The 69,614-nt window shown below is 41.2% G+C and overlaps 6 protein-coding genes across 15 annotated transcripts; 2 read left to right on the top strand and 4 right to left on the bottom strand.

Annotated features, from left to right (window-relative positions):
• Positions 1-11,031: 11,031 nt before the first annotated feature.
• Positions 11,032-19,599, bottom strand: LOC128757916 (transcription factor E2F1-like). 4 transcript variants are annotated; one of them, XM_053863549.1, is made up of 8 exons: positions 19,511-19,556; positions 19,007-19,097; positions 18,809-18,914; positions 15,253-15,475; positions 15,046-15,177; positions 12,955-13,063; positions 11,613-11,736; positions 11,032-11,539 (listed from the first exon to the last, which is right to left on the bottom strand). In XM_053863549.1, exons 3-8 carry the CDS (start codon positions 18,891-18,893, stop codon positions 11,433-11,435), a joined length of 780 nt encoding a protein of 259 aa, XP_053719524.1. In that variant the 5' UTR covers positions 18,894-18,914; positions 19,007-19,097; positions 19,511-19,556; the 3' UTR covers positions 11,032-11,432. The 4 variants fall into 4 exon arrangements, with proteins under 4 accessions (XP_053719524.1, XP_053719525.1, XP_053719522.1 ...); XM_053863550.1 differs by having other exon boundaries at positions 18,809-18,893; XM_053863547.1 differs by lacking the exon at positions 19,007-19,097 and having other exon boundaries at positions 18,809-18,893; positions 19,515-19,599.
• A 545-nt stretch (positions 19,600-20,144) lies between these two features.
• On the bottom strand, positions 20,145-26,733 carry LOC128757892 (transcription factor E2F3-like). 2 transcript variants are annotated; one of them, XM_053863513.1, is made up of 7 exons: positions 26,635-26,733; positions 26,272-26,354; positions 22,806-23,034; positions 22,525-22,665; positions 21,988-22,102; positions 20,901-21,060; positions 20,145-20,691 (listed from the first exon to the last, which is right to left on the bottom strand). In XM_053863513.1, the coding sequence occupies exons 1-7, from the start codon at positions 26,646-26,648 to the stop codon at positions 20,612-20,614; spliced, it is 822 nt and encodes a 273-aa protein (XP_053719488.1). In that variant the 5' UTR covers positions 26,649-26,733; the 3' UTR covers positions 20,145-20,611. The 2 variants fall into 2 exon arrangements, with proteins under 2 accessions (XP_053719488.1, XP_053719489.1); XM_053863514.1 differs by having other exon boundaries at positions 26,272-26,351; positions 26,635-26,731.
• Positions 26,734-27,771: 1,038 nt separating this feature from the next.
• Positions 27,772-31,717, bottom strand: srfbp1 (serum response factor binding protein 1). Its single transcript, XM_053863785.1, has 3 exons — positions 31,583-31,717; positions 29,854-30,297; positions 27,772-29,271 (listed from the first exon to the last, which is right to left on the bottom strand). Exons 2-3 carry the CDS (start codon positions 30,295-30,297, stop codon positions 28,099-28,101), a joined length of 1,617 nt encoding a protein of 538 aa, XP_053719760.1. The 5' UTR covers positions 31,583-31,717; the 3' UTR covers positions 27,772-28,098.
• A 29-nt stretch (positions 31,718-31,746) lies between these two features.
• On the top strand, positions 31,747-40,572 carry maco1a (macoilin 1a). Its single transcript, XM_053863784.1, has 11 exons — positions 31,747-31,988; positions 33,035-33,176; positions 33,881-34,007; positions 34,106-34,229; positions 34,329-34,507; positions 35,998-36,511; positions 36,584-36,742; positions 37,103-37,273; positions 38,427-38,547; positions 38,967-39,141; positions 39,266-40,572. Exons 1-11 carry the CDS (start codon positions 31,894-31,896, stop codon positions 39,466-39,468), a joined length of 2,010 nt encoding a protein of 669 aa, XP_053719759.1. The 5' UTR covers positions 31,747-31,893; the 3' UTR covers positions 39,469-40,572.
• Positions 40,573-40,837: 265 nt separating this feature from the next.
• Positions 40,838-48,896, top strand: ldlrap1a (low density lipoprotein receptor adaptor protein 1a). 5 transcript variants are annotated; one of them, XM_053862385.1, is made up of 9 exons: positions 40,838-41,010; positions 44,606-44,748; positions 45,094-45,375; positions 45,538-45,610; positions 45,722-45,790; positions 46,345-46,478; positions 46,545-46,579; positions 47,068-47,099; positions 47,736-48,896. In XM_053862385.1, the coding sequence occupies exons 1-9, from the start codon at positions 40,926-40,928 to the stop codon at positions 47,780-47,782; spliced, it is 900 nt and encodes a 299-aa protein (XP_053718360.1). In that variant the 5' UTR covers positions 40,838-40,925; the 3' UTR covers positions 47,783-48,896. The 5 variants fall into 5 exon arrangements, with proteins under 5 accessions (XP_053718360.1, XP_053718362.1, XP_053718359.1 ...); XM_053862387.1 differs by lacking the exon at positions 47,068-47,099 and having other exon boundaries at positions 45,094-45,206; positions 45,261-45,375; positions 47,736-48,895; XM_053862384.1 differs by lacking the exon at positions 47,068-47,099 and having other exon boundaries at positions 47,736-48,895.
• A 7,273-nt stretch (positions 48,897-56,169) lies between these two features.
• Positions 56,170-67,037, bottom strand: fndc5b (fibronectin type III domain containing 5b). Of its 2 annotated transcripts, XM_053864008.1 has the most exons (7): positions 66,729-67,037; positions 63,026-63,144; positions 61,721-61,919; positions 60,069-60,149; positions 58,997-59,191; positions 57,743-57,854; positions 56,170-57,386 (listed from the first exon to the last, which is right to left on the bottom strand). In XM_053864008.1, the coding sequence occupies exons 1-5, from the start codon at positions 66,769-66,771 to the stop codon at positions 59,052-59,054; spliced, it is 582 nt and encodes a 193-aa protein (XP_053719983.1). In that variant the 5' UTR covers positions 66,772-67,037; the 3' UTR covers positions 56,170-57,386; positions 57,743-57,854; positions 58,997-59,051. The 2 variants fall into 2 exon arrangements, with proteins under 2 accessions (XP_053719983.1, XP_053719982.1); XM_053864007.1 differs by having other exon boundaries at positions 56,170-57,854.
• Between the last annotated feature and the right edge of the window lie 2,577 nt (positions 67,038-69,614).

Raw genomic sequence — 69,614 nt, 5'->3', positions numbered from 1 at the left:
TATGTCTTGGTTTATTTAAGCTCATTCAAGTACCAGCACAAACTTCTCCATCTTTAAAATTCCAGAAATATGAAAGTCCAGTTTTTCCCTGGCGGACGATCAGCTGATGAAGCATATCTGGGTCAAAGGGACACTGTTATGAAATGGATGAAAATAAACAAGTGGAAAGTTATTTAGCCTGACAGGATCCTGTGGTGGGATGGAGGTGTAGCGCCACAAGAGGATAGAAAACCAACAGAGGGTAAGTGAGGAAGAGCAGTAAAGGAGGGGGAGTAGGGGGAGATTTTCTATAAGCGGAAGCTAAAGAGGTCATGCTGCCAGTTTCTGGGTCATTGCGCATTAAACAAGCAGCCCTCGCTGAACCACCGTCCATGGCCCCATGGCGACACAGCACTGTGGACAGACCAAGTCCAACTGTGACCACACATTAGGCTTTTTTTCTGCGAGCCATAGAGACACCGCTGAAGGCGTCAACACATACAGATGCCCTTTATTCTAATCCGCAGTATATAGGGAGCAGACAAACCTACATCGAACTGGCAGCCAGCCTGTGCGTTTGTGCACGGTTTGTGTATGTGTGAGATGATTGGCACGAATGTTGACCTTAGTTCCCATCAGTGATAGTCCCAGGAACACAGCTGAAGGCATAAACATTGGGAGGTAACAGGACACGGTATGGACTGTGTAGGATGCGCAGAAAAGGAGTTGACAGCAGGACAAAACTAGTTTCACCGTGTTGAAGTGTCAAGGTTGTTTCGCGTGTGACTTTTCCAACACATACACACCCCTTGCCACACAGTGTTTCTATCGTGGCATTAGAACATTATATAACTTTTCACAGAATGATGAAAGATTTGGAAGATGGCTAAGATGTTTTCATCATCATGAACAGTATAATCAGCAAGTTTACTGAGTTTGGCTGTGGTTTTAACATGGCGCAACAAGCCATCAGATATGGATGGCGCCATGGTGCTACCATTTTTACATCATGCATTTCACTCTCTGCTAAAAAGCTTGGAGCACTGGCAGGTGAAGGAGCCAAAGAGCAGTTCTGTCCTTATCATAGTTGCAAGAACTCTCCTCCCCTCCAACATTTGCACTTGGATTGAACTTGGACTGCATTTCCAGGATAGCAAGGAAAACCTTAGACAGGTTGCCAGAGTGTGGCACTGTAGCCACTCACACATCCACATCTGTGCATAATATAGTCATCAGGCACAATGGGAAAACACCCATATACTTGAAGAGAATTTTGCTCAGGAAGGACCTACATTTTCCCAAACCTTGCCTTCGCTTTGAGGCAGCAGCACGAGCAACCTCTCAACCGCCCTGCTGGAATTGAATTTTTTTTTCCACAAATGTCCATTTCAAATGAAAATACAGTTATAAAAAAGGTGGAGCGGTCTAGCAAGTATGGAAATTACTCTCAGACCTGGCTGCATAAGTCCACCCACCCCAAAAACCAAATTAAAGATCTCCACTAAGCCAGGCCAAGAATATGTTCCACACTGCTGAAGGCTCGAACAAAATGAGGGTTCTACTAAAACGACAAGAGAATGGATGAACTCAACGATAGCTTTGCAGAAAAAAGAAGAACGTGAACCTGCCGTTGTTCACTGACTTGACTTAGTCAAGCAATTCGTATGGACACATGATCTGGACTAAACGCTGTCCAACATCCTCCCCAAATCCCTGCGATCAATGAGGAGGCATCGGTTGCTATTCTCCTGCTCAGTCAGCCACTAACTCTCCTTCTGTCCACTCCTGCTGCGATCATCAGCATCCTCATAGGCATCAGTCTTATGAGGACACGTTTCCATGGATGGGATGATTAATGTGCCTTTTCCAAGATGCTGAGTGAGATTGATGCCGCCCAGTACCCCCTCCACGCCTAATCCTTCATGCTTACAGTAAATATGACACAATGTCCATATAGATACAAAAAGAGAGTGATTACCAACAGCTTGCAAGCCTTCGTCCTTTTTAACAATTACATCGAACGGCGCTCCCACCGTCCGACGGCTGTTCCTGTTGATGAAATTAAACACTACCTGCCTCCTCCGCACGCGGGGTAAGGAGTTTCCCTGCAGGTCAGTCGGCTAAGTGACCCTCTTTAAGCAACTGGGATGCAAATGAGATGCAAATGAGAATAAAATAGAACACTGGTTAATTTGGCCTCCTGACATTGCAAACAGTCACAGGGGGATCAAATGCAAATGAGATGCAAATGACAACCGATGGTCTTAGTTTCGTTTGGCTGGATAATTTGAGCCCATGGGTTTGAGTTCACATCTGGTTTTGCCTATGCAAATATTTGACATATCCGTGTGGAACTGAAGAATGTAAATACCGACAGGAGACAGAGGGAGTGATGGTAAGGGGTTCAAGAGGGGTCACTGCGACAGATTATGAGCCCGCAGCATGCGGCCTGCTTGAGCAGAGAGGAAAATGTAAAACCTCAAGTCAGACGTAAGTGGTGCTGACATTCCAGACCTACTGTAGGCGAAGCAGCCAACTTCTACATCATCTGACATCCGGGATGTCTTACGCAACCGCTCCTCAGATGAAGAAAGGAAAAGACTGTGATGTGATCAGAGGTGGAATGCAACTAATGTTTCTAACCTTCACAGCCCATTCTGCAGCTGTCGGTATCTCACGCACAAAAATCCACCAAGACTGTTGGAGGCCAGGAAAATGCTCCACCCACCAGTGAATGTGTGGATTCCTGCAGCAGCAGTGGTTATTAAACGCCATGTATCAACTAAACCACATGACTTATGTGGTGTGACTAAAACCAGTTGTACAATGTGTGACATGTTGTTTGCAATGAATCAGATATATTGTAGTTAATTGTAGTGCTGTGAAAGGTCCTTTGTTTAATACTCACTGATTGACAGTGAATTGGAAGTTCTATGTTGTGGTACAGAGCGAGGAAGACTGGGGTGACTACACTATGTGTGACTGTTGAGATACGTTGACAAATAAATAGTTACACAGAACTGCATGGTGCCATCCTGAAGGTTTGGAGGTACTGTCTTTGTCTGTGAGGCCTGTTCAGGACATGCATGGGGACCAACAGAGGTGTGTTATGGGAGTGAAGGCGGGATGTGAGTAGCAGCCTGTTCTGGTTTGAAATGGTGATGAAATGAGTGACAGATCAGTTTGGGAGGAGTCGACGCGGACTATGATGTTTGCTGATGATACAGTAGTATCAGTAGATTTGTAGTAACAGTTAAAAGGAGGTGGATGAGAAGTTGGAGAGAAGACAAATGAAGCTCAGTTGATGCAAAATAGAATAGAGTGGTCAGACAGAGGGTGGAACCGACGGAGATGAGCCAGTGAAGCTGCTTTGATCATTGCGACACCTGCCATGATGTATGGGTTAGAGACAGTAGAGCTGACACAAAGACAAGAAGCAGGGTTACAAGAGTCACAGATGAAGATGCTCAGGTTTTCATTGGGAGAGACTGAAACAAGGACAAGGCTGGAGGGGGACTGATCATGTGGTAGTTTTGTAGACATGTTTAGGGAGGCCAGACTCAAGACGGTTTGGTGGTGTTGAGCGGGAAGACCGGTCATGTTGTTAGAAATGAAGAGGAAGACAACCAGTTAGGTTCATGGAGTAGCATGGGGTGAGGTGACAAAGGTACATCTGTGCATGGCCGAGTCTTCGTCAGCTAAAACAGCTTCCCCTCTTCATCCCAAAATGCACAAGTGAGACGCTTTTAATTGACTGTTGAGTAGCAGTAGTCTATCCAAAACCACCCAATAAGGGGAGTCCCCTGCCCCTCACCTGTATTACCAGCAAAAGCTGCCAGTGAAAATGTAATCCTCTCTGCCAGTCATGTTTGAATGAGTGTAGAATTAGTGTGAGCCCATCCCAGCTAAAATGAATGAAAGGATATTCATATGAATCTTCTTGTGGTGGAACACAGGGGACACCCTGGACAGGTGAGGAAAATTCAGTTTAACAAAAGGTCACATACAGCATAAGGATACTCATCGAAATTGGGAGGGCACACATGAGGTAGTCATAATGTTATGAATTCCCAGCCTAATCCCATATATTCATGTCTGTTCGGATAAATAAAACAGCCAAGTAACTGTCTCTGTTTAACATCAAATACTCTTATCTGCATTTTTTTAATTTATTTATTATATTATTTAACAAGTATTGTTGAAAAGATGTGCATGTTTAGTCTGACGTTCATCATCTCAGCAGTTTTTTTTTTCTCATCTAATGGTCCAGATTTCCTCTGAGGGGAGAGTGATGTAACAGTGAATTGCACGTTAAATGACTCCACATGGTCGCAGCTGCACTTATTTTTAGTCTTCTAGCTTTCAGTTCTGACGTGTGTCCTTCTTGGAAAAGTTTCCCATGTAAAGAAATGCTGGCTGGCCTTGGATAACCTCACTTTATTCACAGTACAGTCAGAGGAAGAGAGGGGAAAAACAGGCATCATCCTCAGCTGACCTCGGACTGTAATTAAATCATCTGCACTGGGAAGAAAACGCAACAGAGTTATAATAAAAGTCAGTGCAAACCGTATGCTTTATGTCATAACGTTGTTTATGAAGACTATAACTTGGAACATAAGCATGGGATTTTGGTTGCAGCTCATATGAAGAATATATCCAGTCAAGACAAGAATACGAAATGCAAGTTTCACACTCACAGTCTGAAAAGGCTGTCCACAGCAAGGCATGTGACACAGAAAGTGAGATTTCAGATCCATTATTCACAACTATATTTAAAGCATTTGCATTCATAAATTAGAGACATTACTGTACCAAAGCAAGGTGCCCAGATCACACACAGTGGAAGGGACAAGTATCGCTGTGAGGTACGTCTGAAGGTGCATCAGGTTGAAGTGTAACTGTGCTGTAAATTCTTTTGCAATCTGATCCAGCTATGCGCTCTCCCTTTGTCTGCTGTTTAACAAGACAGGACCTGTATCATTTTGACATTGTAATGTATTACCGGCCCTTATCTTGTCTATGCCTTAACTCTGCAATGCTGACACCTATCCGCATGTCATCATTTACCACATCAGTGAACCTTATGCTGTATGCTGTCTCCCGCTTGTTTTTTTCCATGGAATCTTCATCCCGATCTAAAACGGTTTCCCTTGATCTCGGTCCAGCACTGTGTACTATCGACCTCAAATACTTGACTCATCTGTTTTCCACTCCCCTGCATCTTCACCCTTCGACCCCTCAGTCATGCAGATGGATCTGTCTTGCCTCTCCTGACTTTCCTTCCTCCTCCCTCCCGCTTGTACCTCCTCCTCTCCACTAAAATCACTACGTCATCAGCAAACATAATCAGCAAATCCCTCTATCACTCCCAAGACACACCTCACCAGTCACTCAGTGACCACCATTAGAGCAGAGAAACCGCTTTAGTCTGCCTAAGATTGAAATGCATGTAAACAGTTTGCCCAACTATGGGATAGACATTAGCATTTGTCATACAGTAGTTGGACTATAGCACCTGGTTAACAGCTTGACTGAGCTTGCATGTAGCTGTTTTGCCAACCATTGATCAGACCAGGTGATCTCCACCAGTGTGAGCTTCTACAGTGCCTTTGAAGTAGTGATGGGCTTATGAGGCTTTTTGAAACTGTGTGGTCCTTTTCAGAGGCCACCCGATGGAACGCTTGGCTTCAGCCTATCATTCTGGACATGCGAAAGTAATTGACCACTTAATTTTATTCAGATACTTGCAAGTTATCTTTACTGTTGTGATGGGCACTTAAGTCTTATGATGCAGTGTTATAATATAAGAGCTCAGCAGGTGGTGCCCTCGGTTTTAAAATGAAGCGGAGTGCTTTTGAGATTTTTGCGCAGAGAGCGTCATCTAGGCTGTGTCCCATTTCTCACCCTACCACTTGTTTTTGACCATAACACTGGGTTTTGCGTGTTCACCTGTAAGTGTAGTGTGCCCCAATACTCCGAAGACGCTCAGAGATCACCACTTGAAATGAGCCCTTCACACCGGGGGGCTCTGGAGCTAACTCGAAACAAAGTTGGGAATATCAAGTGTGGATAGATTTCCAGGATACCAATGTACTTTATTTAGAAGTAGGCTTTAGTAGGCTACTACTTTAGTAGGCCAAGGACTACTCTTCCGTTTGTTCCGTGTCCAACAACATGAACAATTCAACATGTATGTTTTTATTTCTTCTTAACAAATAACAGTCAGCTAGCATCCAGGCTAACATTAACATCCTTATACCTCTAACAGATCTGTCGCCACAACATAGTGGTGAAGTCGGCTTCGGCTCCGCCCATTTCTTCTCCGTTGGTTCACCAAACCAAATGAGATTATCAGCACCTATGCAAGAGGTTGCAATACGTTGGAGCAGGCATTTCCAGAACATATCGAACACTCGATATGTTCTGGAAACAAAACGCAGCACAGCAGCCAATGACACATTGTCTTTTCGTGTGACGTACAGTAAGTGAACACGTCACGCGTAAAGCGTAACGTCATTCTTAGTGAAGTCAGTCGCTTCACTTTGTCGTCGGGGGACACTTCATAGAGGAGGGCACTCACAACCAAGCGCTAGTGTTAAGTGCTAGTGTTAGGGTGAGAAATGGGACACAGCCCTAGTGGCCTCTGGAAAATTGGACACTGTCTCATAAAGCCTCATAAGCCCATCACTACTTAATTCCCAAGACTGCGTTGACTGCTCCCAAATGGTGACAGCGTTGAACCATGATGATGATATGCTTACACTGGGCCTCTTCAGTTAAACTAGTTGACCATTCAGAACCTCTCCTCATTAGCTGCTAGAACATTGTTCCTATTAACTGGTGATGAACTCATGAGGCTTCATGAAACAGTGTCCTCCTTTTTAGAGGCCACAAGGTGGCACTCTCTGCTCAGAAAATGTTCAGTTTGAACAGCCATTTCAATGAGACTACACGTCATTTTCAAACCTAGCGTGCCAGCTAGTGAGCTCTGAAAATTAGGATACTTTTTCCTGAAGCCTCGACAGCCCATCACCACTATTAGCAGTAGGTAGGACTTAAGAGCTCATGGCGCCACCCCTTGTCACAGCAGTGACTTCATTCACTTATTAGGTTCATGTAAACCTGGACAAACTGAGTCATCAGACTTGGCAGCTTCTGCAGTACTGTAGTACTGAGTGTCCCCTTGGTTCTTTACAAGCAGTATGAGAACACAGACCAAAAAATCAATGTGACATTTCTTTATCGCACTGTACCTGATACTTTCTTGTCTAAAATGTTCGTCTTGACAACAATACTCCTGAGTTATGAGTGTATCTCGTGAGTTACTGTTCTTCAGACTCGTCATTTTTATATCAATGTATACAATAAGGGAAATGACACAGGATGTTTAACAAGGTCACTAATACCCATAGAGTACATACAAATATTCCTTTCCCCCCTTAACTGATGAGTTGCTTTGATATATTTATTCTAAATGCACATCGATGTGTCAATGGCACTCTTTATTGTGGGTGACCTGTCAGCTGTCAACAAGTGGTCCATTATTCGCAACTCAGATGGATATTGAAGTCCCTTATGAGGATGACGTCTTCTACTGTCCTCAAAGGCAAGGTCACATTTGGCCATGTTTTCAGGAAGAGTCTGAGTCTGTACTTCTGTACTTCCATCGAGAGGAAGACGGTCTAGCAGTGCAGAGCCAAAGCATGGCAGCAGCATTATAGTCTACATTTTAATAAACAACCCTCAACTATTTGTCTCTCCTTAAAAGTCTTTAAAATGTTTCACACCTCTGCATCAGGCTTTCTGAATTGATTCCTAAAAGATTGCCACTATACATCTGCAACCGGTCCTGCGGTTGTTGCTCCCACATGTACTTGTGGTCAGCAAATGTCCAGCAGCCAGCAGCTCGTCCCGAAACCAGTGCAGCAATTTTTTTTTTATTCCTCGGCACATCGTGCATTCAGAGAGTGATTCAAACAACTCTGTTCTCTCAATATTCATTCATGAAACCAAAATGTTACTGCGGGGATTCCATTGGCTGGATTTGGCGAACGTAAAAATGCGCTGTGCACTTCTAAGCCAATGAGAGGCCAGCCGAATTCTCTCTCTCACTCTCTCTACTTTTAGGAGGCTTTTTTTTTTTTTTTTTTTTTTTCACCGACAGCTACTTTACTGCCTCTTTCTGTTGGCGCAGTCAAAACAGCCGTCTGGCTGAGGAGACAGCTGCAGGGGAAACGAGTGCCATGTTTACAGTATGTGGATGGCATATGGATTTGGTTATCAAATTGCCGCATGGATTGCATGCGCTCTGTGTTTCCTCTGAATCTGAGCAGTGACTTTTTCCGCTCTCACCTTGAAAAGACATTTTGCTGATCAGGGCTTTGAAACGTTCCACCATGACTCACAGGCTCGTAACAAAAACACAAGCACTTGAAAAAATGAAACTCTATTGACTCGATCGACCGCTCCATTGATGACTTGTTTACAGTCTCTGTTCATTTAGACCTGGTGCCTGTTAGCCCTGTTGAAATGTTCTCTATTTTTGCTGCTAAGTTTGAAATCCTGCTGCTGAAAAAGGGTACAAGAACAGGCGTGCATCAATAAAAGCAGTGATCCACTGACTCCATGTGAACTCAGAGTCCTGTCTGTTTAGTAGGGAACTGGGTTGACCGGGTTCACGGACGATTTAGTGGGACAACAATGTCACCTATCGAGAAGCGGCGGTACTGCGTTCTCAAAATGGATTACATCATCCCGTGGAAGGGTTTGTTTTTGTGCTTGTGGTGGTTCAGACAAAGAGGACACGTGATTGGACAAATATCATGGAGTACATAACTGTTGCGTGTTTTTGTTTGCATTAGACTTCTGAAATACACAATTAGATTCTTTGTTGAGAATAACAGTGCTGTATTTGTCACTGTGTTTGTAAAAACACAAAGGAATTATGTCATTGAAAGTGGGCTGTTGTGTTTTCCTCAAAGGTAAATGTTGCTTCCAATATCACAAATTGTCACTGGATAAAAACCAAATAAGGATTTGCTTTCCTATACCTTTTCTCTGTTACTACAGCAAGAAAAAGCTCTTTTGTACATAAAAATATACTAATCATAGTCACATGCTGTTATGTTTTTGTTGGGGGGTTTTTTCGCAGCAAAACAGCTCAAATCCACTTCGAAGCAACTCTGGGTCTGAGTCCTTGCCATGTGTAGCGTGTATGCTCTCTCTATAAGTGTGACAGTATGTGCCCTTTAATAGACAGGACGTTCCTACATTATGAGTTCAGTTGTTTCAACTCAGACGCCTCATCGGTAAATAAAGAGATGACAGTGCATGGATTCTCTTGCGAGTAAACTGTGTTCAGGAGTAGGACACCTCATGAACATTGTCGTATTTCCTCATTGTGGGACAAATAAAGGCTATTGGAGCTCATCTAATGAAGGAAAGGGCAATAGACACAGCACACAGCAATTCAAAAGCATGTCACAAATGACAAAGAAGTGCTCCAGCGAAGAATCTGGAGACTCTACTGTCATACTCAGTCACACAAGTCACCAAGATGCCAAATGAATTGGATTTAACAGCAGCACTCGTTTATGCTTCTAAAATGCTAAATATACAAATTAATATAATATAAAATTGGTCCACTTTCCATTTTTCATAGTTATGATGACATCATTTTTTTGTCCGTGGCACATTTTTTTGTCATCATTTTCAGAGATCAGTAGATATTTTAGCAGAGGCTTTCATCTAAAAGCCTCTGAAAAGGAGGATATACCATCTCTGTATGTCGACCTCCAGGTCCTGCTCCAGTTTGCTTCCACTGACAGAACCTGCCTTCTACACCAGCTTCTTCAGTCTTCATGCTTCAAGAACATCTGCTGCTCATTTTGAATCCCCTTAACTTCTTCAGGAATATTCTTGACTGCATCATCTGGATGGCACATAATCAATGTCATGTTGCGGTGAACAGCCAGCTCTTTGAAGGAGGTCTCCATCTCTATACAGAGACGGAGTAGCCCGCCTTCATAGCTTCACTGTCAGGAGTGATGATCCACGTCAAACCATCACTTGATATTTCTAATTAAACCAAATTAGTGTGTTTATTTTTTTAAATATATCAAACTTGAAATGTAGTTAAGCAAGTTGAGTACGATTGCAGGGAACACCCTCAATTGGTTGCCTTTGAATTGCAGGGCATACACAGAGGGTGTGGTTTATTTGCAACTTGTTTATTTAAAGGCCTTTTAGTTTACTTACCTTTAAGTGTAAAGGTGAATTAACCTGCATGGATTCAAATCTGCTTCTGGTTGGCTGTGATCTCGTTTAATTGTTATTTTATGAGATAAGTGAGTTTATACTGCCACCTACAGATGCGTTAGAAGACTGCAGGCATGACTATTGGGGTCCAAGAAAGATAGTCGAAGTAGCACACTTTGGGACGATGAGTTAAAGAGCTAAATATGAAGTGAGTAATAGAATAAAACCTTTAGCTTCTGAAATTGAAAGGCAATAACGAAAGAAGTAAAAATATTTTTTTTAAAAAAAGGTCTCATAGAATAGCATACTTATGATATTAATATTTCACATTGTTCCCAAGTGAATAGGTCTGTTTAAGCAGAGGAAATAAAGAAATAAAGAAAAGCAAGCGCTAAAAAAACAGCGCTTTTAGCTGCACTGTTAGATTACAGAAGAATACCCAATGGGTCAAGTACTGCATTAAAAAATAATAATAATAGTGAAGCTTAACTCAATGATGCACCCAAAAAAAAGGTCAATTTTTCAGTAACTCGGATAATTTTGTCGGGCATTGTCTTCATTAATGCCATAGATCAATATGGCAGATCCCGTTGTGCTCTGTGGTAAATCAAGCAGTGCATCCCGATGCCGCAGATGCACCGCAGGAGCTGAGCTAAACTCTGATCCATAGAGATGTTATATTCATTGATACCTGTAAAAGAAGCAACGAATGGAATCTGAAATTCAGTCCTGCTTCATAGACATTCAATTCCCACATCCCAATGACTGCAAGAACTAGTTTTAATAATTGACCGATCTTGTACAACAAACCACAGATGAACACATCTTAACCCAACATGAACATCCCTTGATAAGCAACACATTTCAAATGTATTGTAAATGTAATTTTTAAGCAGGCCGTAAAAAAAAAAAAAAAAGTTACAAAACAGACGCCAAACTAGGTCTTTTCAAAAATTAGCCCACATGGCATAATACAAACCAAAATATATCTTAATAAGGCTGATGCTTGAATGAATATTCACAGTGGCATGATTCGTATAAAATGTTCTTGCTAGTGGTCCACACACAAAAGAAAATGTGAAGAGGAAGAGAAACCCGTCAACCATTATTTGTTTTGTTCACCTAGCGCCCAAATAAAATTGAAGAAAAGAAACCAAACTTGAGAACATTATTGATCAACAAGTGCCTGGTTCCACTTATTGTTCTCCAGTGACGTCCATGCAGACATCCACGCTGCCTCCAGTAGCTGAGCTCTCATCAGGTGGAGTGTCGGCGGCATCAGCAGCCTCCTGGCATGACAACTCTGGAGGAATGAAGCGAATGCATTCGAGAGCCTTTCAAAACTTCTTTGATCGAGAAACGTTCAAAACACTCACTTCTGAACGGCAGATGAAACGCCGTTGACGAGAAAGCACTGGTGTTGTATCGAACTGTTATTGGGTCCGGGTGGTCATTGCATATGACTAATGGGTCTTCAGAGGCAACACTGACCTGGAAGCCCTGAAAGCAGAACACCAAGTTACTTTCAACAATTGGGCGCAGAGCAAACATCACACTGGAGTGTTTATTTCACCTCAACTAGCAGACACTCTTATCCGAAGCAACTTATATCGGATGGGCATGTACTGCTCCAGACAATGCCTCGCTGGGTACCTGAACCCAACCCTAAGGATTGTTGATACTAGGGAAGCACTGAAATTATAATTTGTGTTCTCTCTCTTTGGTATTATTCAAAATATATTGGATAAATAGTCACAAATACATGCTCATCATCAGACATTTAATGACAGCTTTTGCTGTAAAATAACAAGAAAAAGATGGAAACACATTTATATCCGTCCTCCCAGTAAAACGTGCACTTCAAAAAATGCATAACATGGTTAAACCCTCCACAAATGGACTGTTGCTGGGCTAATAATGTAAAAAGAAGGCGCTAGATAGCGAGGTTAAACACTTAGCGCAAACCGCAATTCTATTGTCGCTCTCTTTTAGGCACTTTAAGACATCTGAAAAGTTCAACACTGTGCGAAGATTTTCAATCACACTTGGCGCTGAAGCGTTTCTGTGACGACAGAGGCCACACTTTTGACATCTGACACCACGGACAACAAAGAAATGATCAAATGAAGACATGGGTCAGAAAGTCAATATTATTCGAACCACTCCTGTTCGGTCACCAGCCGACCGGACAGTGAGCCGGGGAGTCTGTGCTGTCACCGCTGAAGTGGAGGATTGTGTTGCCAGATTTCTACATTGGCACATCCAAGAATGGTGGAATAGAGATCACGTTTCACGTCCGTGTCACATGTGTGTATCTGAAAAACACATTCTATGACAACAGACTACTATTATTTTTTGGGGCACTATTCGGCTTCAGCTCTCAGTCACTAGTTGCTACCCAGAATACCCTGCTTATTCAGCGTGTCCAAGAAGTCAGCTGACCGATTCCTTGTACACAGCGACAGCATTCAGGTGGCAACATTTATGGCCAGCCAGTGATGAAGCTGGTGATCCACGTGCTGGCCTGTCATGAGGAAATCTGACAAGATGGAGTTCAATGGCAGTCATATTTAACACAAAAAATTATGATGCAGTGATGAAGCCACATGATGATTAAAGGTGGGAAAATCAGTCAAGTCTCAGCTAAATAACATTGTACGTTCTCATCCCACTGTGCTGTGGAATTGTAGTGGAGTTATAGTGTAACTGTAAACACACCTCTGCAGTGCGACTGAACTTTGCATGTTCCATCGCTCTCACTGCAATGGCACTCTTGCTCTGAAAGTCGGGAATCACCTCGAGGTCTTTTGGGGTCAGATACAGGTATGTGAACTTGAATGTCAAGGAAAACAACCTTCAAGAAAAATCATGGATAATCGTGCATAATCTGAAGCAATGCTTTTAGTTTGTGGAGAAAAAACAATGGATCATTCACTAACCACTTAAAAAGATGTCACCAGAATGATCTTTTGTGGAGTCAGACGGACTCACACACACCATCCAGAGCTGCTGAACATCTGCACTTTTAAACCACTAGTGAGAGCATCCTCACAACCTGTGTGTCCGTGGCTTTTTAATACACTATTTTTTTGCAAGGAATCATGAAACGGTGTCCTAATTTTCTGAGGTCATATCAGAGCAGGTCTCATTGAACTACATATTCAAAGCCAAAGATGATGCAGTAGACAGGAGGTCACAAGCCCGGCCTCCAAGTGGGTGCAGGTTTTTTGTTCCAACCAACCTCACCAATCAGGTGTCTGAAGGTTAAGCAGCGGACTGTCAGTCTGGTGCTGCTTGTTTCAGCTGATACCTGATTGGTTCAACTGTGTGTGCTTATTTGGTTGGATCAAAAACCTGCACTCTCTGCAGCCCCTTTGTGGATCAGTGTGAGACTTCCGCAGAGACAGTCCCATCTACAAGTAACATCCGACGTATGACCTGATAGACTTACATCCACCCGTACTTACAACCACGGCCAGCAGATGCTCTTTTTTTGTTTTTATTCAATGTCTGGCACAGCAGCATGTAGCAGCCAGTTACGTATGACAGTTATGGCAGCACAGTATTCCGGCATCTCACTCTCACACAGCCATCTACCACTTTTTCAGAGGCCACCTAATTCAATGAAACCTCACATCATTTCTAAACCAAGAGCGCCATTTAATGGCCTCTGAAAATCAGGACACTGTTTCGCCAACCCTGCAATACTGTTTCATGAAACCTGATGTGACTGTAGCCCAATAAAATTATAAAGAGAAAACATGCTAAATAAGTAAATGTGACGAAGCATAACAATTTTTATCTGCTGATCTACAACCTAACAACAATGGCTCTTAATTCTTGTGCCATTCAATTTGATGAGTAAAACTAAAGCCATGACTGCGAGCAAAATTCTAATCAAAATGGGGATCGATGTGGGTGACACATTATAGGCATAGCGATAACTGTCATTCTGAGGATGCAACATCACAAAACGGTTTCAGCTTGTAAATGCATATCATGAGAAACGTGGTTGTTTGTGTGCAACAAAATATAAACACAGCTACATTTTGTCCGTATTATTCCTTTGTTATTGATGATTATATTTTATGCATATACGGCTATTTATTTGTTGAGTAACACCTTTATTGCCACACAACCAGAGCCACATCAGCTAGCTTCTGTAGCTCTGTGCTAAAGGGTGTATGGATTTTGTGATTTGAGTTGCATGATGGACTGTGATAAAAAAGAGTGTTTGATAATGCAGTTTTAAAAAAATCTTAAACTGTAATTACGAAATGATAATAAACAATCCCACACGTAATGACAATCTCTTTCTGTCTCTAAACAAAAAGGGCTGCTAAACATAAGTCATTTTTTTGTGAAGTGTTGTTTAGATGGCTGCAAATGCTGATAGATATCTAACTTAACTCTTTGGTATGGATCGACATTTACACCTACCTTATATCCATATTAGCTGGTCAGACTCAACAAACGCAATACTCATGGGGGTTATGTTTTTGCATTGAAAATGTTCCGCACCCCTTCGGACAATAGCCCAACTCAATGGAGATGTAAAAAATAAATAAATAATACTTCTCAATTGGGTTTAAGTGAACAGACGGTGCACATAGTCCTCGAGCTGCTGCCTCAGTTCCACTGATGTAGAAAAGCCAATTTCCTGTGAATGTACATGGCCTGTTTGAAAAGATCTAAACTTGTAAGGGCAGATTTCATGACCCTGATAACAGATTTTCAGATTTTACTTGTAAGCATCTGGCAAGTATTGCTTGACAGCAGCAGCCATGTGAAATCCCAACTCAAGGATATTTAGAGGTCTCCGGATCCAATAACATCTGCTGAGTCTTGTTCTGGTATAGGGGGATCATCTTGTCCAGAAGAGCCTCTTCCTCAGCCAATTTCACAATTTCTTCATCCAAAGGCTTGTGCCTTAAACTCGGACTGTGAAAAGAGGAACTGGATTCATATCAAGTTTAACAGATTCACGGTTTCTCTCATAATAACATTATTACTTACATCACTTGCATTTGTTTTTTTTCTTTTTTTTCGATGAGCTGGACCCCTTCAAGGACATTTGTGATGTCATATACACGTCTTACTGGCGCATTGAGGGCCTTGGCCATGCTGTGGACGTCCACTACGCCGTCAGGGGACTGATGTACCAGACCCATAAACCTCTGTGTCAGTGACATCAGTGAATTTTGACCTCTTTTTGGTGTCATATGGGCAGAAGGTTTACCTGTGAAAATGAGGATTTAAACAAGCATCACACTGAGCTGTGCTTAGCAACAATCTAGTCCGACATGTTCGTCAAGCCATTTTATTAAACAGCAGATACAAAATCATTCTGAAATACAGAAAAAGAAGGCATTTTCATGTACACTAACATTTTCGTTTATAAATCATGTGTGTTGGTTGATAAACTGAAAGTTGTGACACTTGCAGATTAAACGTTTTCTTAAATCCTATGAACATGAAAGATAAAACTTAAAGTCATGTGGTATCACAGATGTGGTCAAACTCTCTCGCCACAGAATGTTTGACACTATTTTCTTCTCTTTACTCCATTTTTGCTTTGGTTCCCTCTAGTATTGTGGCATGTAGGGATGTAACAATTACAGGTATGAAAGGTAAAATGCTGTAAAATCCCCAATGGTTAGTATTACCCTCTGCTTATATCACAGTGTTCATCAGGGAGGTACTTCTCATTATCTTTAAAAGGCCAAACTCACATTATTTTGTGAATTTATATCAAAAGGTTTAAGTCTGCAGTTGGAACCCAAAATAAATGTGAATTTTGTGCTGTGGCAAATTGCTGAGCTCCGTGCCGAAGGATGGACGCTGCAGCAAGCTGAGCTCCACCAATGCGGCATTTGTGTTACTAAACCTGCGAAATATACACTATATTTGCTCACCCATCCAAATGATCAGAATCAGGTGTCCATATCACCTGGTCTGGCCACAGGTGTATCAAATCAAAGTGACCGAAATTAGACAAGCAAATATGACGACAAACATTTGTGAAAGAATGGGCCGCTCTCAGGAGCTCAGTGAACTCCAGCATGGAACTGTCAAAGGATGCCACCTGTGCAACAAATCCAGTCCTGAAATTTCCTTGCTCCTAAATATTCCACAGTCAACTGTCAGCTTTATTACAAGAACATGGAAGAGTTTGGGAACAACAGCAACTCAGCCACCAAGTGGTCGGCCATGTAAACTGACAGAGAGGGGTCAGCTACACAGCTCCAAACTTCATGTGGCTTTCAGATGAGCCCAAGTACAGAGGTTCATGGAACTGGTTTCCATGGACGAGCAGCTGCATCCAAGTCATACAACCTAATATAACCTAGTGCAATGCAAAGCGTTGCATGGAGTTGTATGAAGCAGCCGCCACTGGACTATAGAGTAGTGGAGACGCCTTCTCTGGAGTGATAATTCACGCTTTGCCATCTGGCAATCTGATGGACAAGTCTGGGTTTGGAGGCTGCCAGGAGAACGGTACATTTGGGACTGCATTGTGCCAGGTGTGAAATTTGGTGGAGGAGGAATGCTGTGGCGGTGTTATTCAGGAGTTGGGCTTGGCTCCTTAGTTCCAGTGAAAGGAACCAACACATGTTGGACAATTCAATGCTCCCAACCATGTGGGAACAGTTTAGAGTGCCCCCTTCCTCTTCGAACATGACTGTGCACCAGTGCACAAAGCAAGGTCCACAAAGACATGGATGAGTCTGGTGAAGATGAACTTGACTGGTCTGCACTGAGTCCTGACCTGAACCCGATAGTTCAGGGGTTCTTAACCTTTTTGATCTCAGGGCCCACCTTTCCCCGAACAAATGGGCCCGGGGCCCATTCAAGTAATAGTACTGATTCATTACTCTAGATTTCATTTGTGATCAATAACCACATTTTATCAACTTAGACGTAAACAAACCAAAACCTAGTGAAATGACATGAAACCTTGCGATCATCACAAAGATATTTGTCATCGAAAAATCCAACCAGCAGCAGAACCAGGCGCAAGTCATATTGATCAAATTTACTTAAAAAAGAGGAAAAATACCCTAAATGCAAACTGCTGAGAAAATTGGAAAAACTGAATAAAATCCTGAATAAAATGAATATATTAAAACCATGTCAAGAAGATATAAGTGAACTGTAAATGAAAGTGTAGCCATTTCAAAACTGCTTCAACAGGTGCTTTCATGACCAGTTCTTATTGTTGGGGGAAGCATCACTTTCTTTATCATCTTTTCCTTTTCAAGAATTTCTCCATAGTTGTTAACTATCAAATATTTGCAGCTGTCATGTCAATGCAGTGAAACACTACTGCCACCATATTGTAATAAGCGCCGCATGGCCCTCATGCCCCAAAGGGGTAAAACAATCACATTTAAACGGCCCTCTAAGAGGCGCTTGCGGCCCAACCATTAACCACAGGGCCCCGGCCCTATGGTTAAGAATCACTGCGATAGAACACCTTTGGTATGAATTAGAGTAGAGACTGAGAGTCAAGCCTCCTCCACCAGCATCATTGCGTGACCTCACTGTGATTTTGGAAGAATGATCAAACGTTCTTATTAACACGCTCCTCAACCTTGTGCGCAGCATTCCCAGAAGATTTGACACTATAATAGCAGCAAAAGGTGGACCGACATCATATTGAACACGATGGGTGAGGAATGGGATGGCACTTAAGGTCATATGTGAGACAAGACAGGGGAGCACTTTTGGTAAATGTATCGTTGATATAACCAAAATATTGCGGACCAAGAGCATTCATGGAGCAGTTCTCATCACAGCAATGGGCATTCAAAGGAGATGGAGGTATGGTTGGAGCCATTGTCGTCATTAAATCAGTCAAATAAATGGTTTTGAAACTACAAAACCGGCACTTCTGTGGAGTCACATTTGAACAAACCACCCGATCAAGACGATTGCTTTTAACCACCATGCCATTGATGTATGACAACTTATGATTGTCTCCTGCTTCAGTGGTTTATTTTTCACACATTTACATGATTGAACCACAAAATAAGACTTATTAAAAGTTCTGGAGTCATGAGTGCTCTTGGTTAAAGCCATCCTCAACTCTGCTTTTGAAACACTGCTATAACAAGGTCATGATGTCATTGTCCACGTGTGGAGTGGACATGCTGCATCAGACCCAGTGATGCTGGGAGCTTCTTCTTCATCCTCAACAGTCACACAAACTGTTTCAAATGCAGACACCTGCACTCCAGGTATGTTTACATTTGATTGTGTTATTCCTAAATTACATTTCATTTGCAAAACTAGCAGTACATTAGATATTTTGAAGCAGGGTTAAGACTTGACATACGTCACTTGATTTGTTTGCATAATTTGTATGTCTCTAACCACCTGCGTTTCTGTTCACTAAATTAAAACGATTTAGCTTGCAGTATTCTTGCAATGTGCTCAACTAATCCTAATAACCGTGACACAAAATGTTACTGTTGCACTCCTACTAGCATCTAGTGTCACTCCAAAAGAGACGATGTTCTGTCATGAGAATGCACGATGGTAGAAGTCTGCTCAGTTTCAGATTACTTACGTCGCGGTCGAACGGCGGCTGAAGAGCATCCCGTTTGGGGGTTCATGGCTTCATCCTCAGCCCTGTCTGGGTTGTTGGCTTCCATCTCCAGCAGAGACACAAGAGACTTGTCAATTAGACAGAAAGTTGATTTTCCTTTATACAACAAATGACTATGAACATAATTGTGACACAGTTAAAGGTGAATTTAGTTTTTACCTTTATTGAAATTGTTAGACGTTGTATCCATTAATCTTTCTGTTTGTATTTTTCATTCTCTGATTTTGTGATTCTCATGTGACTTCTGGTCCTATGTGCACCCTCAAAAATGTTCATGTTTATTGCACACTCTGCGATGTCTGGTTACCAAGTTCAAAAAGCACGACTGCAAATGTAAACATTTAAACTTTACAATTAAACTTTTAACGGAGAAAGCACTTTTTTTAAGGAAATCGTGGCACCACTGTTCCACATAAACAGTGATATAAATATGATGACGTGACATGATACATTTTGAATAATTTGTGTACGAACAAATAAGTACTATTAAACAGAACAGTGCTCTTCCATCATTGTTAAAACGAGGTTAGCAGTTCTCTCCCACCGCGGCCACTGGGCCTAACAATACCAGCCCATAATCTGTTATTTTGCTGACAGAAATGAAACAAGCTGCCTTAAACAAGCTCACGCTCAAATGCCAAGTAAGGTAACTTAAGAACATACTCACTGTCTGCTAAATTTCGTGAGCCGAAATTAGACAAGCAAATATGACGACGAACGAAAACTTTTCACGACTGGAGCGAAGGCGCGATGCAACGTCAATTATGAGGGAATGCTTTAATTTCGAAATAAGAGGTCAAATGTTCATTCACGTCTTTTGTCTTTTGACTGAGAACAAGTGTCTCAATCCTTAGATATGCCACGACTTTTTTTAAGAACAAAGTAATCTATGGAGGTTAATCGAGTTTCTTATCCACTATTTTGACATTTTCAACATTTCTCATATTTTCCAAATTTGTATTTGCTTTATTTTGAAGGCGCTAAAGGAAGTAAACTGACAAAGGGTATTCTTGCGGTTTTGCGTGATGTGCAACCATCATCATTTGAATTTCATATCTTAAAAAAGATGTGGAAGTGTTTGAGTTGAACTGATCAGTCCAAAGCACCAAATTCAATATTTAACAAACTTCAACAAGCCTTTAGTAGTGTACAAAGAAAAAGACTAAGTTCTCTTCATTGTCATTTTCAGTGTATGAGAAGTGATTTTAAAGTGGTGTTTTGGTGATGGTATTCAACTGGTTAATTATAGATGGAAAAATGACAAATGCATCATTTAAGAACTTATTTATTTGTCATGTACAACAGAACAGGTAAAACACAGTTACCTTGTCAACAAAACAGTAACAAAGCCGACTTACAAAAGAACCTGGAGAAAGTGCAAACAGTGCCCACATAGCAGTTTTAAAAGGAGGTAGTGAGAAAGTGGCAAATTAGGTAAACATCGCCCAACAAGCCATCATGAAAAGAAAAATATCCGTTGTACAAGCTGATGTCAAAATGAAACGTTCAATGTCAATCTAGCTATAAAAATAGCTCAAGTGAAGCAAAGTGAAGTAGAGCACAGCCCAGCAAGTGGCAGCACTAGGCCACGTGTATAGATAGCACAAAAAGCTATGCATAAAATACAGTGTCCAATGTGGTGACATCAGAAGAAAGTCGAGCTTGCATCAGGTGAAAACTGTTGTCCAGGAACTCGGTCATGAGACTTTCCATTAAGGAGTGCACTCCTTAAAAGGGCCTGCTGGCATTGACAGGCCTTTGGAGTCAATCAGTTGAGATGAGTTGAGCTATCTTGGACAGCAGAGCAGATTTACTATCAGCTTCATTCATGGGGATGGTGAGCTCTGGAGAAATTGAAAACATGGAGACATTTTTGAAAATCATAACGCAGAAGCTAGAACACACCTCACAAGAATAAGTGTTAAGAAAAACAGGGTACTCTTCAAAAAAGGAACCTCGGTTCAATCAACTCGAAAATGATCAACAATCAATACTGTGCACATGACTCTGTGGAATAATGAATGAACAATGAAAACACGTCGGAGATGTTGACCTTGAGAAGGCACTGGAGACAAAGTGTCATGGCTGTTTCTGCCAGTTGAATTCACCGAGCAGCCTTTAGCTTCAGGAGTGACTTCCATCTGGTCTGGGTCATCACAGCACATGCCCACCTGAATTGGCCCCTTGCTGCTTTTGATATGGACCTGGTAGCCCTGAAAACAGAACGTGCAGTTTCAGTTTTCAGTTACCTAATTTTAAGAGCTCAGCTGACGGTGCGCTAGTGCAACACAGATGCGCACATGCACCGAGCTCACAGAGCACTCCCCACGTCGGTGCACGTACCGCTTAGAGACAATCATGTGACCTCTGTCAACACGGCAAAAATACGCCAAACTGTGTTGATAATGGGATGCGATTGCTGAAACTACCAAATCTCACGGTTCCTCGTGGATGACTTTGAGGGGAAATGCAGGTTGTCTGCCGTGTCGGACCAGTCAAATTAATTTCAAAATAACTCACTGTTCACAATACACTTTTTTTTTTGCAAGAAACACAACAGACTTAATTTAGAAAATAGTAAATAGTGGAAAATATTTTATTTTATTTTTTTATAAAACAGTCGACAAGCATCCTCATCGTTTTCACGTTTTTCACAATATGCAAAGGCTTAAATGATATTGTATATACCAGGTCATCATGTCAATGTCAGTTCAATCTGTCAAGTCGGTTGCCTGCAGGGATTTTTAATGTCCAGCAGGTGTCAGTATTCAGTGACACAGGATCACACAGTGTGTCATTGTGTCTAAACGCCTCATGGTGCATTTGCCCATCACTAGGTAGCGCTCTCAGATTAAAAATGATGGGAAGTTTCATTTGAATGGCTGTTCAAATTGAAAGATTTTTGAGTAGAGAACGCCATCAAATGGTCTCTGAAAACGAGGACAGCGTTTCATGAAGCCTCATAAGCCCATCACTAGTGTTTCGGCTCTCTACATCACTGGAATCAGACTCCAACCCACAATGATGTGGAATCAAAATACTGGCTAAATAAATGCAGAAACTGCTTAGGTTGTTGGGTGTGACATCCATGGAGAACAAGATATTGTGACATATTGTGATCCAACAGATTGTAAAAGTACCTCTGCAGGGTGAGGAACCTCCAGCATAGAGTCAGCAGGTGCTTTGATCACCATCACAGTCTGGTCCCGAAACATGGGAATCCCTCGGACATCCTCATGAGTCAGGTACATGTATGTGAACTGAGATGTTAAGGTAAACGACCCTGGATCTTGACCACAAGAGCGTCACAATGCAACACAGAGAATGACAGAAATCCATTCATGAAAATGGGTGAGTGTGCATTTGTCTACAAGACTGGTTCACTGTACATACAGTGAAGTGCACAGGAGAAGCAACTTTGATTTTTGTATTCATTTTTTCTGTATTCTACAAATCAACTGTAAGAGTGAAATATGATCATTTCAATCTTAATTGCTGCTGACCTATTCGTATCAAGGCGAGAAAGAAAACAGGACAAAAAAAGGACAATATCCAGCAACATGGATCTGATCTTCCTGATTACACAATGTAGACAATGGACTAAGTGAACAAATAAATTGGTTTAAACCTGTTCAGAAATTCCAGATCATAACATGAATGTTAAAGTGCAAGGATATTTGGCGCTCGCCTGGTTGACAAACATTTGATGAAGCATGTGCCGACAGATGTAGATCATCTTGTCTAGCTCCGACTCTTTTTCAGTCATTCTCTTTTCCTCTTCCACGTCTTCAGGCATTCGACTGAGAGTCAAATCGGGACTGTGAAAACACATGGTAAATCAGCACACCAGACATTCATACCACGGCCAAGCAGACTTACTGGAAAACACCAAATGAACAACTGACAATTGAAATCACATTTAAATTGACGATAAAATTGTATCTTCCAAATAACTTACGTCAAGACAATTTGGTTTTTATTCCTTTTTGTGATGAGCTCAATCCCTAGAAGCACATTGGTGATATCATAGATGCGTCTCTTGGGCACATTGAGGGTTTGGGCAACATTGTTCAGGTCCATTACACCATCAGTGCACTGTTTCATTAGCTGTGCAAAGCTCTGTGTCAGAAATCCAAGAGAGGTGTAAACTCGTGGCTGTCTTGGTTCCTTAAAGAGGATGCAGGGATCTGTAAAAAAAAATAAATAAATATAGTTTTATAGCTGAGTGTTGAGATTTTCCATACTCTCAACAAAGCGTGCCAGACAGTGAATCTTGAATTGCCTAGTAAAAATACAAATGTCAGAAAACCCTTATAGATTTGCCTTGTTATTCATATATAAAACAAAGCAGTCTAGTTACATAATGTAAGAGTTTCCACCATATTTAAATGAGCGAGGCGCCACCCCTTCAGAAAAACTAGTGATCTATATTGCATGAAACTTGAGATTATATTGCATGTCCTCTAGTCCTCTGTCTCTCAGTGAGAAAATTCAACATGTAACCAATGACAACAAAGAAACAAGAATGCCGAAGACAAGGATACACAACGAACATCACCACAGTTTCAAATAATGCTGGTGGAAACCCTGTACTGCTATCAAATAGTCTTCAGTTCTGCACACGTGAGGATATTCAGGCTGTTTTTTTGCTCCTTGCGACCAACGTCTGTAGACACCAAATTGTCATAACTATTATACGATTATTCTAAAAGAGCATCCTAAGGTCTGGGGTGTATTAAGAGTGAAATTGTCCCGATAATCGGCTCTGAAAAATAATTGGTCCAACGATGATAAATGTTTAACATGTTAAATATTTACAACCCAAAATCTTTATTTAGTGTGGTTAGAGCTGACAGCTCCTGACTTTAAGTGTGACGTGGAACTGAATTTAAGTAAGTAAGTAATCAAGAGGCAATTCAACAGAGAAACAAAGAAGCAAAGAGGGGAGTTTTGACGATTCTTGAATTGATGGCAATAAAAACGCTTCAAGTTTTTAAACCACTAGGACTTCTCACTCCACTCTGTAGTCGTCCTCACCAATCTGTCACTTTAGATGTTGGCACGCTCAACTTCAGTTCTGCCAGCAGCAGATGTGTAAACACACATAAAACCACCATGTTTCCATGGACTTTCATGCTGCCAGTTGTGTTTTCCACTATTTACGAATCATCATGCATGAGCCTCGAGATTTCTGATTTGGAGAACTTGCTTCTCGATCAGGGATGAGGCAGAATCTTTGTGTGTGAGGTAAGCAGCGATGAAACTATCCCTGCACACCACTGACACGGTGAGCAACGACAGGCTTTATTTCAATTATTTGTGTGCGTTTTGAAAATCGTTCTGTGCGATTCCTCTTTCTCTTTGGTTTTGGCCACTCGTTCACACAAAATCGCTACTAAAACAAAGACTTTTGTGTTGCTGTGTAAATTTTTAAATATCACAGTATGCGCCAGACCTCGCTCACAACAACCAAATGAGCACCAACGTTGTCTGTAGAGTTTGTTTGGCTAATGATAACTTTAGAACTATTCTTTCCACGGAGTATGTGCTTAAACGGACAGAAGAAGGGCAACCCTAACCCTAACCTAACCGTAGCCTAAACCCTGGAAAACTATAATTGTGATCAATGTTCCCTGCATTTGTGGAATCTTTGCTATTCAAATACTGGTTAACTGAAAGAGGGAATACTCAGTTCTGTATGTCTCTCACTCGTTACATTCGTGTAAATGCAAACACCTTTCCAAACTGCTCTAATCCTCATTGCAGTACCAGAGTTGATAGCATTCTGATTAGGGATGCACCGAATATTTGTTGGCCAAATGTATTGGCCCAAATAGGTAGAAAAGAAAAAGACAATCCAACAATAGACAACGTGTTGTTAAACACTTTTTTCAAATGCAAAAATGTGCCACAGAAATCAGTGAAATGAGCTCTGCAAGACCACTGACTAAATTCTGGCAACCCATTCCACCTTTCTCAGAAGCGCTGCAAAAATCTGCAGCGGTGACAACACCGACTCCACAGCTCATTGCCCGGCCAGCTGGGAATCGAAAAAGGGAGCAATTCAACACAAGTCGAAATGATATTTACAAGTATGAAGCGCGGCCGGTTCCGCCTGTCATCAGGGCAGTGTTTCAGTGATAAGTGTTATCCACGGTCTGCATACAGTGTTCAACTTTTGGGTTCTATTATAGAATTTTTTTAATAAACTGTTTGCACTTCTATAACTGCAGTTTGCAATGAGTGTGTAACCAACTATCTGGAGACTAGAGATCTCTTTACATTATTAGCGTACTATATAATGGGAAACTTTGCTTTTATTATTATAATTATTACTACTTGTAAGTCAAAGTCTGAAATATTTTTATAAACATCTAAACATTAACTTGAAAAAATGTCTATTTATGCAATATTTTTTAAAGTAGTGAAAAAAATTAACCACTTTGGATATATGATGGTATTATGTGGTATTGTGGAATGCAATTAAAACATTTTTCAGCCTTGTCTGAATTTTCATTTTGGTGCAACTATAATTCTAATCAACATCCACTGATTTGCAGCCCTGTGCAGAAACACATCAGTCCAGTGTAGCGCCAAATCGAGCACAGTACCAAAACAAATGCATCTGGTAATCACCTATGAAAATGCACAAAAAAAGCACATCAATTTCATTAAAATCTCCAGAAATGTAACAAATATCAGAGGGTCACTCCTTCAACTTCAAATTCCAATTTGATTAGACGGCCTTTATTATTCCTACAGTGGAAAGATTCAACTAAAAAATGCAATTCCTTGTTTTGATTCCGACTCCTATAAGGGGCAGATCAAAAGAAAAAAATGCTGCAATCTTTCTATCTCCGGAAGCAGAGCTGCTTTTCAATGGTTCTCACAGAGATCATTTTCTCATCCCACGAGACATTTGCTCAGAAGAATTTTCAGATGGCTAATGCATTTCAAATAGCAAATAACGTACGACGGTAACAGTTTTTAGGTTTTACTGTAATTCACTTGCATTGGGTGAGTGTGTATGTGTGTGTGTGCGAGAAGAGTGGAACACACAAAGACATATCATTTCCTCTAGCAATAGATGTTCTATTTGGAAATACTGACACAACCTCTTCAGCAGCAGTTTTGTTAGCTAACATAAAGCTATGAGCAATTCAGAGCGCTGAAAAATTAAACAGGCATTGAAACAGAGAAATACACGTAGGATCAGTCCAGTACATGCATGCTATCAAAAAGGGTAGTGGTAGTGTCGCGCATCACTTGTGGCAAAAGTACTTTCAAACCTTATGACTGAGGAGATCTTTTGGTCATCATCTATGTGGCATATACAACTAAAACAGCTGCAGGTAAGGGATTGCACTTCGTGGCACCACATTGATCACACGGTGAAATTAAAGTATCTATGACAAACGTCTTACGTGGAACTTCAACGGTGGATGAAGAGCCCCCAGCCTGGGTGTCCATGTCTTCGCCAGCTCCCAACTCCATCATCAGATGTCTTCTGAAAGCAAAATAGTGCTTGTTATTTAACAACCGAACCAAGGATGCTTAACCCGATTACGTAGTAAAAATGCATTTGTTTGGAGGTGTGATTAAACGAACGGAGTCAACCAGGCAGGACCTGGTCACGTGGGTGGGAACTTTCACTCCTTTGGCTAATTAGAAGCTAGCGTCCAAGGCAGCTACAGTACATGTCACCATACCTTCAAAAAGTACACGCACCACCTTCAGCGAAGTCTGTTTTAAAACTGCACAACAAGCCATTTCCCTATCATACTTACAGTTTCACTGACATACCGCCAGAACGCGCCAAGAGCAATAACTTTGCAACACTACTGCATTCTGCTGGAAAACACTGCTAAAACGCGGGATACGACGTCGCAGGATGTGGAAGTACATTACTTTCGAAATAAGATATCAGTGAAATAAGGCGCCTATTTTGACGATGAACAACGAATCCCTCTACATTTTGTTCCTGTGATATGATTTATATGAAAGAAGTTGTATTTTTTGCGGCCAATTCATTCTCTTAATGAGACAGTCGCGTGAGTCACTTCTCATATTTTTTTGCTTTACTTTGAAGGGCTTGTCCAAATGTCACTTCCTCGATGAGCGGCGCAGTAAATACTTATTAAATAAACTTATTAATGAAATAAATACCTTCTTCTAAAATGAACGCTGTAATTAATCATGCATTTCTGCATGAAAGTGAATCAAAATAAAGTTGACACGCAAAGTTACACGCAGTTGACTTATGGGCACTGTCCTTCAATAAACATCAGTATTACATCTGCTCAGATAATACTCATACCGCACGAATTGATTCAACCCACGTCATTGGCAATTTAATAGTCTAACAAAGTCTGAACGCTAAATTCCGACATCCGTTGCAGCAAGTGATCCACAAATATACTATTACGACGTTATATATATATATATATATATATATATATATATATATATATATATATATATATATATATATATATATATATATATATATATGTGTGTGTGTGTGTGTGTGTGTGTGTGTGTGTGTGTATTACTGTAAACAAAATAAAGGATGTCACTTAGGGATAGTTGCAATGTTTTTTTAAAGACCACATAGAGAACACCAAGCATTGATTTGCGCAGTTCGTTTTTCAGAAAAAGATATATGGTGAATGATCACTTCAACTATTTCAGAACCATGTATCCTCACGTGGAAAAACTGTTGCCAAACTTACCATCCGCTTGTTCATAGATTTCCATTGTAAAACATAATTGTGTTTTGGTAATACCTGACATTTATTTCCAAAGCCCACCTGAAGGTAGTCAACAGTAAAGAAGGATAAAATTTGTCCTCTCGGATTTATCATGGGACTCCTTTGGACATTACTATGAATGACAAATACCACAGGATACTTTCAGAAGGACTTTATTGCAAAACAAAATGTATTATAATACCATTTGCATTATCAACACATGAAAATATTAGTATCAAAGATCACAACATAAGTGACAATCCAGCTACTACTGAAAACAGTTGGCACATCCCAGTTATTTAATGAAATTATTACAAGAAACAATTTTGTTTTTACATTTTAATTTAAGTTTTCAGTTGCAAAATTAATGTGAGTTAAAAGACTTGTCATGACAAAATTGTGAAGGTCAACATGTACTACCAATGAAATACATGTGTTCGTTTTGTTTTTTTATATATATTTTTTTTCATTAACACGATTAAAAGTTGATCAGCGCTGATGCTAATCACTGTCATCAAACTTAATCTTCTTCCCTTGAAAGGCCTGTATTTGTCCCTGTTGCTCCTTCCTCCTTTTACTTGCTTCCCATGATGGATGCAGAGTAGGCTTTGACGCCACATGGGAAACAACTCCACCGCGACCCTTTGGGGGGAAGGCACCTCGGCCTGTTCCTCTAACCCCAGCAGTGGATCGAAAGCTCCTGGCTACTTCAGGTTTGCTTTGCTTCTCGTATACTTTAGCCTCCCTTTGGATCTCTTTCTTCACAACCGGACCACCACCTCGCACATCCGCCCCTCCTTTCACTCGTCCCCTGCTTGGCTTGGACCGAGACAGCGAGGAGCAAAACACAGACTGAAGTTTGGAGGGTTTTGATTTCAACCTTGACTCCAGCTCATGCAGTTCACTCTCAATAACGCCTGATTTATTTGAAGAGTCTTGTTTTGCTTTTTGCTTTCCATCGCAACTCTCCGGAGTTTTCTTCTTCTTCTTAAATTTGCTGACTTTACCAACAAAGAAGTCATCCCCACTGTCGCTGCATTCTGAGAGGGAAGACTGTCTAAGGAAGCGTTCCTCTGTGCTGTCATCGAAGTACTCTTTCTCCTCGTTGTCAGACAAATCACTCTCCTGTTCTCCTGCTGCATCAGTGAGGAGCGTGTCAGGGTTTTGTTTCAGAGCAGGTTCAGTTTCTGGAGCTTTAGCTGGTGCTTTAGCAGGCATTTTTGCTTTGGATGATTTGGGTTTTGAAATTGGAGCCTCAAGAGTTTTATGGTTGCCAGTAACGTCAGCTGGAGGTCTCTGCAGTTTTTTTTCAGGATTAGGTGTTTTTGGAACAACTATGCATTTCTTGGGCTCGTCATTTTTCCCTGCACTTTCCTCCTGCTCTACTGCTGCGACCTCTTCTTCCTGTCCTAGTTCACCTTTTCCATGGTTTATGCTATCTGGTGACTGCGTAGTCCTGTTATCTTTTTGTGCTTTTTCCCCCCTTTCTCCTGTACTTAGGTGTTTCATTCGATCCACTTTGAAGGCCTCCACAGCCGCATTTATTTCATCAATTCTCTTCTTAAACTGAGGGTGAGTGGCAAGTCGCGCAAGAGCACGGTCAGTCATGGTGGACTGGGGATCTCGACACACTGCATCAAAATTCAGATCCTTCAGTAAGGCAGTCTTGGTGACCTGAAGAAGAAGCAGAAAAGGCTATTCATCACACACTTCTAGCAACATATAGTATGTAGCTTAAGCACACACTTCACTCGTTTCAAATTGGAGTACTATGGTCACTTGCATTTAGATGTCTCGTAACTCATTTGAGCATTCATCACATTGGTCAAGACCCTGTAACTGACACACAATAAAATGTGACAATCCTCATGTCCATATCCAAAATGGCTTGTCAAAAATGTGTTTAGACATATTTCAAATGTTATATTTTCAAGACTTACTTGGTGTCAGTCTTGACTTCAAGATATGCCCATATAAGTTTGAAAACCAATAAAACTTCTACATAGGTAAAAACCATTTCCTAAATACACACAACAACTGCAGTTGGAGATGAACAAAAGCACTGATTCAATTATTCTATTTTGTAGATAGGTCCAATTATAGATATACAAGAGAAGAACGGAGAAGACTGGACTCCAGCAGGGTCCTCTGTTTAAAAAAACAAAACAAAACAAAGAAAAAAAACCTACATGCAGACTATGTCAGTCACTTGGACTTGGACACACTGTTGTATAGATATCTGCTTTTTAGACCTACCACGTCTGGTTTAAGCGTCTTCATCGCATGGATCTCTTCAAGCAATCTGGCCGCTCTCCTTTCGTTCTGTTTCACCTCCTCTTCTTTGCCCTTCATCTTTCTGAGTTCGGCCATTCGACGCACTAGCTTCCTGATGACCAGAACCCTCACCCTCCTCATTTCGTGTCTCATCTTCACCACCTCATTGTTGAGGTTCAACACATTAGATGTTTGCCCAGGCTTTTTGGCTTTCCGTCGGAAAGGGGGTCTTCTTTTTTTATCTTTGTTTTTAGGATTGTCTTTTTTTGGCTTTATGTCCTTGTTGTCTTTTCCACTAGCTTGTTCTTCTTTCTGGTCCTCTAACTGTGACCCTTCCCTTCCATTTTCCATAACGTTGCTTTTGTTAGCCTTGTTCTCCGCAGCACACAGCAATTGGTCTCCCTCTTTACTCATTGTAGAGGTCATCTGTAAAAACAAACGGTCACAGGTATCACCATTCATGTCAGAGAACAATTGTAAACAAGTAAACATGTGACAAAGAAGAGACTTCTTTGACGAACTTGGAACCTATGTCCTCTGATTACCGCCTGGAGATCCACCAAAAACATGAAATTGCACAAAGTCTAATCTCTAAGTCTCAGTCATAAGACTAAAACACAATTGGGGATAATTGGGGATGGAAGGCTAAGATACAGTAACTGCACCCATACCATTTTATGAACTACACAGAAACACAATTCTTCAGGAGAAGAACTCTAGATATGAAGAAAGTCCAGCAATTTTAGGCTACCGGTATAGATGGGACATGGGCCTTTCGCCGACATTCATTATAGAATTTTAGCATATACTTAACTTCAGGTTGCATATTTGAATGAACAATTGGGCTTTTGAAGGTAGATTAATGTGCAATGACTGGGTGAGAAGTTCAGATAAAACAACTTAAAATATGTGTTCTTTACAGTGATTTGTGGCACATTATCAAAAATTATGCGTATATCATGAACATAAAGTTTTTGTAAAGCAAGTCAAAATTGAATTCAACAATGTGGCATTAAAAAACAGGCTGCAGTAGACCAAAATATTATACTTTTGACAATGTAGACAGACACAACTGTGTGTGTTTATATGTGTACATATGGTAGAAACTTGGTAGAAGCAGATTGTAAGAGCACCAAATGAAAGTTCAACGTGTTTTAATCAATTGCTGCTTTGAAAAGTAGAAGTAGTTTGACGTGGTGCATTCTTTCCATACACGAGTATGTGTAGTATATGTCTAAACATTTTGGTAACGGTATATCCGGGAGTTAGACGGGCGGGATGTCCTATTCATTAAACTATGTATCCCCTTCCTTTGGACTGGGGGGTGTCACCACAAAAAGTGTGGACTGAAATAGGTATAGTAGTTCGCAAATGAGAAATGGAAGGGAGTTCCGCTGCATTCGTGGTGGCGGCTGCCAGTAGTATACAGTGATATTCCCAGAGATTCCCACGTTGACAATAACTGAACATATGTACATGTAGCGCATTTCATGAGAAGAGATTGAATGCTTTATTGAAGGCACATCGGTTTAGTCTAGTCCGTGAGCCTGCGTGTAAGCAGCAAAACAATCGGAGCCACTCAGTAAACAAAACGTGGTGGGTTCAGCTAACACGCGTGTGAAGGCAGTTTAAGATCACATTAGTGAGAGCGTAACCCGGCGTTCAAACGAGGCTCAAATCGATGAAGTTCCTATGGGCTGAAATTACTTACAGTAGTTTCGTGGGGTACCAGACGTCCAAAATTAGTAGAAACAGTCGGTATCTCGAGAGAAATTAAAAGACTTGCAGAGGGCAGCCATGAGTCCTGCGTGTCGACGTCACTCCTACGTCAGACGTCAACAAGGAGACGTGCTTGTCTATAAAAGGGGCGTGGCTACAGCGGACTGTTTTAATTCTTCGCTTTGTTGTTTCGTGTGCACGAGTCAACACCACAGCTGGACAGGAGCATTTCACAACTGTGACCCACACAAAATGACCGGATGACAATCTCTGTCCAACTAACCGGTGCGGTGCCTGAAGTGAATGAACAGAGAAAGGATGAAGCGGCGTCATGCGGACAACAGCAAACTCAGACGGCCGTCAAAACGGAACCGACTCAGCGAGGGTGTATATAGCAGGTACTGAAATGACTATTGAATTACAGTGGCGCCTGTGTACGTCATAAAAGAAACCCTGATGTCGTTGGTTATTTCACTATTATGTTTCTGGTTGCAAATGTCTATAGAAATTAAACTATAGTTGCATGTTTTATTATTTTTAACGGTTTTAAAATGGCATATTATTTAAACGCTTGTAATGTCTTTGTCTCGAGAGGTTTATTTGAGAGAAAAGAAAATCGAACTGGAAACTGAAAATGATGCCCGGGCTCGCGGTGAACACCAGCGATGGTAGAGGCGCTCGTTTTCAAGTGCGGAGTGACGCCGGCGGCGGGGCTGTCACCTGTGTATTGTGTCGTGGAATCTTTGCCCACCCACGTGGTTTATTCGATTTTCAGCATTCAAAGCGATATAACAGCAACCAGCAATAGATATTTGCACCATCACCAACTAGTAATAAAGCAGTATTGCAGTGCAGTCATAAACATAACTGGCATCTGTTGTGTTCTGCATTTCCAAGCTCGTTTCATGCAACTGCAGAATGAAAATGTCCAAGCACGTAAGATGGCGAGGACATATTTTTGTATTTTCATGTAGATTGTAAATAGCGTTTTCGGCGTTGGAAATAATAGTTAGAATAAATTAGATGCACACAATGCGTTACAAAGGTGAATGATGTTGGATAGGGTTAATATAAACTTGGAAATAAACATTCAAGTTCCGCAGTTAGTGCATTTTAATATGTCACACAATTGTGTCGCAGTTTATTATTAAATGTTCACAATAAACTTGTGAGTCTAAACAAAAGAGTCTTAGCAATACATCTGAATAATCTGGTGAATTGAACAAATGAGTGAACTTTATTTACACAAAAGAAGTAATCTATTATTTTTAAATAAATATTGAGACGTGTCAGATGATGGTTTTAGTATTACTTTAGTATTACTTTAGTATTACTTATTACTTACTGTAGTATTACCTTACTTTGTGACATTTTATCTCCAAGTTGCGATCATTTGTAACATTTTCTTCCGTATTTTCTCTTTTTTCTATGTTCTTGCTGGCAGTACATTTTTGTATCTGAAGTTCCTGGCAGTATGGATGGTGGTTCTCTTGGCAGACTTCTTGCTGGAGTTCAGATTTGAGTATCTGTGGCCCTTCTGGCTTTTTATTTGGAGCGTCTATGATTCCTTCAGATATCAGGGACTGGTAAGTGTCTGTGTTCATGCTACGATTGAAACTTCATAATATGCAATACAGTAAGTGCGTCATACCTGAGATTACTGCTTTTTAATCTTGCACTGGTGGGATGGGAAAAAATGAATTAAATGGACGCATGTATCCCTTTAACGCTTGGGAAATAATTTCATCAGAAGGACAGCTCTTATAGAAAAGTTTAGAGACAAATATCGGATGGCCAGACTCAAGATGGTTTACTGTTTGGAGGAGAGCAGACCTTGTTGGAAGTACCAGGCAAAAGAAGAAGAGGAAGACACTTATTGACATTTGTAGATGTGATGAAGAAGGACATGAAGAGCGGTAGAGGATGTTATAGATAGGTCTAGGTGGAGCTGACTGACTTCCTGTAGAAACCCTGCCCCAGCAATTGCTCAATGGAGGATTAATATACAAGATATATTATCAGAAGTCTTGCATAGTACAAATGAGAGATTGAGAGCCATGGACTTGGCAGAGTGTCATGTGTCTCATTCCTTTTGTTTGAGTTGCTGGCTGCAAACTCACCGTCACTCACGTCAGACCTGAGTGACCCTGACTATTGCTGTAATTTAACTTCTTTAACAGTGAAATACAGACACACAAATCCTCTGATGACGAATGCATGTGCATGCGCAAAACATAAATGTCGCCGAATCCTCTATGCTTGAACCACGTTATCTTTCTTTGTCTCATAGGCCTTCTCAGTGTTTTTTGTATGTGTGGCATTTACGTCTGACATCAGCTGCCTCCTCTTCATCCCTGTCCAGTGGCTCTTTTTTGCAGCCAGCACCTATGTTTGGGTCCAATATGTCTGGCACACAGGTTAGTTCTTGTCCAGTTGCTTTTCATTCATTAGACATTTGTCATATCAGCAACTTTTAGGTTGATGTCTATGGAATGCTTTCCTGTTTGTATTGCAGAACGAGGCGTTTGTTTGCCGACTTTATCACTGTGGGTTCTGTTTGTCTACACTGAAGCTTCTATCCGCTTCAGAGACATGAAAAACTTTCATGTTGACTTGTGTCGGCCTTTTGCGGCGCATTGGTGAGTATCATTTAAAGTTTCTGACTTCATGCTCTGAGTGGTACTGTAGTTACCAGAAATGACCCTTTTCCATTGTCATCACACGTTGTGTTTTCCTAGTATCGGATACCCCGTGGTGACTCTGGGCTTTGGCTTTAAGAGCTATGTGAGCTACAGAATGAGACTGATGAAACAAAAGGATGTGCAAAAGGACAATGAGTTCTACACAGAGTTGCTGCAGCAGGCACTTCCCCTTGAGCAAAAGATGCGGCAGACACAGGAATGTGAGGCTGAAGAAGGTGAGAAAAACTTACTTTACTTTAAAATGGATTACAAAAGCCCATACAGTTTAATTCAATTTAGAATCAGCTAAAATTTCCCTTCGTAATTTTTGTCAAACTGTAATTTTCCACAAGGAGTTTGATTTTTCTATCTTAGCATATTTCATTTTATTTAGAACATCTATCATTTATCTTCACACCACAGTGCAAATCGCAAGGAATGACTGGGGTAATTTACAACAGACAAGTGCTACGATGATACTGTCTTGTTGTTAGGTCCTCAAGTGTGGTAAGTAGGGTTGTGTTCCACCATTCTCCAGTCACAGCCACGGTGGTCGATCATCTGATGCATCAAACTTAGCCTCCACCAAGATGCAGTGTGTCGTGGGTGCTCTTAAAGCCAGTGTTTCCCTATTTGCGCCAGGTACTGTATACTGTCTCTGTGTCACCAGATGACCTTGGCCCTTCTGAAGATCATCAGTCCTGAGCAGTGGTGTAGTCTAGTACTTTATAGTGGGTTTTGCATCCTGTTTTGAAGCACATTTCATGGGCACCGTGGAATCCATGGAGTATCTTGAGAGCATTCTTAAAGACTGGCGTTGTGTCATCAACATGTAAACTTATTACAAGCTTCAAAAGACAGCCAATATCATTAACTGTAACAATTATGCATGACATTAGGATGACGAGGATTAAAATAGGATAAAGGCAATGAACAAATTTTACAGACGGTATACGGAAATCACAGATTTTTTCCTATTTGGCATACCTTCGTAATGCGAGGAAAGGGTTTCAGGTTGGCTTCATGTGAGCTTCAGAATTGCTTTTAAGGTTTTCTTTTTTTTCTTTTTTCTTTGTAGTCTCAGAGATCATTATTTATATTGTATGACATGTATATTACCATTTAGCCTCAGTGTTAAATTTTTAAATTTTGTTTATATGGTTTGCATCTGTGGAAGCATATGTCAGATGGCTTGAGGACAGCAATTGTAGATATTTTTATATTGGAATTTGAAATCTTTTTTGAGTCATTTCACATGAATAATAATATTAAATGTTCTCATTTTAAATACTTTAAATATCTGGTTTTATGTTGTCTGTTACCTTGCCTTTAGCTCCAATTTATTGAATGTTTTATGTTTTATGTTTAGAGCTTAGGCTCTTCCATGACAGCAGATTTTACTGGTGTCCTTCTTCACACTTGACTCTCCCATATAGGGCCTTGCTCTAGTGCCGCTTTGGTTCAGGTTTGAGCTGTGAACCACCATTGATCAGTGCTCCCTCTGCATTAAGCAGTCTGTACACATCGACCTGGTTCTTCACCATCCACAGGAACGCACATATGTTTGCTCACAGTCTGTGAAAAAATTAAAACAAACAGAAAAGGGATTTAACTGTCACAACAATATATTGTAGATGTTTGTTGACCTCACATTAAGTAACCTGGTTTCTTTTTTGTTCTCCATTAAATGCAATTTTTCTTCTTTTGTATTTTCTTGCTGCTAAAGCTATAGACGCTGCTGAGATTGAAGCTGTTCCAGTTATAGAAAATGGGGGACATTCCGTCAAGAAAAGCAAGCCAGTGGTGCTTTCAGAACTGGACATTAAGGACAAAGGAAAGGACTGCAATGCTGAGGAGGGCGAAAAACAGAACTCTATTGGACTCAATAACAACAATGTTCACACACTGGACTGCCAACTACTGGACATTGACTATATAAAGACCTACATAAAGGGAAAGGGCATTAATAATAATCTCACAGGAGAAAACGTCAACGCAAATGTAAAACCTAAGGATGATGTGAGGACCACAGGGAAAATGTGTAAAACTAGCTCAGGCGTAGAAGGAAACCTGTCTGGTTCACCTCCACGGAGTAACAGCTCCTGTAACGGGAGCGTCCCATCAGGATCTACCACCAGTAAAAGTGAGAGGAAAAATAAGGGGGTTGGGAAGAGCCAAAAAGATCCATCTGAGAACTGCATACCTTACAACCAGCTGGGGAAACCTGACGTTGTTGTACGGTAAGAGATGCACCCGCACACTTCCATGTGTCTCTCTGGTCTCACCACTTTTATTGCCTGCTTCTGTGGCAGGCTGGAGCAGGACATGAAGCGCCTGAAGGCCGATCTTCACACCAACAGGCAACTTGAGTTGGAACTGAGAGCTCAGCTTTCCTCACTGAGAAGCCAAGAAGGACTCCTTCGGTCAGAACTGGGGCATCTCCAGCAGGAGAATGAGCTGCTACAGAACAAGTAAGTCCAGCGATCTTGTGCAGCTTTTTATGAGTCAATGTGCCAATCACATGTCCAGAATGGCCGGGAAGTGTCACTGCTTGTCATATTGGTTGTAAAATATTCAATATGAATTACTGATTCTTTTATTTGTAGTACATTTATCCCAACACATTTTACAGCAATGTACCTGTATATTAGTGCATCTCCAGTACACTTCACACTGCCCATTCTTCTATGAAGTTTTGATCTCAACAAGAGTAGCAGTTGGAAAATCCTTTGAAGTGCCCATTTCCTGTCTGTCATCTGTGCAAATCTGCAGCTTCCAGAGTTGTGTTTTCCTCCGTTGTTCTGAATTTGTATTGTTCTCCATAACCTTAGGCTCCACAGTGCAGTCCAAGCCAAGCAGAAAGATAAACAGGCTGTCTCTCTGCTGGAGAGGAGGCTAAAGGGGGAGCAGGAGGCCCGCGCTGTGGCTGAAAAGCAGCTTGCAGATGAACGAAAACGGAAAAAAATTGAGGAGGCCAATGCTGCCAAAGCTGCTGCCACGAGGTACTTTTCTTAGATCTGGAGTGAACATTATCGATATCTAGAATAACCCATGGTGGTCCTCTGTCCAACTCTTGTGAGGGTTTGACAAGGCATCATGAAACAGTGTCCTAATTTTCAGAGTCCGCTAAATGGTGTCTGCTTTATAATGTTTACCTTTGAACAAGTATTTCACATCTCAAGTGACACTGTTTTATGAAAGCTCATCTACTCAAACCCATATGGAGTGGGCTATGAAAGATGATCACTTATTGTACACAACTTAGCACCACAATGAGAATCTAATCACAATAAATTTGATGAACAAAGGCGCGCAACATAGTCATAGCACTGGACTTGCATGTAACGGCCTTACGGAGAGTCATGGGGCCTTTTGTTCACATTTGTAGTTTTAAAGATATTTATATTGATAACATTCTCTCAAAAAAGTTGACACGTCACACCAGCAACAGACCAATTCCCAATTACTGGACTTGCTAGCTGCCAAGCATCTTGTGCCCTCACTGTCTCACACAGCCATAATGCACAGGGGTGCTTCTGGGAAAAAATGATCCTGCTCACTTGCTTCCTCCCAGTGTGCGATGATGTCACACACGGCAGTTGTGCTTGCATTAAAAAAAAAAAAAAACAATGAATAAATGTAATTTCAAATGAAGAATTAGCACTTACTACCACACACAAAATATGTATATTAGCAAGAGACAATATTAGTAAAGCAGGTTGTTTTCTGTGCATATCGTCTCTTGTAGTTCCTGGTGCAACGACGCATGCATCATGTTTGGCAAAATTGGCCCACTAAAACTGGTAGAACACAGTCTGTGAGGTTACAAGGTTCTAAGAGTGGCATGAAACATTCATTTTCCTAGCTCTACACTTGCATAACTGATGTTGATACACAACACTTTGTCGATGATGGAGACAAACGCCAGTTATCTAATCTAATCAAACTGTGAGAGTCACTTTAAAGAAAACCAAAAGTTCTTTTGTGACATAATGTACCTGTAAAATACTGTAAAACTGTACTGTAAAATAATTCTGTATTGCCTCTCCTTTGTGTGGACCATGTCCTGTGTTCTGGCACCCTGCTCTAGTCAATTTGACAATGACATCATATGAGAAATGACAAGTGACTGATTGTTTTTGTGTTCTGCGACAGGGTGGAGTCCACTGATTCCATGCGTGCTCAAATGAGAGATCTGGAGACAGAATTGAAGAAGCTTGAAGATGACCTGAAACTGAAGGATAAGCAGATTCGTGATCTGATGGGCAAATGTCAGGTAACTTTGAAAATCTTCAGGCGACAGCAGGGAGGTTTATAAGGTTGACTAGGGAAGAGGGTAGTTCTGTTTCTACTTCATGCAGAGGAAATGTGGGCACTGTTTGTCTGATAAAGCTTGCACCCATGCCACAGTGCACAAACCATATTTATAATAAACTGGAAATGGTTACATTTGAATGATCCATGTTGTCTTTAAATGTTGCTGGTGAGTTGGTCTTCACTACTTAACTGCAAGTTCTGTTCCATGGGTTTGAACTTGAACTATTTTGTCGACTTACCACTAGAGGGTGCCATCATCTGATTTAAACGCTGAAGCATGGAGGCACACGACTCATCAACACGATTTGATCAGAAGTGCTTGAGGTGATCTGACAAGTCGTTTAGCCTCAGTTTAACTTGCTGTGCTGTCTTACTCAGGATCTCCAGAAATACAAAGAGAATGAGAAGGAAACTGAAGTGCTGATGTCAGCACTGTCAGCCATGCAGGAGAAGACCCACCACTTGGAGAACAGCTTAAGCGCTGAGACCAGGATCAAACTGGACCTTTTCTCTGCACTAGGTGATGCCAAAAGACAGCTGGAGATAGTCCAAGGTAACAAAAAATGATACTAGTTTGCTATGAAATATTTCTGCCACATAAACCAATTTAAACCAACTGGCTATAACATTATGAGCACTTTTAACTAATCTTCTTGTGATTCGACTGTCCTTCTCAGGTCAGATCCATCAGAGGGAACTGGAGATCACAGAGCTGAAACAGAAGATAGCTGAGGTGATGGCCGTGATGCCCAGTCTGTCTTACTCCTCAGATGGCCGCAACAGAGGTCCGGTCTCTCCTCATTACTCCTCCAAGTTCATGGACAACAGCTCTGCCTCTCTGGATCCCAATGCCTCACTCTACCACCCCCTGAACAACTGACTGATTTGGTTTGTCAGTTCACAACTTCTAAACTCCATGAGCCACTGTTGCGGTGCTCCTGGTAATACCATCACCCTCTACTGAGATCTAAGGTGCTATACTCCATTGGATTTTTGTCTGAGACGTTCAATGGGCTTTTTCCCACATGGAAGGTGTTAACAGTTTTTGGGCCATCACTTGTTTGATTTATCTTTTGGCTTCTCTCTCTTGATATCTCTCTGAAATGTTGAAACTGTGAACCGTTTTGGTTAAATTTTTAATGTTGCCAAGACTCATCTGTGTCTCGGAAAGTCGTTACCACAGCTGACTATTGTTTACTGTGCCTTACAGTTCAGCCAACTGAATATCCTGGTTTACATTCAGCAGTTGCGATGTGAAAACAGCCATGGAAATGGCTCTCAGATGGATTTGCCGCAATTACTTCTACATGTTACCTCTGAATACTCTTCAAGTGTCGGCCCACACTTCGACATATCTGGATGGTGTTATGTTTACAGTGTTTAATACAAATCACTTTTAATTGGAGTCTGAATGTTTGGAAATGTTGCTGTCGTGATCAGGTGGTGATGTGGCCTTTGTTTTCTTGTCACTCAAAAGACCTCATGATGTTGTTTGAACCTCGTTCAGGTTTGAAGTGCTTTTTATAGAAGTCATCTTGGATTCAATGTGTTTACTTTTTGAAGGATGTCACTATTAAAATCTGATTTTTCTCCTTCCAAATATGAGAAATTATTGCTGTCCATTAACAGTGTTTCCAAACGTGCAACAAAAGTGAGTACACCATTTGCATTTGTCCTAAAGCTTAAGTATGTCTGGGACAACACTGAAGACATTTCACAATCATTTTCATAAGATGAACTTCTTTGGTTCAAATGGTGTCATGCTTGTGTGGCAGCAACCAGGTGTAAAGTATAGATGGTTTAGATTAAATGTATAATTAAATGCGAGTAATAATGTGACATTAAAGTTAGAACAGATATAAATGCATTTTGAACTCGAGTAAAAAGTATTTTTTTATTATTATTAATGAATACAGTGGGACTTTGTAGCGTGCATGGCGTTTCAGTAGAAGCTTAACTGTAACCGTTAAGAAGCTGAACTACAGAGCTACACTTTTGCTCTGTGAACTAAATGAACCAAATGACTTGTAAATAAAGATTTTCGTTTTAAACAATTGATAAACAGTCATTTAAACAATCCGATTTGCCGAGACCACGGGGATAGTTGGATGGGAGAGTTTAGAGGGAGGGTGGAGCCCAGGACTGAGAGCCAATCAAAACAATCCTCAGGCGCGAGGCGGGCTCACTGAGTGGCTAAACCAATAGCGAAACCCGTTTGAGGGCATAGCACTTTTTCATAGAATGGAAGTGACATGCAGGTGTATCCACTGGTGGGGTGACTTGTGTGGAGTTTTCGGCAGCATCACCTCAGTGCCTGACACTTCTGTAAGCGCCGACATGCACGCGATCAAGTCCGCCGGAAGAGCTATTATAAGGAGTCCAAGTGTGACCAAGCAGTCGTGGACCAGCGGGAGACACAAAAGTGAGTCAAACTGTCGTTGTTCGTTCACTTTCTTGGAAACACCGACCGATCGGTTTGTTTGCCTCATGAAATACTCAGTGTGAATGTCACGTGTCAACCCCGGGAGGATATACATTCATATTATCAATACCTTTGATTAAAAAAAAGAAAAGAAATTATATTACTCTACTATTATCTTTCCTGTTTTGCCGTTTTGTCTATATTTTTTTTTTACTCGTATGTGGTCTCAAAATTTATTTTCTGTGACATTATTTTGGAAATGGATATGTCGACTTATAACCGAGAAAGGTACAGTTAAATTAAAGGTTTGGCATATTATGCGTCAACCTTGAGTTCGAATTGTTGTGACTTGTGTTATTTTTAGGTCATTTTTGTGGCAACGTTTTCTTTTTTTTTTTTTTTTTTTACCTTTGTTGGAAGTTATGTGGTTGAACGAGCTGTCAGTTTGCAAAATGACATGAAACGTTGCAAATAGATTTTAATTAGATATTAAAAATTTTACAAAGAACAGATGATCCACCATCTACGTGCTTTGGAGGAACTTTGAGTGGTTGTTGGGGTAATTTTCCCCTTTCTGGAATTCAAAAGTAAGCCATGAGCCATATGACAAATTGAATCTACCCAGACATGACAGAGTGACTGGAATTTTTCTCTTAGGTTGTTTTTAGCAGGTCTGGAGTCACCCGTTGCATGCTCAACCCGGGCAGTGGCATGATCTGGATACGTCAGATCTATCAATTATTGTTTTCATCTGGTTTCATAAATGAATCCGCTGGTCGAAATATTACACTTCACTTTAAAATTCTTTGACAATTTCATTTTGCGCATTCTATTTTTGTTCATTTTCAGTGCAATTGACATATAACTTCCTTGTTTTATTTATTTATTTATTTTCATGGTCGTCACATCAATACTCTACTACTACTACTACTACTACTTAGTTTTTCATCATATCATCGCCTCCTTTCTTTGGGCTCGACTGCCCCTCACAACAGTCACATTATATAGTGAGCAGGTTGAATTGTCTGCCCTTGTTCTATCATGATTCACTTGTCAAAACAGTTTGAATACAATGGGGGCAAAAGGCCTGTCCTACACAGAAATTGGCCCGTGATGACTCACTCATCTCCTTTTGGGCAAGGTTGGAGTCCAGTATGACTTTAAACATAGTTATACATGATCCACAAATATTGCCTGCTCATTTTTTAGGAAGGAGGCAAATCTTAGTGCTCAAGTTTTCTGTGCTTGTGACCATTCATGAAGGGTGATGGTCAAGATGTGGATTGTCCAGTTCAAGTGCCTTGATGTAAGACCAGTCTCCTCTACAGGATCTCACCCAGGCAGTTTCGACATAAATCCAGTGTTCCCTGAATAAATCTTAAGGCCCCCTTTGTAGGCTAAATCTTCCTTGATCTGAGCCATAAAGTTGCACAGGAATGGCCAGGCAGGGGGGTGACTGAGGGAAAGCCTTCTAACAAGGCTGGAATGCTGCAGGTCATTGCCCTCCTAAGCTTATTCAATCTAAAATTGCAATATGGAAAATGGTGTGGAAAATTGTGGACTCATGCCATAGCTGCTGCTTGAGAACACAAATGTGTGAGGTAGGAAAATGATGTGTAGTGTGGGGCTTCTGATGTATGTTATCACTAACCAGTCAAGGAATTGTGCAGAGCAATAAGACAGGACCCAGTTAGTTAGTTAAGATGTAAACTTTGACTCAAGTGGAAGCAAAGTACTGTACGGTGCTAGTGATTCAATCTTCAGTTTCTTTTCATTCAATATTGATACAAATGGCAAAGAGTAGGAGACCACCTGAAGAGAACTAAGAATGATTCAAAGAATGTTCCAGTCAAGTGGCTTATTTTCTATTCCAGAAAAAAAAAACATTTTTGAAGCAAATGGAGCAGCTCAATATTCAAGGTGAAACATCCATTTCACCTTGGATTGAATGAGAATTAAACAAAAAAAGCAATTCAAGAGTATTTTAAGTATTAAATATTTTATAAAATGCAAAAGGGTGACCTAAAGATGTTAAGCCTCACATTAGCTAGATCATCTCGTGGTTTGTAGGTCAAAATCTGTGCTCACTGTCCTTGACATTGTTGGATAAGGCTGTTTGCATTCATGACAGCTTTCGTTTAATCTTTGTATTCTGCTCTGTTTACTGATTATATTGTGTAAAATCCAGTGTCTAGTGATGTGGACTTGCAATGCATCCACCCTTTTCCCCATCAACCTGGAAGTCTGGTCAATTGACTAAGAGTTACACTTTCAGAAACCTTCTGAAATCCCAATAAATAATCAAGAAGGTCTAAGAAAAAGGTTCATGTTAAAGTGACCAGCACGTGTATTGCATCCATCAACCAAGATACTGTGTGTGTATATATATATATATATATATATATATATATATATATATATATATATATATATATATATATATTATCTTTAGGGGGTGTAAGATAAAATAAAAATATCACGATAATTAATGGTGCAATAATGGACCACCCCTTTCAGTCTCACTATTCACTTACATAGATCATGTGCTAGCCTGAAGTGCAAGCCCACATAATGTGTAATGCATAGCAAGTAGCAAGCTGCCTTTATTCTTCATAAATTTGAAACATTTGGCTCAATTAAAACACTTTGGTGTCAATGTGCAACACAGAAGGCCTAATTCTCCGTCAACATTCGACACTCAAGTCCATTTACAGCCATGACACCTTTTGAGTGAGCAATGTGTTGCGTTTATGCAATTTTGTATGGGGATTGTTTTTACCTTTTAATTATGAAATCATTTTTGCTACACATTTACATCCACAAAAACCTTGTGAATGAGTCTGGCCTGGAAATGACGACGTCATTCTATCTGTGGTTCATCGTCGTCGGTACAAAACAACCAGGAAGCCATCCCTACTTATTGGGGCAAGCAAGCCTTTGATATTTCAGGTTTAAAGAAACCTCACAGGTATTGAAAATAAAACTCTCATTAAATACATTTTGTGTGTACAGATTCTCACTGACATTAAAGCCAAACATCGTCTGTCAATAAATATGCAAGTTATCGATATTGTGAGTCTGCTGGAATCTAAAATAAGGGTTGAATGTTTTTACTAAAAGTCAGTTGTGATTTTTATTGTTGAATCAAAAACTGCATTCTAGTATGTGGAAGTGGTGGATAAAAAAAAAAAAAAAAAAAGATCCATGACCTTGTCGAACAACTTATCGTCTGCTTCAGTCTATCTCCCTCTGAGGAATGTTCCGGAGCACACAGTGCATGAACTGATATGAGATCTAAGTGAAGCAACTGTTCCTTTAGGAGTCAATGTTTCGAGACATTTCAAGAGAACCAATTGTGTTTCTGTAATTCCACAATACGGTGACACATAAATCCCGTGCACATTGCTCATGAGTTTAGTTGCTTGCCGCCTTTGGCCTACTTTTTCCACCTACCCATTGTGTGGATTCATTGTCCAAGTGTTTTCCTCCCTCTGATCTCGGTGACTTATTTCATGACCACAATGTGAGGGTGAGGAAACGGTATTGAATTTGGCTTCTGAAAAAGATGACTCATTGATATCTTTGTCTGGTTAAGAACTTCCAGAGAACTGGACGGACACAAGGGAAGCCATTTTAGACGGCATGACGTTTAACCTCGGGTACCTTGGCATGACACTTGTGGATCAGCCCAAAGGGGAAGATGTATCTGCTGCAGCGGTTAAAAGGATCATCGCCACGGTGAGCACTCCATGCCTATTTGCGTGTTAGTGTGAAATAGAAGTGAAGCAGAAAGATGACCAACCTCTGTGTTGCTTCTCGGTTCGCTACAGATGCCTGACCATGTTTCACATGTTGCAGAAACATATCCATCATGAGCTTGTTTCCTAGCAATTCTTTCATCAATTTGATCTGTAGTGGCTCTTGACCACGTGGGCCAGCCTCCTCTATTTGCATGAAAATGTGTGCTTTTGGGAGCAAAGCTGGACCTACCCCATTTGTGAAGACATAAAGGGAATTAACAGAATGGTAATGTCATCTCTATGCTATAATTTGAGACTCTCTTTCTCTTTTTTTGTGTTGCAGGCCAAAGCAAGTGGGAAGAAGTCTCAGAAGGTTTCGTTGAACGTTTCTTCTCAGGGTCTCTGTATGCATGACAGGAGCACCAGTGAATTGATAGCCAATGTCTCCATACGCAGGTGGGTTTTGTTTGTGTCATGCCCCACTGTGTTTCACCTTAACCCTGTGTGCAGGGTTTCCTACTGCATAGTGGACAAGGTGTATGTCAATGTGTTTGCTTACATCACTCAAAACACCGTCAGTGGGACCTTGGAGTGCCATGCCTTCTCTTGCGCCAAGAAAAAAGTGGTAGGTTAAATGCAAACCCAAAGTATCACTTGTGTCACAGAAGTTCCACAGCGAATAGATGAAGCCTGCAGCTGTGTCTTGTACAGTAGTACATAACTCCCTTTGTTTGTCCTCCTACTTTTTGTTGAGTGAGAGATATCTTGATCATCTTCTGCTCCCTAGGCTCAGGCTGTCGTGCTGACGGTAGCCCAGGCCTTCTCTCTGTCCCAGGAATGCTTGGAAGAAGCCAAAGAAGGTACACACCCAGGCTCGTTTCATCAGTCTGTGTTTTATTGTACCCCTTGTTGTAGCTTGACAGTGATCTGGAACTTGCTGTTCTCATACCATTATCTCACTTTGTCTTCAGAGAAAGTCACATCATTTGGTTCTGATATTGTGGCCAGCAAAAATAGTGACGTGGTCTGGAAAGAAACCGGTAATGCTTAACATGAATGTTTATGCAGATATATACTGTACAGTATATTAACACACAATGCACACACATCCTTATAGGTGTTTTCTGTGAGACCAATATCACTTCTGAGATCTGTAAATTGATTTATTTTTTCAAATTTTGTAAACATGATAACTAAAAAATGACCGTATTTCAATACAACCTTCAGGACTGGTCAGAAGTGGGTGGAAGCTGTGCTGTCTTGTGATCCTTTCTAGTTTTATTACAAGGATGAAACATTGTTGCGACGGACAGACTTCTGTCTTTCTTGCATTTAGCTGTTAAATAATGGATATTTTAGAGACACTATAACCACTGAATCAATCTCACTCAAGGAAGAGTACCATTATTAACGGGGTCACTAAGGTTTCCCATTTCCCATTATTGGTGGTTGGAACGTTGAGTCATAGACAATACACCACCATCAGCGCAGCCATCTGTTGCAAGACACTTTGCATTGGCTGAACAACTTAGTCCTGCTACTGCAATGATATTTTGTGAAAAGGTGTCACTCGCTGGTCATTTCTCTTTGTCAGAGACGCTCACCAGAGAAAACCTGCTGGACTTGGACAAAAGTGTTGAAGTTGCCATGGAGACAAAGAGGAACAAGGATGGAAATCTGCTGAACAACCAGAATGCTGCTGAGTCTGAGATTAATCCTGCTGCTTGGGTAAGGCGATGTCTTTAAAGTGTAAAAAAAACATTGCCTTTTCACATACTCTTTTTTTAAATCCAGTTGACAGAGGAGAGCTTGGAAGAAGCCTTTTCCAGGTTGGATATTTCTTACCCCCTCATTATTATATTATGCAGTACATTGTAAACCAACTTGGACTTTTGATATCCAGTGAAAAATATCGGGAAAACATTTTTTGTTGTTGTTTATTCATGATTTATTCCAATGTATATTTTCATTCACCCCACCACCACCTTGATAGCTCTTTCTTCACTGCCATCCGCCATCCACAGGATGCAAAACTATTTTCCCCATCTGGACAGCTTTTGCAAATAATTGTGAGCTTAGCTCTTCATTTTTTTCAGTGTGGCTATTTAATATATGTAAATAAGTTGCATGGAACAGTACGGTGTACTGTAAAAATGGCTACAGTCAGTACTTTAACACATTCACAATATATATTTATATACAAACACGTATGTGTGCATGTACTGCACATTTTGGGAAGTAGATAGTACTGGAAAATCCTTAACTCAAACATGAGCCTTAAAGTGTCTCTCAGCATTGTTGTGCTTTCTGTCTCCAGCTGTGATTTGGACAGCTGTGGTTCATTTGCAGGTAATGTTGAGCACCTTGTTATTTAGAGTAATATTGCTAGTAGAGTAGTTTAGTATTTGTACTCATCCAACTTTCATGTTTGTTATTAAATTGTTGTTTAGCAAATATGAATGAGAAAGTCAGCTCTGCTGCTACACCAATAATATAACACTGGCTGTTAATAAAGTCACATGACATTGTGTGGGAAATTAAATTAAGTACAGTGAAAAAATAGCCAATAAATGAAGTCTCGCAAAATGTCATCGGTGACGCCAGAGTTTGCTCTGTCACATGGTTGTCCAGCAAGTGTTGTTATTGCTATCTAGTGTGTTTGTTGTCTGTGTTTCCGAGACAGCTAGGCTTCTTAAAAAATGCCCCTGATTGGGAGGGTTTGTAGATCAAGTCTCCCAAAATGAAATGTTTTTGGATCATGATAAAACAACACATCCACTGTCTTGTCTTTTTAATAGAGCAAATGGAAGTAAATTTGTATCATGGTTTGAAGTCATGAAAGCGCATTGCATCAAACTGTCCTGATATCTCTTGACAACATTGTACCTTTTCATTATAACTGTTTGTTGTCACTTTTACTCAGTTTCTCGCCATTCATTTTCTTTCAGTGACACTCTTTGTATTGTGACTTGCGTCCTCTTGCAGACTGGCCCTGTCCCGCACAAGCCCCCAGATCCTGGACTTTGGGTTGATCCCTCATGACTGGCTGCTTGGACATGTTTGGGATGTGAACTATGGCAGCAGTTGATCGTCTATATCATGAGTCAATGTCACCAGGTTTGGTTGGAGAGATTAGAACGATTCACCTTCTCAACTTCAGCATTTATGAGAATATCTTGTTTAGCTCATTAGTGTGTGTTATGAACAGCCCTTGGTTATGAATTTTAGCAATAATAATTCTATTAATTATTTCAGCAAAAAAAAATTTATGCAGATTTTTATGTTGTCAGTACTGTACCAAAGCGAATGTTAAGCGACTCACATGCAACACTGTGTAAGTTACTTTACAAGAATAATTGAAAAACCTTGTTCTTTACTTGGATTTATGGTCTTTTTTTATTTAATATGATTGATATTTGTAGAGATGGCACTGTCTGCCGTAAAATGTTTGTTCTTGAACAACTAATTCAATGTGGCCTGAACATTAGGACACTGTTTCATCAACCCTGCAACACTGTTTCATGATATCTTGTAGCCTGGACTCTGAATAAGTTACTGTGGCACTTGGCTGTGGAACAAACCTAGTTTTATTTGTATTTCTATTTTGTGCCAATAAAAATATGCTACTCACGTCCCAAAAGTTAATGTTACTAGATATTTCAACTGATGTTTTTAAGTAGCCATCTTTCTGTCAGTCACTATTTTTCCTGTTCGGGGCATTGAATTTGCTTTTTATCTATAATTGTCTGGGATTTTTCTGTTAATCGTTGCAGAAAAGATTTTAATTAGATTCAAATTCATTAATATCTGTTATTTTATTGTTGATATTGTTTTGCTTTTATTGGTTTGAATGGCTCTTCCATTCTGTATCATTGGTCCTCGACGTGTAGTGTGTTACACCGGACTGAAGAGCCTTCGACTATTTAATATTGCCAATTTTTCCACCTTCGTTTAGTTAAAGATTGAATAATGACATAAAACTTGTAATAACGTCATACTGATTGGTGTTTTTTATTTCCTCATGATGGGTCCTGATGATGATGTGTTTACTGTGTTTGTCCATCATTTTTTTCTGTCATTTTTTTTTCTTTTTCATGACGTTAATCATATTACTTTCTGCAGTGGGTTACCCTTAAATAAGGTCAAGCTGTGGGTTCAGCCTTTGACCACCAGATGTCAGTACTTCTACAGTCATTGCGTTTTCACTCCACACAGGCGATGTGGTCACGTTTCATTGATTATTGTTATTATTTTTGACCCAGCAAACGTCTTGATGAACGATCACCACAAATAAATAATGAGGTAGGTATATTGGAGTGTGAGATCACGTCCCAGATTCCTCGACACAGCTGTTAGATACGGAACATCCACGTTCCCTGTCACGTTCCCCATGTGAGCCGGACCTCTCTGGAGGCCTGCAAGTCACGCAGCCTATCTACGTAACAGGCTGAAGCGCAGTGAAGCCGCCTCTTTTTTCCCCACAATTCGTCCCGACGTGATGGCTTAGTCGCTTGTATTATTTAAGAGTTCCGGAGAGAAGTTTGATAAAAGCGTGCGTGAACTTTCCCAGCTGAGAGGTCATGAGAGAGAAGGAGCAGTCAACGTGAGCGCCGGGGCGAGGCAGGCCTGGCACAAGGGCATGGACGGAGATTTTTTGTTTTTTTTGTCCCAACCTTAGCCCTGGAAAAAAAACGGGGGAAGAATTAATGGATGAATTGAAGGAAAGCGACTATAATTTCATCTCAGCAGGAGACTCCTGGGACAGACGTGCACATCTGTTCACACGCAGGCATTTTGAGATTATTTAGATTTGTGTCAAGATCCAATTCAAACTAGGTCCCCTGACACTCATGCTTTTCTGCCCAGACCTCTTGAGATTTTTGTTGCATTTAAGTAAAGTTTGATCCCAGAATTTAGCATATTTTGGTTAAAATATCCTGTCAACACATTTTTGGCACTCGTCATTGTTTCATAACCACATTCCACTCGCATGACTTAAAATGTTGAACTCTTGTCAAAATAAGAAGCTCATCCCATAAATCATGTTCCTCAAACAGTATTCCTGACCAAAATCCAATTACAGAGCATCCAAGGCTTTCAGTGGCACAATGCCATTTCCTCATTTGGCTGCCCATCAGCAGCCTGGCACAGGACGAGGCCAGGATGCTCCGTCTCACCTTGGCCAGTGTCCCCTTGGCGAGCGCGCAGCGTCGCCGACGCCTGTCTCGACTGATGGTGTTCGGTGTGAGTCCGACAAGACTGATGGCTGCGGCGCTTTACAGAAGTCATCATTAGCATGTGTCACGTCAACCTGCATTCAATGACACCGAGATGCTTTCATCTCAGCCACACAACTACTTGATCTCACTGTCTAGCATCACCATTGTACTGAAGTACACAGCCAGATTGGTAAAGAATAATTTGCCATCATAATGCACAATGATCCCCAGGCTAGCAGATGGCACCTTTTGATGGGAAACCCATCGCCCAAATGAAACTGTTTTGCCTAAGTGACAACAGATGCAGAAGGGAGAGCAGTGCAGGCTTGTAATGCGACTTTGTAATCCACCAGAGACACATGTTGATCTGTCTAATGTATCACAAGTTTCCCTCTCGATGGCAGGAGAGGATTACGGATCAGATTAATGTTGCATTGATCTGATCTGATATATATACTTTGATGTCTTGTCCTGTCATTTAATTTGTTCACATAATTGCTCGGTTACGTTACGTTACGTTACGTTACGTTACGTTACGTTACGTTACGTTGCGTTGCGTTGTGTTGCATACCTGCAGTCAGTCCGTCACATGTATTCACCGTGGTATGACCCTCCGCGTTCGTCTCCACATCCTGAATGATTCATCTTTGGACCATGGACATTTTGCCATGCGCTGTCATTTCGTGAGTTTTTACTGATTGATCTCCTTTGGTTTTCCAGTGTGTCTTGCTACGCACTTGCGGACGCTTGTTTGATTCATCTGACTGTTTTGGTTTTTGGTTTTGGACTCTATCGCCATCTCACGTTGTGTTTTTGTATTGAATTTGTTTTATCCGGCTCCCTTAATTATTATATAGTAGAGTGTTCCTGTTTTATTTTTGTATTTTTTACTTCCTCCTTCTATACTGAGATTTAGTACTCGAAGTCGAGTGCGTTTAGTTAGTTTTGTTACGTTACGCTACGTTACGCTACGCTACGTTACGTTACGCTACGTTACGTTACGTTACTAATGCCCATACAATCACATATATCTTTCATAGGGAACATTTCACAGCGTGTTGTTTGTATGTGCATCACATTGTATGACATGTCATAACCAAGACACCCATGATGAAAGCTGATGAAAGCTTGTTGATGTTGCTCTGAGCACTTGTCTCAGCAAGGCGTTTGTTCAGGACTGGAGCCCTCTTTAAGGGCGAATCTGGGTTCTCTCTGTGTGAAAATTGAATGTTGTCTTATGCTTGGTTGGGTTTCCTCCAGGAGCCCAAAAAGAGCCCCCCTCCGTAAGTTCAACACTCTGTGTGTGTGAGGCCGAGCTGTTGTTTGGCGGCTGCCTCACACCTGTGCTGTGAATCACACCATCAAGGTCGATGGGCGTCCAGCAGTGTCCACATTCACACAGTCGCTGTCGGCCTTCACTGACAGCATTTTTCATCACTGCTGTGGTGAGGAGGGTTTGCATTTTGGGGGGAAACAAAATGCAATTTCCTCCCTCCAAAATAGGAAAGGGATGGATGGACCCTGTTACTGACACGACGATGATGGCCAGGTTTGTGTATTCCACATGCCTATAAATGTGCAGACACTGCATCTTTACTTTGGTGGTACATTTGTGTCGCTGAAATAAATGAGTTGAAAGATTTGCCACTGTGGCACATGCATAGAGACGATCTGTCAGAATTCCGGGTGATATAGTTTATTGTGAGTTTTGTTACTTACTTCCTGCTTTTCTGTAAACAGTTCTCATATGTTTTGTGCCCAGTGCTGCAGCAGCACAGTGAGAAAGTCCTGGAGGTTGCTGCAGCATAATACCACCACCTTGCTATGATACACAAGTGTACGTCGTAAGAGTGTGTGTTCTACTGTACATTTGTGTGCCATGCGACTCAGCCCTACCTGAGCAAATGAATAGCTGGGAATAGTGGAAACCTTTTTCATCTCGATTTATAGAATGGCACTGCTGTTTAAATGGCTGCCTTCAAAATGTCTCCTCACATTAGCGGCAACCACAAAAACTACCACACGCACACACTGTACCAAACTTTGGCTCCAAATTAAACAATATGCTATACACAAAATATTTGAGAACTAGTCTGAAGGCATTATTTTGGACGAGAAATTGTAAATAATTATTTGATGGAAATAACAATTGATGAATTACATAGAAACAATCTTTCCCAGGGAACATGTTTACACATACTGTAGTATAGTGCAACAGTTCCAGGTGCACCACACCATACACTGTGTTGTCATAGCCAAAACATCCTTGATGAAAGAGACTAAATAAGAATGAGCAGACGGATCCTTCCTTTAAATAAGTCACGGTTTTGAGACTAGGCGATCAAATGAAAGCAGAGAAGTAGAAAATAGTCACATCTTCCTTCTTCCTGCTCCAAAGGGATGACTTTAATATAAAATAAAAGATGGCTTCAGTTGGGAATACACTGAAGTCTCATCACTATCTGAAGCTCAACTAAGACAGACAGCTTTTGTGATTCACTGGTGGCCACTGATCGCTACTCATGTAAGCTCCTTGAGGTATAAAATGTATAGCTTACCTGTCATGCCTTGTAACTGCCCGTATGATGGAGGTCGCGCTTGTCACGCCTTGGGAGAGAAAAATGTGATATTATTTGACATCATCCGGTGTGCGCATTGTCACCTGAAAAAATGTTTTGTGATTTTGTGTTGTTGCAATAGTAAACAAAACTGTCAACAACAAAAAATCTGCAGGTTGTGCTGCATAAACATTTTTCATTAAAGTCCGCCAACCAAAGTAAATGAGTGAAAACACTTCATAAATGGGTTCCATCGACGGTATTTTCATGAAGTCATCAAAAACCAACGTCATTACAGTGAAAGAGTGTCATGGTTCTGGATTCCTAGCCCCTGCACTCTGCTGAGCACTTTCAGATGAGGGAGCAGAACGTTGCTGTAAAGTAAAATCTCCTTGTCAGTGTCTGGCTCAGTGATTCAATGAATTATTAATGTCAGCAAACTGTGTAACAACAGATGAGTTTTCATTAACAGAACAAAAAACGCAGCAGAGCCGGGCCACAGAGGGGGAAAAACTAGTGCTGTCCTGTGGCTTTCCTGAGCTTCCCTGAGGCTGTGTGTGTGCTTCTGGATCACAGCTGTGAAAGCTCTCGCGCTTCATCGAGGGCTCACCTCCCACATCCGTGGAATCGCCTCCTGCAGCGACAGATAGTGACTGAGTCGGATCCACTCTGTGACTCAGTTTGGGCCGGTGCCAGGAATCGACTCGGTGCGTGACTCAGTGACTAAGAGTGTGTGCATGAGCCCGAATTAGAACCATCTAACCACATTAGTGCCCAGTGTTCAGTGGTATTACACTCAGAAATCACATTGGCTCTTTTATCTACTCCCTCATACGAGTAATGAACTGTGATGGTGCGGGAAATAGAGTCATTTTCTCAGGGTTCAAATGCTGCTCCCCGTCACACCTAAAAAACCTAATTTCAATTAACAACAGCAGGTCCCGTTGACCAGCGCCTGAACTTGTTCAGGCGAGAATACAGATCAGAGGAGAGCAATTCATCATTTGACAGAGCCAAATTACAAACTTGTGTGGAGGGACATATTACGGGGCAAAAAACTAAATAAATAAATACACACAAAATACAATGATGTCATTAATGGAGTGATAATAATAATAATAAGACACTTTTGGTTCTAAAATTAAAATCTCTCAAATTGAAAGGTGCCCATGTTGTCTACTCTTGTAGCAAGAAGAAACGTCACCTTTCTATGTAGTGAGGTGTGAAAGAATCATGAAAGAACCATTAATTTTTTTAGAAATTTAATATAAAAAATAGGCATAAATGATGGTTTGTTTGTTCTGCACTAGTTTGCTCGTGTATCCATCAAAAGATCATGGGACTTCACTGCGCATTGTAAACAGAGCCGCTTTTGGAGCTTAAAAGCTGCTACATATTGCCTTGAGAGATGTGTGTTTGTGGCTGCTTGGGAGAGGAACATGGGTTTGCCTATCCGAAGAAATTGAGCTCTGAAGGCTCTATTGATTAAGTTTGTCTTTGACGGCTGCACAGCTCCAGGATCCCTCCCAGTCCGTGCAGCAAACAGACTGCAGTTTGGCAGACATGACCAGCTCCTGCAGGTTTTCTTAAGAACCACTTTCAATGACTCGTCCTGGGTCTGAACTTCGATATCTGTCAAAATCTGTGAATCTCTCCGGAGCTGCTGTCACAGATGTGACGACACGATTTTGCCACGTACTAAAACACAAAAATACTCCTCTTAGATGGATAAAACTGTGAACTTCATGATGTCCACGACAAGAATGAGGTGAACACGTGAACTGAGGGGGGAGGAGAACATCTCCACACACAGCTCAAATCAGCATCTCAGTCAGGAGTGTGATGCGTGTGGTTTTGGCCATGAAATGAACATGTTGAAATGCTAACTAAAGTCGTGCCAAGATGACACGCAAGTCAATTTCATTTTTAAAACAGCCTTGTTTAGCTGTTCTAAATGCCTCGGCCACTGACATCGTCCATTTTTGTAGTTCTTTGTAGGACCGGTCAAAAAACGTAATCTTGATATAACTTGTTTTGCACACATCTTATGCATAATTTTGATGCAAAGCTACCATATGTCAATTACACTAGGGTGCCAGGACACACCGGTTGAAAAACACTGCATGACATAATGCAGGACCAATATTTCTTTCTTGGCCTTGATTTCACAGCAGTTCATGGTTCTTTTCCCTTTTCAGCGGAGGACTCCTGCTAATACGAGGATTGAGGCTAAAAATCTAAAGCGCCAGTCTCTGGATTGCCGGGAGCAGCAGCCTTGCATAATGCTCAGAAGCACTTCAATCACCTTCCTCGCACACTCGTGTGATTGCCTCGATTAGATACTTGCATCGATGACGCACTGTGGTTCTCTGAAGTGCGCAGTTCAGTCTTTGAATGGTTGAGAAGAGATTTACTCCTGAGCCAAAGAAGACTTTCCACATCAAACAGCCCTTCACACAGTCAGTCCGATCTGCGCCGTCCAAAGTGACACACTCTTGCATTGAGTTGCATCAGCGGTATCATGTATCTGAAGCTTTTGAAGCAGGATCTATTGTTGGAAGATTCTCTGTTAAGATCAACACTTTCCAAGTTGAAACTTAGCACATCTTTATGAGGATGTGTAAATCGTAATTTCCAAAAATCTATCATTTCCCCATTGAAGCTCAAACATGTAAACCACGAAGTGGGAGCAGGCCTTTGTTCCTTCTGACTGAACCGGACACCTTTCCTCCCATCAGGTGTCTTAGGACATTTGTCAGCCTGGTGCTGCTTGTTTCAGCTGAGAGCTCATTGGTTAGACTGTGTGTGCACCACCCCGGCCTTTTGAGCACGCCCTGCTCTATATGCTGTGGTCCCTGGGTGCATTTTTTGAACAACATGGATGAGGGTTAAATTTAGACCTTCAGTTCAGGAGTTCCATCATAGCTGTGCCCAGTGATGCGTGTGTTTGTCAGTCTATTTGTGGTCTTTTCACTAGTTTCTTGTAGGAAGTGGATTTCTACCTCCCTTTGCAATTATTGTAAACAAGTCAGTAACAGATTTGTTGAACACATCTCTGTCAGATTTACAAGTTTGTCGATTGTTTAGCTTTTGCCTACACGGCAGGCGCTAACTTCAGCCACTGGAGTCTGATTTGCGGTGACTAGAGAAATATAGAAGTGAATAAACCTTGTGAACAAAGGAGTGCAGCGGCATCATTAGCAGGCGTAGTGGAAACCCATTAAAATGGTGGACGAGCAGAGCTCTGAGAATGTTCGTTGGTGCTGTCATCTTATGAAGATGTCAGGAGGCGCTTTTAATATTTGGAATTTTGCAAGCATTTTTAAACCAGATGGGGGCGATTACTTCTCCATTCAGCCATAGAAACATCCCCAGACACTCTATTAAACAGACATTGGTAAACTAGGTTCCAAACAAATTTTGATGATTTATGATTCAATTTTTTTGGTTAGATTTAGGAATCCATGAGAGCAGACTACAGCAAATTCTTGTTCAGAAACTCCATCAACACAACTTAACATGTCCTTTCACATACTCACGAATAATCATGTTAGATGAATCATTTGTGGGTGTTTTTTTTTTTTAACCTCAGTGGGAGGCATTGATGGGTTTGGCAGAGAGATGTGCTCTTAAAACAAGACCAACGCTTGAAAAGATTTATTGATCAATACACACATTACATTTCATTTTTCCAGCCCACTCATGCGTGGGTGATCCTGAAAGCGCTTGATCTGGTTTCAAATTTTGTTGTCAGGGGTTACACTCTCTTCTGATCCACCAGGAAATCCACATTTGGACCATGTGAAGAATACATACACATGTTTTGTGATGAACTACATACGAGCATCACTGTGGATACTTGCTGCAACCATGTTTAAAACTGAGTTTCACTTTCTTCATAGGTCTTTTTTGTCTACTGATCTTCAGTTGTTATTTCTTTTCCAAACCATCAGACACATTATACACAAAGAGTAAGAAAGCATTTTATGGGTTGGTCATTCAACAGGTTTTGATGTCACATAAAATGGGACTTTGCCATCTTTTAGTACACAGGCTTTTTTTTTTTCTTTATAATTACTTTTAACCTTGAAGTCTCCGTTTTGCACACAGTAGAACTTCAAATCTTTCAGGCTTAGTTAGAAATCATCTTGCTATGAATCGATTTGATCTTAGTGATGTTCATTTAGTGGTGAGCAGGCATCGATCTAGTATCTGTCGTGGCGGTTATTTTATTCTGTAATGTACGTTGCAAGTTATGTAAAACTCATTTAAGGTTCTCGACACACCTGAAGATCGTTTTTCTTCTGGCGCTGCAGTTGTCATCAGATAGCTACACATCCACTGCTCCGGCGTGTCAAAGCAAAACTCTCAAAATAAACATCTTTCTAACACAAAAAGCTGTTGTTGGCTGTGTATATTATAGGATCATCGACAGGCAAAACATACCAAGTGGTACATGACAGACGTAAGCAGTATTTATTGATCCTACTCAGAGTAACTGTGCAATTATAAACTTGCAGCTCCTTCCAATCAGAGGAGCGAAACAACTGAAACAAGATAAGTTCTGCATTTACAGCTGATATATGTGCACTTATATTCTTGTGAAGCCAAAATACTTGCAGGGACGACATTTTCAACGGACGTGTAGTAGCTTGACTGTAGCCATAGTTTTGTAGTCGACACTTTAATAAGGAGCACCAAATGACCAGATGTGCTTATTTAAGGAGACGTAATGAAAACAGACAGGAGTAACAATGACTGTAGTTGACAAATACTGGTGTTTTCTCGTGCACGTCCTGACTCCTGAACTTCGGCACAACCAACAGCTGTTCTTCTTTTTCGCCATCACATGTCGGTGCCTGAAATAGAAGTCATTCATGTTTGATGAATCGCCCCAGGGATTCAATAGCACCGGTGATGAAAAGAAGCCAGAAAAATGAAACAAGCTCTTGTCAAGCAGAAACGCCCCCTTTCGGTGTGTTGAGCAGCAGAAGAAAAGAGTCACTGTCCAGATTCGGAGGTGAGCACAGCCCTGTCCTTTATTGACTCCAGTCTGAGGTGCCTGCGTGTGGTGGAAGCTCTCGACGGTTCAGTCCCACGCAGGCCAATTACCAGACACATCCCACGGCAAAATGAGCCTGTAATGACTTCTGATGCTGTAACAAGTGCCGCCCCCCCCCGAAACTTGTCAGTTTTTAGTCATCCCTCTGGTCACCTGGGTGTGCCTTGTCTTGAAGACGTCTTCATTCGGTCCATCAGGAACCTGAAGTGATGAGCCTGTTCTTCACAGCGGTGGGTTACAAGAAGCTATCTGTTGGTCTCAGTGTCTGGAAGAGAAAGCAGACGTGGCAACCACAACAAAAAAAGTTTATTAAAGTCTATTAAATAAAAAGTTTGGCCTCAGTGGTACGATGAACTTTCTCATACAGAAGATGCGGTTAAGTAGTTCTCTACACCATTATAAGAAACTGCAGCAGTCTGCATTAGAAATTTGGCGTCGGCTAATGTGTCTGGCTAAGTGGACAAATGATTTAAAACAAGAAACCAAATATACATGATAGAGTTAGAAGGGAACCTTTAACAGGCCATAATTCAGAAAGCTCTTGAAAGGAACTGACTGATATGTAATGTCATTGGTAATTCTGACCATAAGTGCTAAATGACTCCAACTTGAACGTCTCAGTTCACTGGTATTTGTTCACAAAACGTCACAGTTAGTCATGAGTCTTAAGAAGAAATTTCACTCTGGCAACCAACTCTTGTTATCTGTGCCCACATCCAGTGCCGGCTGGTCAATAGGTGGCACTGGGGCACTGCGCCACACTTCCCAGTACCAGCATAAAGTCATATGTCGCGCAGCCCACCGCCAGAATATTCACTTACCACTGGCCACATTGTAATTTAGTATCTGCTGAGATGTAAAGATTACAGTGCACCAATCTTACAGATCGATATGACTCATAATTTCGGTAGTGATGTGCTGTTGAGGCTTCATGAAACAGTGTCCTAATTTTCAGTAGGTGGCGCTCTCGGTTTAAAAGTCACTTGAGGTTTCATTTAAATCGCTGTTCAAATTGAAATATTTTTGAGCACAGCGTGCCGTCTACCGGCCTCTGAAAAGGAGGGCCCTGTTTCACGATGCCCATCACTATATTTTGGAGTATGTACTTCCACTATTTATAGAATTCCCACAGATAATAGCGTCCCTGCATTCACATGGGCCAGTTCGTGCTGCCGTCACTGTAAGGCACTGCTGCGGATTACATTCGATGCTAATGTATCTTAAGAGGCCGAAAGGTTTAAAATGAGAAACACAGACACACAGAGTAGAGTTACTTATGTGCATTTATCCATCCGTCCCTTTGTAATCCATTGGTGACAATAATTGAATAACCTTTTTTTATGGCAAGACGATAGCAATAATTGAGAATGATGTCTGTAGTGTGAACAGTAAAAACAAAGCCCTCACCTCTCCTGAGATGCAAGATGCTCATTATTGCAAAACTTGATGTGTTGATGGCGTTTCAGACGTTGCTGCGCAGTAGTCCTCCCTGTGGGTGTTCAGGGGTACTACACTCGGAGGAGTTCTTGGCTTTGTCCTTGTTGTTGTTGGGTTCATTGTCCTTGATGATGTCATACTGACGGCAAAACAGGGCGATCACCCCTGCAGAAAACAGCTTAATAGTTATGACTTGGACACGATTCATAATTCTGTGTTACATGCAGTGTAGCAGTGGGGAGCAAAGCAATAGGGCCGTGTTGCTATGGCAAAGCTTTGCACTACCGCTAACGGAAACAAAGTAAATGAAAAAACTCAATCATATTTTCACTGGTAAAGGCCCCACCCACTGGCCACGCTATGTGGTGTTCAATGATATTGCAAGGGAAGTCCAAAATATTCAATGGTATCATTGAGCGTAAAACAAGCTCAGTTTATTCTGGTCGGTGCCACAGAGTTCCTGTATGCTACTGTCTTGTTGAGCTTTTAATAATATATGGACTCTCTGTAAATGAGTGTTTAATTCCTCCTTCTCTCTCAGGAGACACTGAACCATATACACTCCCTTTCCGAACCGTACAATGCTGCTGAACCCCAACCCTTCCCCAAAATTCAATCCCTGACCCCCCTCTTCTCAAAAAACATTGCCTATCAAGGGCTGCGATGTGCCCCAACCAGAACCACAGCTTAAATCCGAAATCCTATTGATATCGTCGAGAATTTTGACTCCGCCTGGACGTTTCCGAGTGAGCAGTGTTGCGATTGCATGTCGTCCAGAAATCTAAATAATTGAAGTGTGCAGAGATGAAGGACACAGAGGGAGAAAGGGAATAATTCATGACTGTGTGGGAAAGAAGCTGCTCACCAGATCACGCCTCAGAGTCCCAATTAACAAGCCCCTTTTTTGATTCCGAATTATCCCACTTCTTTTTTTTCCCTCTCTCATTAAAGTCGCTTTCCCACAAAACAGTTCATCCCCCCCCACCTTCTAATAAACAGAAGCACCCACTACTCCCCAATGAGCTCGGCGGAGGAACATCACCTGCCCACATGACCAGCACCACCACGATAATGATGAGTTCTCCTGCTCTCAGCTGAGCCACCTCTTCCATGGTCACCCCCTCTGATGAGGAACACACCGAGAAAACACAGTCAGCACATAGGACATGAAATATTCACTAGCATGGAGCACAAAAGCCCGATTGCAGACACTCCCCAGCTCTGCAGGGAAGGATAAGAGAATCAAACAGGGAGCTGAGGAATTAAATGCTTTGGCCAGTGTAATTAAAGATTAGAAACACAACACTGATAGAGAAAGGGAATCTGGCAGCAACAGAAGAACAATTTGAGGTTAGAGGTTTGAACTGGACTCGCACAGTGCTTATTTATGCCACACTCTTCTGGCAACATTTCCTGCTTAGCTACCCATTTCAAATCTCCCTAACCTCATTCATCTTTGACTGCGCGAGTGTTTGTTTGGAAAGTACCTTGCGGGCTAATCGATGGGAACCTCTCCACACTTGGAGATGTCTGCACAATGGCGGCACACATTGACTGGGATTATGGATATTCTCTGCAGGATTCCGCAGCTCCGGGCAGCTTGCACGGCGGATGTCTTCCTCTCTGTCTACAGATTTGGGGTAAACTCTGGAGAAAGGCAGCTATGTCTCTTGGAACCCTTTGCTCTGGATTATGGCAAAGGTCACTGAAGCAAAACAGAACTCTACTTCCTCATCAATTTGAGGCAACAATGTTGCCATGAAGCAGTTGCAGTCTTTGTCACTACTGATGTAATTATTGAGAATTTCATGCATTAAAAATGTCACTAAAGCCACAGTCTTCAATGAAAGTCCTGCAGAATCCCTGACGCTGTCTCTGAGTGGGAGTCGACTTTCACACATCACGTTGGGGTAAGGATGGTTCCATCGGACCCAATGAAAAGAGTCAGCTCTCAAGGTTCCTAGAGCCTTAGGATTTGCTGTGTGAATCTGTACTAGAACTCTTTACTCCATGAAATGGTTCCTAGACCTGGAAACGTTCCAACACTGCGAGAGCGGCAAAACGATTTTAGACTGCATCACTATTATGGAAAGAGATATATGACTTTGACTTTTGACTCTTCAGTACCACTGGCTGATGTTGACTTCATTTTTAACTGCTTGTTTATTGTCTGACTTTTTTTTTCTGTGCAATTACCATAGTTTATTAATCAAGCAGAATATGAATCGTCAAGGTGATGATGAGCAGCAGCAACAGTCACTCTCACTATTTCACTTCTCCACTCCCGCTACTTGCTGTCATGTTGCCATGGTGATCCCTGAGCCATGGGCCATTACATAGGGGAGGTTTAATTTGTTTCATTCTATAGGTCTCACTTTAGCTCAGCGGCTGGGAAACATAGGGAGACAGTTACAAGAGGATTCATCTAGGTAATGCATTTCAATGATCTTGCTCCTTTCTTGGATGTTTTTTTGTTTTCACTCGGGCATTGAACAGGATTAAAAAAACATGTTTGTGTAATTCAAGAAAGAAACTTAATTTACACAGCTTTTTTCCCACTTTTTTCCACTTGCTTTTATCATAAGCAAATGAATGAGTGAGTCATCATCTTTACTTTGAGCTCTGCTAGTTATGTTTGATAGTGAAAGGCAAACCAAGCCAAAAAGTAGGCAAATAATTCAGATTGATCATCACCTGGGCCCTTGGACGCCATCTTCTCGGATTCTTTTGGGGTTCTGAAAAAGACAGGCTCGCTCGGGGGGCTGGTAGCGCCCATGCTGATGCTCTGGACGTGAACAATATATTCGGTGTCCTCATCAAGATCCCACAATGCGCAGGAGCGCGTGGTGGTGTTCACCTCCTGGATGAACCGCAACATGCGTACGTCCTTTTTCTGCAACACAGCAGCATGATCGTGGCATGAGGTTCTGGTCCAGTGCGCCATCACACTTTCGATATACTGGATATATTTTTGAAATATAACCACGTTTTCCAAATCATTGATATGTATTTCCAGCTATTAAACACCTCCATTTAAAAGCTGAACACTCTTTGTTGACTGGAAAAAAAATAATAAAAGTACTCAACTGAACCTCCTAGGATTTCTCTCAAATATAATTAGGCTTTATGAAACAGTGCTTCTAAGGCTTCATGTACATTATTAACTGGCTGGATCTGCTGGCTCAGGTCAGCAGGGTGCCGAAAAGATCAGCAGTCAGTCTCACTCAGGGGGCTCCTTCTTTTTAGTCGGCAATCAAGAAGAGATTTTTTTTTTAATGAGATAGAGAGAAACTTTGTAAGTCAAATAAAAAAGTTAGAAGGAGAACTTTCTATTGCTTTCTTTTTTGTTTTGACTGATTCTTCAGCTTTTATTTTAACAGTTAAACTTTTCTATTCAAGTCTGATAATTCATTCAGTAATTCATATTTACCTTCTGTCAGCAATGTTGTTGCTTCCAATCGGCATTTAATGTATGTGAGGCATCTACTCAAGTTTCTACTCAAGTCCAAATAATTCAATGAGAAAGCAAGTTGAAGCTAACAAACGTGAACAGTGGGATTTAGCTGAAGAAATCTCAAGTCTTAAATTTAAAGTTATCAAAAGTCAAGTGTTCAACTTCAAATTCCAAAGTATTATCCCTCATCTCATGGTGAATGGATAAAAGACATTTTATTTATCCAGCCTGCAACTGTGGCATCCCATAAAGCACAAGCATATTATTATATCAGGTGGGCAACCACAACCACATCTTAAAGGTCATTTACGCTGTGCTATAACAGTGAGACGATGAACATCTGGTGATGGGCTTACAAGGCTTCATGAACCAGAGTGCTCCTTTTCAGGAAAAACGTATTATTAAATTAGGATACTGTTTCATGAAGCCTCAACAGCCCATCATTAGCTTACTGTGAGGGGACTTGACTCTAACTTCCAGAACAATCTGTTCTTCCATGTCACATACAAATGATCATTAAAAAAAAAAAAAAAAAAAACAAGCACCTGTTGGGTTATGGCGAACCCAATGACTGGGTCTCCCTCCAGGATCTCCCATGTGACCACCGCAGAGTTGACTTCAATTTCTCTGATGGTCACATTGAGTGGTGCTGACAGCAGCGTGTCTGACACACACAACAACACAGACATACACAGGTCAATTATAAAAAAAGTCAGTGACAATATGAGCTGTCTTGTCACTGTGACTCACACCATATTTTAACAGTTTGATTTACGAATGGTAGTAGCATAAATGAACTTTCAGTTTTGAATAATTGCAACATTTAAAACAGCTCAAGGCCACATTGTAGTTATGTAATAAACAGTGAGAAATGACTCATTCCGTCATTGTGGGGCTGCATTGTGCCATCGGTTGCTCATAACAGTCTGTTGGGTAACACTCAACCAAGTGTTGTCTCGGAAGCTTCATCACAGCTGTTTAGATTTCACTGTTTGACAGTCCACTATGATTGATCCGAACAATAGGTGACATTCGGATGCCCACAGCGCCTGTCACTCTTCCTCAATAGTGTTCATCCTCGGGCGAGAATGTGCTGTTCAAACCAAGAGAGGGAAGAGGTTCACTTGCAGCTGGAAAACTACTACTTCTACTGTCTCTCCACCATAACATCATGCTTTTTGAAAGAAAGAAGAGTGAAGGGAGTGATTTGCGTCGAGGAGAATCACCTAAACAATAAGTTACATTTGGCATTCAACAATAACCAAAATTGGGAAATTTTAAGGCCTGGTACCATTTTTGCAACCCAAAATGTTATTTAAAATGTGACATTATTTCAGCTGCTGCGGTGTGTGCAGTTCAGTTTCCAGCTCAAGTTTTCTACTCAAGTCCAAATAATTCAATGAGAAAGCAAGTTGAAGCTAACAAACATGAAAAGTGGGATTTAGCTGAAGAAATCTCAAGTGTTCCACATATGCTTAAATTAGTAAGTCAAGTTATCAAAAGTCAAATATTCAACTTCAAATTCAAAGTATTACCCCTCATCTCAAGATAAATGGATGAAAGAAAGACATTTTATTTATCCAGCCTTCAATTGTTAGGCACATGTTTGTAACTGCGGATTAAGAATATGAAATGTGCACATGGAAAAACAAAAAATAATATAGTCATGACGATGGTCACTTGTTGACTCGAGCATGTCTATCACATATAATTCATCCTAACCCTAACTATGTAGGGCAGCACAATGTCGCAATGGTTGCTGCCTCTCAGCAAGAAGGTTCCGGGTTCGAATCAAGCTCTCGACCTCTCTTGGTGGAGCTTGCATGTTCTCTCTCGGCCTGTGTGGCTTTTTCTCATGTTTCCTCCCGCAGCCCAAAGACATGCTCACAAGGTTAATGGGACACTCTAAAATTGCCCCTAGATGTGTGTGTGAGTGGTGTGTTTGTGATGGACTGTGATGGACTGGCGACCTGTCCAGGGTGCATTCCTGCCTCTCGCTCAATGACTGCTGGGATGGGCTCCAGCACTCCCCGCAATCCCTGAACAGGACTAACCACTGGGTAACTGAAGATGCATATGTGTATGTGTAACTATGGAAATACTGAGGTCAGCAAACTCAACAAAAGTTTGTTTGTTACTGTACACAAGTCATAATTAAGGGTATGCTTTAGGGATTTGTGGGTTAGGCAGTTAATAATAATCTTAACAAAAAAAAAAAACAACAACAATAATAATAATGCATTTTTAAAAAATCGAATAATAGAAAAAGAGAAATGACAGGCATCAGATTGCTGCAGAAGAGTTTGGACAAAATACCCCAAAACAAATCTTGCATTTCGTACACTTCAGAGTGGACATTAATATGAACGTCCACACGCGAGTGAACAAGTTTCAATTTTGACTGCATTTTAGGACTTGAAAGGAGAAATAAAATAACTGCTGGGAGAGACCCTCATTTCTGCGCTGTCATCTTTATAATAACCATACCTCATGTTTCTGAGAAAGACGAGAGGGTCAGCAGCGCTCATCCATTTCGCTAAAAAATGATCACAGAGGCAGGCGAGATGAAAAAGGAGAAAGTGTACGCATACGTTACCTCACACCTCGACAAAAAGCTGTTTTTTTTCTGTGACAAAGACAGAGGAAGGTGAGCACATAAAATGCTAATGGTATATTTGTGCCCCTAACCATAAAAGCTGCTTGAATATTCAGACTTTCTGCACGCGTCTATCATCCCTGAGTTAACTTCCTTCGTTGGCCTCATGCCAAGGTGAGATGGAGGTGATGTTTTTGCAGCGTTGGTTGCTCTGTTTGTCAGCAGCATAACTCAGGCAGCAATGTATGGATTTGCACAAAGACATGATAACATTTTGGTGGTGTTCTGCAGTTCCTGGATTTCCCGTAGGAAGGTTTTGAAGGTTTCCTCATTCACTTGTTCGGCTCACACTTGACTTATTAAAATCCAACACATGATCGATGCATTAAATGAAATCAAAATGTGTTGTTCATCTTCATTCGACATCATTAAGATTGTTATGTAAGACCTGGTAGAGATGAGGTGTGGGTCGAAAACTCTGCGGGGATCTTCTTGAATCATGGAAGCTGTTCTTGTGATGTGATTGCATGCTGTGTTATTGTACAGTCAGGTGACATTAGCTGGATATGTGTGCTGTCTTTGTGTGTGAATTGATTCATTTGATATTTCCCACAACGACTTGTTTCAGCATTTCTTGATGGACAGTGTCCCGCATGCATAGTGTTCCAAATTTAGTTGTTAGTTGAACTGGCTGTCAATAGATAATTTTTTTTTTTTTAATGCGATGAATGGTAAATGAATCACACCTTTTGTATCTGTTCTGAAAGTAATTTGAGGGAAGATGCACATGTTTCTGAGCCTCTCCAGTGGCTCTGAGGTTATCTGAAGAATGTTCTTGACCCTATCTGTTTTGTTGGGTTGTTGGTGTAAACAAATGTTAAAATGAGGAAAGCATTCTTGGTCACTGTGGTGTTGATAACAACTTACTTTAAGATACATTTACATTTCATTTTTTTCTTTTTTTTTAGTTTTTTTTTTTAAATGCTATAAATTAATGTTATTTATAATTAATGAATTAAACTACACATACATAAGGATGACAAGGCAAATAAGGTCATTAAAAATCTTAAAAAGTAAACAATTGTTGTAAAAATGAGACAAAAAAATAATACATGAATATATACATTAAAAAAAAACAGAATTTTGCTCTAAGTCTTCCAGTAGAAAAAAAAGAACATAAAATAAAATAAATGTTTTTGAAGTGTGTCACTACGGTCTTGGTGTTTGGTTCTCGGCTGAAGCTTGAGATTTGCCTATGTATATTTGCTTCAATTACAATTAAACACAAATATCTGAAAGGTCGTATTGATGTTTGTCTCTTTTTAGTATTTTCATTTTTTTCTACTCTAAGATCCATGTCAGTTTGAGCTGAGCAGGACATGTGTAAGCCATTTCTGACATTAGAACCAGGAGCAAAAAAAAGCAAAGCACAGTGTTCTCATCACATCACTTCTCTGTGAATCATTGACATAGCACGAGGTAATTTACAGCCAAACACAGTGGTGGATCATAGCAAAGTACCTGGACAGCCTCAGCATAATGCACTAAATGAGGGTGCACACCAAAAATGCATCCTACACTCCAGCAGCTGTTTCTCACAGCACTGTGTTCTAACCACCATGCTGATAACGCATCGGTCCAGTGGAACTCACCAGCATTGACGGAGCAGAGGAAGCCCAACAGGAGCAGCAGCATCGCTGCAGACGAGCCTGGTTTTACAATTCCTGCGACGCTTCACATCCTGTGCTGCTGATTTAGATCATCCCTCTAGCCCAGCGGGAAGCGACCATCACCTGAGAACCTGACCACTGCAGCAGCAGAGCAACAGCAGACTGGGATTTGTGAGGAGGGAGGTGAGAGGAAGCAGTGGGGTTTAGCAGCTGAACGTTGTACGGCGAGGAGTCGACGACCAGCTTCCAGATGAGAGAGAGAGTGGAGTGACTGCTGTGTGCGAGACCTGCAGACTCTCCCTCTGTCTCCCTCTCTCCCTCTCTCTCTCTCCGTCTTACACACACGCACCAGACTCACACAGCCTGACAGGTGTTAAATCGCACTTCATTCACCCCGTCAGTGTTTACCAAATTATTACACTGAATCTGTTGGTTTTTGTTCCTTTTTCGTAACCCAGATTTGCTCAGTTAACGGAAATATGTTTTCCTCCCACCGACATCAACCTCTAAAGAGCTGATAAAAATAAGTCAGGTGAGAGACGAGGTCCACAATAGAACACTTTGTTCTCCCCACGCTCTAGTTCTGATGTCACCTGCTGGCCTCACACTGAGGGGTTGAGGGATGAGCTTGGATGGAGGCTAATGTACTTCATGTGTTGGGGAAACAAATCATGATTGAAGTTAAACTTGGAGAAGAACTGTCTATGTTTTTGGACAGATGATGGCCATAAGTGCTGTTTATGTTTGGCTAGAAATGTAGTTGACAATAGAGTGCGAGCGTAGGAGGACATTTGGAAGCTCTCTTCTTGCTATTTATAACCCCTTTTGTGGCAGAAGCAAAGAAAGAAGGCCACCTTCCCATTTTACGCCACGGAGAGAGGGTGTGATGCAACTGGACAAGTATTTGGAAGAAGTGTGGTGCACAGAAACAGAGGAACACATTCTCTTACGACAGACAAACGTGGATGTCAATTTCCTCAACTGTTTACATTGTAGATTCTCGCTGAAGGCATCAAGACTATGACTGAACACACATGGAATCATGTTGTAAAGAAAGAAGTGAGTCATTTCTCAAAACGTTTTATCTTTTACATTCTTCAAAACAGCCACCGTTTGCTTTGATGACTACTTTGCTCAGTCTTGGCATTTTTGCGATGAGCTTCATGATGTGGTCACCTAATAAGGTTTTCCAACAGGTGACTACATCTTAAGAAGGCCATGGGTTTGTAGCTCTGCCAACAAAGCAAAAGGTGGCTACTTTGAGTCATCTAAAATATGAAGCATTTTTAGAGTTACTCAACATTTTGTTTGTTTGCTACATAATTCCATATGTCCTGCTTCATATATTTGATGTCTTCGGTATGCATTTACATCGCAGAAAGTAGTAGAAATAAACCAAAAGTAACCAAACGTACAGTACATTCATGCTTGTCAGGAATGCTTTCTTTGATCTGAGTAGCGTCATTTCAGTGGAAGGAGGAACAATGTCCAAGCCAGAATGGGAAAAGTTAGGACAACATCCAACATGCTAACCATTATCTGAAAGGTAAAAGACCAAAACTGCAAATTCTCAACTCAAATGTCCACCACACTTGATAAGCTGCGGACCATCAACAACCGTTGCCTCAGACGCCTCCTGGCAATATACTGGCCCGACACCATCTCATACGCCAACCTATGGGAACTCACCATTCAGGAAACAGTTGAAAGCCAAAGTGGTCTTTTGCGTCCTAAGATGACGCCGAAGGCCGCCTTCCGTGTTACATGTTGATACATGTTCAAAAGAAGAAGTTGAAGGAGGGTGGGATTAGAAAACGTGTCAGTTGATATTCAAAGCCCCTGAAGTTGCCTTGCATTTCAGTTACGGTGATGGTAGCATCAGTAATCCACACCGGCTGCCTGGATCGCTACGAACAATGTTTTTACTCCAGTGAAACACCTACATAGAAGGCAGCCGTTGATGTCAGTATAGGACACAAGAAAATCTGCGTCAGTATATGATGCCATGGGGGTGGGGGTGGAGTGAAATGGAAGTGGATCGGTCATACTCTCGGAAGTCGTAAGTAGACGCTGACATGGAACTCAAAGGCTGAGGAAAAGACGGGTAAACTGAGAACCACATAGAGAAGAACCTTTAGAGCCGGAGAAGATGAAAGGCTGTCATGGCAACAACTGGAGCCTAAGGCTCAAGACAGATAAGGGTGGAAGCATATCGTCCATGGCCTATGTTCATCGAGAAACATAAAGGCTTCAGTAAGTAAGCTCTGCGAATGAAACAACGCTGCACAGAAGGACACCTGTGTTGTCTTCTGCATTGCATTGCACAGCCGAATGCTTTCACATAGATGAAACTAGTGGTGTTCCTTCTGTGTCTGACTGTGGGCCTAGTCACTTCAGGACTAATGAGGACTCAATATATGGGAATATGTTGGGAGGTTGAAGACAAGTCAGGTTGCTTTGCTGACACTGCCCAACACATAAAGAATAGGACGACATGTCCTACACACCAACACTATAAACATCAGGGACAATTTGTTATATTGCTTTAATGGATGGGCTGTCAATGTGTGGTTCTGAATGTCCCCACATATTTTTTTTTTATCTCTGGGTGTGAGGAAGACAACAAATTATCCAAGGCAATAACTTGAAATTACCGTCTTCTCTGCCTTCATGGAGGTGAGAGAGTTGAATCGCTGAGTAGTTGGTAGGTCACAGTGTACTCCCCATGAACTTGCCAGTCACTTCGGGGTTATAGATTCAGCGCAACAAATGAGCCGCTCAGGAGATTTCTGCTATTGTTTCTGCATTCTCACAATGGCTTTCTACCACAGCAGATGCTGCTGTTTACGCTGACTGATTAGCTATTTC

Source organism: Synchiropus splendidus, chromosome 4, assembly GCF_027744825.2.
Source record: "Synchiropus splendidus isolate RoL2022-P1 chromosome 4, RoL_Sspl_1.0, whole genome shotgun sequence".
Classification (NCBI taxonomy): domain Eukaryota; kingdom Metazoa; phylum Chordata; class Actinopteri; order Syngnathiformes; family Callionymidae; genus Synchiropus; species Synchiropus splendidus.
Note: the sequence above shows the minus strand (reverse complement) of the source record. Positions and strands in the feature narration are given on the sequence as shown.

Excerpts from the sequence above, each read along its gene's own strand:
- LOC128757916 (XM_053863547.1), bottom strand. The coding sequence starts at position 18,893 with ATGGAAGCCAACAACCCAGACAGGGCTGAGGATGAAGCCATGAACCCC. Across the intron at positions 15,178-15,252 it reads AAAAAACAAATGCAAGTGAT|TCCGAGTTTAAGGCACAAGC; the intron begins GTAAGTAATAAT and ends CTCTTTTCACAG. Across the intron at positions 11,737-12,954 it reads AGTTCAGTCGCACTGCAGAG|GGCTTCCAGGTCAGTGTTGC; the intron begins GTGTGTTTACAG and ends TTCTGCTTTCAG.
- LOC128757892 (XM_053863513.1), bottom strand. Across the intron at positions 22,666-22,805 it reads AAAAACCAAATTGTCTTGAC|TCCCGATTTGACTCTCAGTC; the intron begins GTAAGTTATTTG and ends GTGTTTTCACAG. Across the intron at positions 21,061-21,987 it reads AGGTTCCTCACCCTGCAGAG|GGCTACCAGGTCCATATCAA; the intron begins GTACTTTTACAA and ends TTCTGTTTTCAG.
- srfbp1 (XM_053863785.1), bottom strand. The coding sequence starts at position 30,297 with ATGACCTCTACAATGAGTAAAGAGGGAGACCAATTGCTGTGTGCTGCG. Across the intron at positions 29,272-29,853 it reads AGACGCTTAAACCAGACGTG|GTCACCAAGACTGCCTTACT; the intron begins GTAGGTCTAAAA and ends CTTCTTCTTCAG.
- maco1a (XM_053863784.1), top strand. The coding sequence starts at position 31,894 with ATGAACAGAGAAAGGATGAAGCGGCGTCATGCGGACAACAGCAAACTC. Across the intron at positions 31,989-33,034 it reads AGCGAGGGTGTATATAGCAG|TACATTTTTGTATCTGAAGT; the intron begins GTACTGAAATGA and ends TCTTGCTGGCAG. Across the intron at positions 33,177-33,880 it reads CCTTCAGATATCAGGGACTG|GCCTTCTCAGTGTTTTTTGT; the intron begins GTAAGTGTCTGT and ends TTTGTCTCATAG.
- ldlrap1a (XM_053862384.1), top strand. The coding sequence starts at position 40,926 with ATGCACGCGATCAAGTCCGCCGGAAGAGCTATTATAAGGAGTCCAAGT. Across the intron at positions 45,611-45,721 it reads CTTGGAAGAAGCCAAAGAAG|AGAAAGTCACATCATTTGGT; the intron begins GTACACACCCAG and ends CTTTGTCTTCAG. Across the intron at positions 46,580-47,735 it reads TTGGAAGAAGCCTTTTCCAG|ACTGGCCCTGTCCCGCACAA; the intron begins GTTGGATATTTC and ends GTCCTCTTGCAG.
- fndc5b (XM_053864007.1), bottom strand. The coding sequence starts at position 66,771 with ATGCTGCTGCTCCTGTTGGGCTTCCTCTGCTCCGTCAATGCTG. Across the intron at positions 63,145-66,728 it reads CCTCTGCTCCGTCAATGCTG|ACACGCTGCTGTCAGCACCA; the intron begins GTGAGTTCCACT and ends TGTGTGTGTCAG. Across the intron at positions 61,920-63,025 it reads GGTTCGCCATAACCCAACAG|AAAAAGGACGTACGCATGTT; the intron begins GTGCTTGTTTTT and ends GCTGTGTTGCAG.